We start from the raw sequence: 51566 nt of genomic DNA, 5'->3' as shown, positions 1-51566 counted from the left end.
GTCGTGAAACGTCCCAAGGCGCTTCAAAGGAGCGATTTTCAAACAAAATTTGACACCGAGCCATGTAAGGAGATATCAGGACACGTGACCAAAAGCTTGGTCAAACAGGCAGGTTTGAAGGAGGATGTGAAAGGTGCTATATGAATGCAAGTTCTTTGTTTCTCACAGGGGGCCGTGTCTTGTTCCTCATCTCATTGAGATCTCAGTTAATTGGTCTGTTCTCTCCACAGATGGGGCCCGACTCGCTGAGTGTTTCTAGAATGTTGTGAGTGACTCGGGTTTTAGAGTAAATGATAAAAGGACTGTCGTCAAACACAACGCCATGAGCTGCTGCCCAGCTGCTGAGTGACCTGTCGGGACATTGTTGCTTGCTTCCCTTCAGCTTGTGGTTCTGGATTTTTGGTGCACTGTCCCTTTAAGAGCTGTGGTCTGCCTGCAGCGGTCAGACAAGTAGCAAAGGCTCCCAGAACTATGCTTGGCTCTGTCTTTCACTGAGGTGCAGAGATCAGCCAGACTTTAACGTAAATTCCACCAGCTGGCAGAAAAGAGTAACAACTCATTTGAACCCAGAGTGTGAGCTGTGGCCAATAATAAAGATGTGAAAAATTATCTTATAAGAACAGAAGTGGGTCATTCAGTCCCTCAATCCTGTGCCGCCATTCAGTCAGATCATGGCTGATCTGTACCTCAACTCCAATTACCCGCCTTTGATCCATATCCCTTGATATCTTCATTAAACAAAAATCTATCAATCTCAGTCTCAAAAATTATTTTGAGTGTACTAACGTTAGCCAGAAAGAGAGGAAATCAGGAAGAAAATGGAGTTCCAGAGAAAGAGGGAATAAAAGAGGTAGATTAACAGAGAGAGAAATTTGGGAGTCAAGTAAAAGGAGTGTGTGTGAGGGAGAGAGGCCTGGACATTGAGAGAGACAGAAAGAGGGGGAATGAGTGAAACAAGGTGACAAGGACTGTGCTAAATTACATAGTAGGGTGACAGGGAATAGCAGGACCGGCCTGGGAATGGGAGTACAGAAGATTCAAGTAAAAATGTCACATTGGTGAACTGGGTTTCGATTTTTCTTACACTGTGTGCTGTTGGTTTCAATCTTCATGTAATTTATTAAATGTAGAAATTGTGACTCTGTCATTGTTGAATTCATTGTTCCAAAAGGTTACTCAGCTGGTCGATGTGTAATGTTCTGTCACCTTAATGATTGTGATAGTCAAAGGTCAGGTGGGACCAAAACTTGTTTGTTCAGGAGTCTGTAAATAATATGTGATGTCAGTCGGGATGCGATCTAATTGTCCCATTCGGGGTTTATTTACATTATAAGTATCTCGCTGTTTTAACTTCGTTACCTGACTATCGCAGTTCACATACCTCTTTATAGCACCGAAAGACATTGTCTCCACAGAGAAATGCGTTTGTCGCGATTTACGGAGATAGAATTCATTTATTATCCTGTTCTGGCAGCAATTGGAGTACCTGGTAAGTCATTATCAGCACGTACGGTGTAAATAACAGAATGTTTAACTATGTTGCTGTTTGTGCTCTGAGCCTGGTAAATGTGGAATGTTATTCTTCACCGTTTTGTGATACAGTTAAAACTTCCATCCTTGTCCCATTGGTCAATGCACCGAGTAACTCACCCTCGCTCTGTGCTGAACTGTCGAGTCTGGGGTCCAAATGTGTCCTTGGTGCTCCCCGGCCAGGCAGGGGTCAAACAGGCAGGGCGCACAGTCCTGAGTGTAATCCACTGCCTCCTGGTGGAAAGTGCGCCTGTTGTGGAGATCGGGTGAGGAAGGACCGGGTGAGATTGTCGTGTTTCCCGAGGAACGATCGCCTGGGGTTCCGGAGAGCAGATTGCGGCTGTGTATCCCGGCATGAGTCAGTGTCTTCAGGATAGAAGGACAGGGAACAAACGGAATACGCATCAGATAAATAAAACATGTGACAGAAACCGTCCTCCTCACTCGAAGGTACAATCTTGTGTTCCCGTCAAATGTTCCTCTCAGATCATAATTATATTTCAGCAAAATGGCTTCACAGGACTTTTGATGTATTTGATGTTTAAAGTATTGTTTGGACTAGTTGAATGACGATGACTGTATACTTCAGTCCATGTGTGTTATTGTGGAGAGTGGGGAAACCAGTCTTGACACTGGTTCGGGAGGGGGATGAGCTGGAGACCATGAGTGAGAGTTGGCGGTGATTTGTTCTTATTCCGCGCGGCTCCTGGGATCGATCTCTTATTCCGAGGATCCGACTGTCCTTTGTTTTTCTCACGCCTTGTGCTGAGATATAAAGACTGGACCTGGTTATAACTGGAGCACGTTACAGAATTAAATTCCTTGACATATTGTGTCATGATCCATTCACAATACTGCACTGGAAACCTCATCTAATTAATTACTGAAAGATGACGGGCAGCAACTCAATACCAGGCTCGTGTTTTCAATGTATTTTCTAAAATCAAAGTCTCTGGTATTGTGTGGGTCAAGGCATTAGGTTTCTCCCCCGCATTACGATTTAAACCAAATCTAGAGTCACCTTGTCTGTATTTCCTGATTTAACTCGTCTTGTCGCCTTTCACTTTCATAGTTGGTGACGTCCTGCCCCGCGGACCTCCCAGTGTCGGAATCGACAAAATAAACTTAATCTCAAGGATCACAAGTGAGGACTCAGCTGTCGGGTGAGGGATCCCGGGGCCACCGTCACCCGAAAGGAACCTCCCAGAATGAGCTGCTCCTTCGGAACAGGAGGCAGAAGCCAAGGGGAAAAACCAATAAATAAACACAATCACAGCCCATGTACATCGGTTAAACTGAGAGCTCATTGATCAGCCCGGTTAGTGATTTCACTGTTTCTGTCTCTCTCTTTCTCTCAGTGAACTTGCTGGCGATTGTGATCCTGTCCCGTGGAAAGTGCGGTCTCTCCAAATGTATCACTCGCTACCTGGTGGCCATGGCGACGGCGGATCTCCTGGTGATTGCCTGTAATGTGATCTTATATCGGATTGCTCATCTTTATTGGGGGGACACTTTCCTGCTCTACACTCCTGTTTGCAGATTCATTCTCTTCCTGGCTCCTGCTGCCACAGACAGTTCTGTTTGGTTAACGGTCGCTTTTACCTTTGATCGTTTTGTAGCCATTAGTTGTCAGAAGCTGAAAACAAAATATTGCACCGAGAAAACTTCACTTGTGATTATCGTGACTTTGAGCGCGCTGTTCGGTTTAAAGAACATTCCCCGGCCCTTCGTGTATATTCATTACCGTACTGTTAACAATATACCACGGGGTTGTCTTGTATCATCACAGTTTTATATTCTACCCACATGGATCGCATTTTCTTGGATTGAACAGCTGTTAACCCCGTTGCTTCCATTCTGTTTGATTTTATTGTTTAATGCTCTCACCGTCAGACGCATTTTAGTGGCCAGTCGGGCCCGAAGGAGCCTCCGGGACCTCAGCAATGGTGAGAATGACAAGGACCCTGAGATGAAGAACCGCAGAAGGTCCATCGTTTTACTTTTTGCCATATCCGGCAGTTTTATCCTGCTCTGGATGACAACGGTCGTATATTTTTTATATTATCGAATTTCAGGCGGCTTTAACCGCCGATCTTTCTATAACCCTTTCCCAACCTTCGAACAAGTGGGAATTCTGCTTCAGCTTCTGAGTTCCTGTACGAACACGGCCATTTACACAGTGACCCAGAGTAAGTTCAGAGAGGAGCTGCTCAATGTGATTAAATATCCGTTTACTCTAATTGGTAAATTGGTCAAATGAGGAAAACGGCTGAAGTGAAGCGGTAACTGACTTCCCAACATCACAACTTAATTCCAGATCAAAATTATCACCTCAATTTACCAAAGGGACTCAGCAACAGGGCCAAAGGCATCTCCTTTAAACACATTTGTTGTCAAAAGTTATACCAAAATTAAATTTAACAGCAGCCGACAAAAAATGAGCAAAAGCAACAGACAGTAACATTATCAAAACATGTTCCTGTATTCAGATCATTTTTTAAACACATCCTCAGGGAGTCTGACCCGAAATGTAATTGTCCGGAGGAAGGGCTGTGAATTAGCGACTGGATATTAGTTTGCACCGGACCGGACCAATAATCGAGCCCCGCCTACAGCATCTGTGGGGTTAATTCTCATTTTTAACTATTTCTGGGCCCCCTTAAAACATTCCTGTAACTCCGTGTCTGATATTTTAACAGCTGTTGGTCCTCAATAGTCTGGGAATCACTGATGGTTTTTTTTTCTGCCTTCTCCCGGATTCAGGAGGCAGGCAAGGGCTGTCGTTTTGCTCTGCTCAGACCTCCACTCAGCTCAGTTCTGAAGTGTTTACTGGAAGTGCAGTCAGAGTGACGCTTGACTTTTTTTTCTTTTTTTTGTGTTTTTAGGCCCCCCTTTCACAAGAAGCGGGGTTTCGGGTGTGTTCCTGTGCAGAAAAACCAAAAAACCCAAAATAAGCGTCAAATTTAAATTTTATTATATCGGTCCAGGATGCACTCCAGCCCCTGCGGTGCCCCCCGGTCGCGGAAAGCCCCAAGCGAACCGGCAGACACCGCGTGCTCCATCTCCAGGGCCACCCAGGCACGGAGAAATCCGGGGAAGAGAGGCCGACAGTTGGAGCGACCGCCCCCACGGGCCCCGTCTAACCTGGACCTGTGGATGGCCACCTTGGACAGGCCCACGAGGAGATCCTCTGACTGACCCGCCCTCCTCCTCACCCGGTGGCCAAAGATGAGGAGCGTGGGACTGAAGCGCAGCCAGAAGTTGTGGAGCAGCCCCTTTAAATAGTGGAACAGGGGCTGCAACCTCTCACACTCCTTGTAGACATGAAACACAGAATCATTCAGGTCGCAGAAGGTCTGTTGATGTTTCAAAACAGGCGTTAAGTCTTTTTTTAAAAATCAGGCCAATGACTCAGTTAGAATAGTCGATGGAGGAATTTCACAGGAGTAGATGAAGTTTCCGTCACTCAGAAGGGATTAACAGAGAGTAAAGCCGGGTTAGCTCGAGGCACTGCCACAGAAGGGGAACCGAGGAATGAGTGAATGCATAGAAGGCCAGTGTTGGAGGATCAAAGAGTGTGGGACATGGAGATGGAGGCGTTTGCAGAGGTCGGACAGGCAAACCTTGGAGGGACTTATAGGGAACGTGTTGAGGGTCAGGAAACCAATGGAAGTCAATGAGATCTGACACGTGGAGCAATGGGAGGGCGGGGTATGGGGATCGACAGGGAGGTGATCGAAGGGGAGGAGTCCAGAGATAATGCTCAAAGGAAGAGATGTTGACAAAGCAGGAAGGGGTGAGGCCAATGTGTGTTTGGAAGAAATCCACGGCAACACCACAGAGGTTAGGGGGAGAAGGTGAATTGTACAGACAGGCAGTGAGGATTCAGAAAGTACCTTGTACGACAGTGTTACCACTCATCAGACAAGTTTCAGTCAGAAAGAGAAAGAGACAGTGAAAGGGGAAAACGCCAAATACGGGGTCAGGGACGCACGGGGAGACGGGGTCAGGGACGCACGGGGAGACGGGGTCAGGGACGCACGGGGAGACGGGGTCAGGGACGCACGGGGAGACGGGGTCAGGGACGCACGGGGAGACGGGGTCAGGGACACACGGGGAGACAGGGTCAGGGACGCACGGGGAGACGGGGTCAGGGACGCACACGGGGAGAAGGGGTCAGGGACGCACGGGGAGACGGGGTCAGGGACGCACGGGGAGACGGGGTCAGGGACGCACGGGGAGACGGGGTCAGGGACATAGATTTTTTTAAAAAATAAACATGGCTCAAGTTAGCTCAGTTCCTGTAGACAGCAAGTTGTACAAAGGGCGTTATCACTGATATATGAATAACCCTCTTTGTAACTAAGTGACAAATTTCAGGAGTTTGTTGGATCCCTTTTGTACAATGTGTGACTTTGCCAGTAAGGGGTTGGACTGTGTAAGAAATCTCCATGTGCTGTGTTAATAAAACTCTGGTTCTGGTGTCACTGGGGACCTGCTCTCTCTTTACTGTAAGAAATCTCCATTAAATGAATAATCTGTGAATCTAAATAGCTGAGATCATCTTAAAGAATGGCTGACCTGCAGCATGAACACAGCTGTCCGTGGGCCTGTCTCTCTGTCTCCCACCTTCCCGTTCGTATCTCTCACTCTCTCTCTCTCTTTGACACGGTCTGTATCTGTCTTCATCCCTCTCTATCTCCCATTGCCTATCTCACTATTCCTGCTGCCCTGCTTATTTGCCTCCAACTCCTTGCACACTAGTGTATCTCTCTTCCTCCCTGTCCCTATCACTCGATCCGCACCCCTCCCGACCTTGCTCCCCATCTCCCATTCTCTCCCAACCGAGTTCTCACCTCTGAGTCCACCTCACTGTTTCCCTACCCCTCACTCTCTCACTTCCTTTTCATCCCTCTCTATCATCCCCATCAATCGCTCTTTACCCTCTCTCTTCCCTCCCACTCTGTCCCTATCCACTTTCTCTCTGTGCCTGGCTCTGTTCTCTGCAATTTTGCAGAACCGTTTTCTACACAATCCCCTCATTTTGCCCCGTTCCTGGATCTCTCTGTCTGCCGTCCACCCCTCTCTGTTTAAGTTGCTCCCTTTCTTTATCCACCCTCCCTCTCTCTGTATATTCCATTGCTCTGTCTCTCCACATCCCTCCCTCTCACTACCCATCTCTCTCTATATATTCCATTTCTCTGCCTTCAACTGCAGCTGCCACCTATTTGTTCACTCCACTCCATGGTTGATGTTCAGAGATTATGAGGGTGATTTTAAAACGGAGCCGGGAAAGGGGCGGGGGTCAATTTGAGGTCAGGAAACCCATTAGTACGGGTTTCCGTGACATCCTTAAGATTTTGACGGAAGGACATCTTTTATTTTTTTTGTTTCCCGTCTGACTGACCGGTTGATTGACAGGCTGGTCTCAGTGGGACGGGAAACCAGCCAGGGAGAGGACGTCTTCAGGTAAGTCTTTGTTTGCATGGATGGGGGGCACGGGTGAGCACGGGGCATAGATGGGCATAGGTGGGCACGGGGGTCGCTAGTCATGTGGGATGGGATCGGGGGTCATTGCAGGGGTCAGCAATCATTGAGGGGAATGTCGGGGGTCGGAGGGGGAGGATCGGGGTCGGGGGTCCGGGATCGGGGGAGGGGTGTCGGTGCAGGTAGACTTGTTGGGCCTGGGGGAAGCACTCCTGCTCCTCAGGGCCCACAAGCTGTGCCTTTCCAGGCACCTGCCTGTTACTCTCGGGCCTTCTCACCTCCTTTCACGAGGAGTAAAACAGAAGGCCCAGGAATCCTGGCCACCCAGGGTGGAAATCGGGAATTAGTAAAAAATGGATGCCTGAAGCCTCCTTGAAAGGTTATGAGGCCCGACCCGCCCCCTGGGAGCGGGTTGGTCGCCCGCCCCTGTGAAAACGGGAAATGGGCGGGTTGGAGGCAGGTCTGAAATGGTGGCAATTTTCAATGCACCCCCGCCCCCAACCCACCCGTTCTTTACTTTTAAAATCGAGCCCTATATTTTCAGGCTGGTGATACATCAACACAAGTTGCTCAGTTTCCATTAAACTTTGTGGACAGTCAGTTGCAATTTTACTCACAGGGCCTAGGTTCATTATTCATGAACTAAGCAAAGATATGCTCTGCATATTAGAAGATTAAATTAGTGAAGTTTTGTTACTATTATTATTAATTCTATCAAACCCTCTCATAACCTTAAAGATCTCCATCAGGTCACCTCTCAGTCTTCTCTTTTCTGGAGAAAAGAGCCCCAGCCTGTTCAATCTTTCCTGTTAAGCATAACCTCTCGGTTTTGGTATCATCCTCGTAAATCTTTTTTTCACCTACTCTATAGAGTGCCTCTATATTCTTTTTATAATATGGAGACCAGAACTGTTCACAGTACTCCAAGTGTGGTCCAACCAAGGTTCCATACAAGTTTAACATAACTTCTCTGCTTTTCAATTCTATCCCTCTGGAAATGAACCCCAGTGTTGGTTTGCTTTTTTAATGGCCTTATTAACCTGTGTCGTTACTTTTAGTGATTTGTGTATCTGTACCCCGAGACGCCTCTGCTCCTTTACCCCATTATTGAAGCAGTGGCCCACTTATTCTTCCCATCATAATTTAAAACCTCACACTTATCTATATTGAGATTCATTTGCCAGTTACACACCCATTGTGCAAATTTATTTATATCTTCCTGTATTGTGTCGCACTCCTCCTCAGTATTAACTATACCCCCCAGTTTGGAGTTGTCCGCAAATTTTGAAATTATACTTCCAATTCCCAAGTCCAAATCGTTTATATAAATGGTGAAGACAGTGGTCCCAGCACCAATCCCTGTGATTCACCACTCAGACCTTTTGCCAGTCTGAGTAACTACCTTTAACACTTACTCTCTGTTTTCTGTTTTGTACCCAGCTTGCTATTAATTCTGCTCTTTGTCCCCTGACTCCACCTGCTCTGATCTTATCTGAGTGAGATCATTAATTAAACACAATATTTGCAGTGGGCCCATTCCCAGTAAATAATGGATTGATGCTGCCCAGACTGTTTAATGTGGGATCCTTACAAGTAGCAGGTAGAACAGATTTGCCTCCTGTCAGTGTGGGCTGTATTCAAACACAGGCATTAGAGGCTGAAATTACCAACATCCAGCCCACGGGAACCCACAGACACCTCCATAAGAACAGAAACTCGCACAGTAATAGTATAAAATACAACAAGAGAAATGGATTGTGTGTCACAACAAACTATTGGGGCACAGAAGTACGTGATGTGGATACAACATTAACAATCCTTCGTGTTCGATTGGAAGGATTCCCCCATTGTGCAGCGATGAGGCTTTCTGCCAAAGTCATTTGGCAGAACACCTCATCGCCAGAGCTTTCAAACAAGCACCAAGACGTAGTTTGGCTGGTGGTGAGAAGGGCTCTTCCCGCCAGATCCTTCATGCACTCCCGACCTCTCAGTGCCAACGTGCGCTGTCCCCGAGGAAGCTGCGGTGGAGACAAGACCGTCACCCATCTCCTCCTGGAATGTCCCTTTGCAAAGACGATATGGAGAGAGATGCAGTGGTATCTGTCCAGGTTCATGCATACAAATTAAGAGCAGGAGTAGGCCATTCAGCCCCTCGAGCCTGCTCTGCCATTTGATAAGGTCATGGTTGATCTGATTGTGATCTCAACCGTAGTTTCCCATTTACCTATGATAACCTTTGACTCCCTTGTTAATCAGGAATCTATCCAACTTAGCCTTAAAAATATTCAATGACACTGCCTCCACTGCTCTCCGGGGAAGGGAGTTCCACAGACTCACGACCCTCAGAGAAAAAATTCTCCTCATCTCCATCTTAAATGGGAGACCCCTTACTTTTAAACTGTGGCCCCTGGTTCTAGTTTCTCCCTCAAGGGAGCAGTTCTGTAACACATGATTCTGTGCTTTATGGGCTATTCCCAGGGAAGCATTCCGAGACAGATATCAACTGCTGCCGGAAGACCATCAACTCGGTGAAAGATGCCATTTGGTCTGCCCGAAACTTGCTGGTCTTCCAGTGCAAGGAGCTGTCCTCGACCGAGTGTTTTTCAACTGCCACATTCCAAGGTCCAGGACTACGTGCTCAGGGATGCACTGAAGCTGGGTGCGGCCGCCGCAAAGGCTCTGTGGGGAAAGGCTATCGTTTAGAGCTCTCCCGCAATTGTAAACCGAGGGGCTGCAATCAGGGAAAACCCACCTCGGGCAGAATGTAAAATACAAATTTATGTAATGAATCGTAATGTACTGCAATGAATCTGTAATCAATAAGCTTATTGATTGTAATGCAATAAGGCACCCTAGAGTGTCATGAACTGTAATTATGAACAATGTGTAACTGTATTGTTGGAATCATAATTGAACTGTACTTTATGTATCTTGCAAATTGTATAATCTGTATTGTGTATGTTTGAAATGTGATGACAACTGTATTGCAAGTAGTGTTACAAATTTTATGAATAAAGTATATTTTTTGAAAAAAAAATCTGTTCTTATCAGTTTAATATCTGATACGTCCCTTATCTGGGGACCGTATATTAATTTGATTTTTGGAACAGGGAGATGGAATAGGGGCTTGCTCCGTCCACTCCACGCATCGACCCAGTATTGCAGTGTCTCTGGGAACGGTGCACCTCCCTGTGGGGAGATATTCAAAATGAAAAACAGGTTTTTCCAGTGTCTCTGTATGTATTATTACTGAGAATAAAGTTGATATTTTGTACTTAAAAAAAATGTGGAATAAATCCTCAATTAAAGCTGTGAAGATTAACTAGATAAATATTGAGGTGGAAATGATATTGAAGATTTCCAAACTGGACCTGAAACCTAAACTGACCAGAATTACAAAGTGACCCAGAACCCCAATCTTCTGTAGACACTTGCACGACAAGGCAAACACACAATGTTACAATCCAAAACTGACACTGAAACATAACTTGACCTAAATCCCCAAACTAACCCTTAATCAGACACTGAACCATTTCCCCAAACTGAAGCAGAACCAGAGCGAGTCACAAACCTAAACTTAACCAGAACCCAACAATGACTCTGAACAAAACAAGCAACAACTCTCAATCTGATCCTCAAACCGAAACAACACGGTGCCCAACACTGGAAGACCCTAAACTCACATACAAACCTCAAATAAACCAGGAACTGTAAAATGACCCAGAGACACAAACCCTACCTGAACCCAAACTAAACTGAATTGAACATGAATGCCCAAACTTCTGAACAACCTCAACTTGATCTGGAACATAAAAGTGCCCTGGAATCCTGAACATACACAGAACTCCCTGTGAACAAGAGCCCTCTGCCCTTCTTGAGACCCTCTGATCCAAAGTACTTTAGAGACCAAAAACACTAAGCTGCACAAAACCCTAAATCAGCTCACGAACCCCGAGTGACCCAGAAACTTAAACTGACCTGGAACCCGAAACTGATCCAGAATCCCAAAAGTGACAGGTACCCTAAACTGACCATCAACGAAATACTGAGTCAGAACCTGAAAATGATCCAGAATCTTACATTCAACATAACTACAAAGTAACCCACAATTCTAAACTCACATTAAGCCCCAAATTAATATGTAAATTGAAATGACTGGATACCCTAAACATCCCAAAACCCAGTGATCCAGATCCCTAAATCGAAGATAAAACCCTAAACCTGTACCGAAACATAAACTGACCCAGACCCTCATACTGACACTTTCCGTCGCCTAAATTGTTGCAGTTCCAAAGGAACTCGAGTCAATCCAAGAGCTCCGGTCCTCTGGATTTCCCTCTCAGAGTGGAAGAACGTTAAACTGTTCCAGAATCCTAAACTGACCTGGAACCCGGAACCAAAGCAAAACTGCAACCAACTCAGAATCACAGGCTGATCTAAACCCTAAACTGATCCATTATCCTGAACGGACTCAGAATATTAAAATACAGCAAACCCAAAGCAGACCCGAAACACCAAGCAGACCTGGAAACCCGACCTGGCCCAGAACCCTAGCTGACTCCACTGGTTCACTTGTTAGTTCTGTCGTTTGTTTCAGGCTCTTCTGCTGTTTTTGAGATATGATGTAATGTTAGGGATCATCGAGATCAGTCTGTGAGTATCAGTCTTTGCCGGGGTCCTGTGGAATATTTTGCAGTGCTGGGTGTTTTTGGATGCGTGGAGAATGTTAGTCTTGAGGGTCCTGAGTTAATTGGAGCTCTTATGGTCAGTTTGTGTGCAGCATGTTACAACCAGATACTGAGCCAGAAACTCAAAACAACACAGAATCTCAAATTGACCAAACTAACCCAGATTATAAAACTGAACTGGGACCCTGAACCAATCCCAATTCTAAAGTGACCAACTCATGTAAAATGAATTATAAACATAAAGAAAAGCCAAGAACCCAAATTTGTGTTGAAACTGAAAACAAGCCCAGAATCCAAGATTGAACTAAAGTCTTACACTGATTCATCAGCCTAAAAATATTCAACGCACGAAACATATCTCGAACCCAGAATGAACCCACATGACAAGGCTGAGACCGAAGGCTGAGCGTCAGAGATTTCTACAATCCCTCAGTGTTGGCATCAGTCTGGGCGTGTTGAGTCATCAGAGATCGTTGTCTATGTTTGTTGTTCTGTGTCAGTTTGTGGGTGTTGTGGTTTGGGGTTTCTCTGCTCAGTATTGGGGTAATGTGCACTGTTTAAGGTCCGTTTACAGATGCTGTGGTTTGCTGTGACAGTGCAGTTATCATTTTACAGGATGCAGAAGCCCAATGTGTGATGCGATCGTTAGCTTTGGGTGTTTGATCAATGTGTGGATGGTGAGGTAAGTGTGTGGGGGCTGGGTCAGTTTCTGGGTATTGTGTTTTTTTGCGGATGATGTGATCGGTTTGGGGCATATTGTGGACAGCTTTAGGATGCTGACTCATTTGGGGAGATGGGATAGTCAGTCATTGAACACTGCCTCAGTTATGGTCCCTGAACCCAGTTTGCAGTACCAGAGTCAGTTTCAGGGTGCTGTGGTCAGTTTCAGAGATACATGGTATTAGCTTGAGGTGCTGTATTAGCTTGAGGTGCTGGGCCAGTTAGAGGTACTGTACTACTTGAAGAGCAAGGTTAGGTTAAGGTGCTGGACTAACTTGAGGTGCTAGGTTAGCTTGAGGTATTGGATTAGTTTGGAGGCTGTATTATTTTGAAGTATTAGGTTATTTTGAGGTTCTGGGCTGGTCTGAGGTGCTGTTTTTGCTTGAGGTATTAGATTATGTTGAGGTGCTGGATTACTTAGGGCAGCATCTTAAGTTTGAGGTAATCTATTTACTGCAAGTGCAGTTTTAGCTTAAGTTACTGGGTTAGTTGGAGGTGCTGTATTGGATTGAGCTGCTGGGATAGTTTCAGCTTTTGTAAATGTCTGAGGTTCTTGATCAGTATGTTTCCAGCCTAACGAGGAAGGAAGCAGTGCTGGATCTAGTTCTGGGGAATGAAGTGGAGCAAGTTTCAATGGGAGAGTGTTTTGGAAACAGTGATCACAATATGATTAGGTTTAGAGTAATTATGGAAAAGTACAAGGACAATGAAAGTTGAAGATACTTAACCGGAAGAGGGTTAAATTCAGTGAGTTGAAAAGGGATCTGGCCCTTATGGAATGGGAACAAAGATTATCAGGTAAAACAGTTAAAGAGCAAAGGGAGGCCTTCAAGGAGGAGATAGTTCAGGTACTTCATCTAAACCTATCAGCATATCCTTCTATTCTTTTCTATGTTTGACTCATTTATCAATTATCTCCCCTTTTCTATCATAAATGTCTTTCCAACATTTTTGATTTCTGCTTCTAATGTCTTATCCATCTTGTTAGTGTCAATATTGAGGCAAAGTAATGATTCCACATTTCTGCCGTTACCTGTGAGTTTACCTTGTGCATCCCTTAGTGGCCCTACCCCTATCATGATTTTCCTTTTGTTATTTATGTGTCTGTAGAATACTTTACTTTTTAAAAAGTATTTTTTGATAATTTAATTTTGTAATTCCTCTTTGCCTTCCGAATAGGTTTTTTAAACTTATTTCCTAACCTCTTCGTATTCCCTTTTGTCATCCTCTTCTTTATTGTCCAGGTGCTGAGTGTATGCCTTTTTCTTTAGTTTCAATTCTGATCTTATCTCTTTATTCATCCATGGTATTTCATTATTAGTGACAGCGTCCGTGGAACAGTATCCCAGTGAGAGACCGTGTCCGTGGAACAGTATCCCAGTGAGTGTCAGTGTCCGTGGAACTGTATCCCAGTGAGAGTCAGTGTCCATGGAACTGTATCCCAGTGAGAGTCAGTGTCCATGGAACTGTATCCCAGTGAGAGTCAGTGTCCATGGAACTGTATCCCAGTGAGAGTCAGTGTCCGTGAAACTGTATCCCAGTGTCAGTGTTCATGGAACTGTTCGCAGAGTGTGTCAGGATCCACAGAATAGTATTCGAGTGACAGACAATGTCCATGGAACTGAGAGAGTAGGTCCTCATGGAACTGTTCCCCAGTGAGAGTCAGGGTGCATGGAACTGTTCCCCAGTGAGAGTCAGGGTGCATAGAACTGTTCCCCAGTGAGAGTCAGGGTGCATAGAACTGTACCCCAGTGAGAGCCAGAGTGCACAGAACTGTACCCCAGTGAGAGTCAGAGTGTACAGAACTGTACCTCAGTGAGAGTAGGTGCCCATGGAAATGTACCCAGTGAGAATCATCGCCCATGGAACTGTACCCCAGTGAGAATCATCGCCCATGGGACTGTACCCCAGTGACTGTCAGGGTCCATGGAACTGTACCCCAGTGACTGTCAGGGTCCATGGAACTGTACCCCAGTGACTGTCAGGGTCCATGGAACTGTCCCCCAGTGACTGTAGGCGCCCATAGAACTGAATCAAGTGAGAGGAAGGGCCCATTGAACTGCACGCTCACCCTCAGGAGTAGATCATTCATTCCCGCAATTCTGTTCTGCCATTCATTTAGATCATGGCTAATCTGTATCTTAACTCTTTTTACCCATCTTGTATATAATGGGCAGCATTTTAGCACCCGCTATCGGGTGCGTTCCTGGCGGGGGGGCCCCGAAAATCGGGAAATCCCGGAGTGGGACCACGCACTTCCGGGTTCCCCACTAACGCGCCGGCGTGCGCGCGCAGCCCCCGCTGGTGGGAATCCCACAGGCAATTATAGCCAGCGGGATGCCACTTGAATGTATTTATTTTGCTTGTTCAGGTCATTAACTGACCTGATTCAGGGATTATGTGAGGAGGGGTGGGATTTTAAAGGAAACTGGGACTGTTTCCCGCACTGGGGGAAACACTCCCAGTTCAAATGGACCTGTTGCAGCTGTCAGCCTGTGGCAGCAGCAAAGGTCCATTTGACAGGTTGGGGGTGGGGGAGACCCTCACCCATTGCAGGAGGCCACTCAGTCACTTGGGACAAAGTTTGGCCTCCACCACCCTCCTCCTGACAACCAAAGTCACCAACTTGCACACTTACCCCGGGGTCCAGAGATATGTACCTACCTTGCGGACCCCCTCAGATGTACATCTTCCGGATGGGGGCCGCCTTAGCTGCAGTCATGACCTCCTCGGAGGGCGAACAGCATCACCAGCCTCACCGTCCACCTCTGACACGTGGAGCTCCACAACAGTGCGCTGTGACACGTCCACCTGTACAGCAGGAGGGAGGGCTACCGCAGATAGAGATGAGTCGCAGAGGGCACTACCCTCGCCACAGGGTCCACAGACCGAGGCTCAGCTTCCTGGACCTCTCTGAGCAGCAGTGCACACGGAGGCTCAGAGTCACTCGACATGTAGTCGTGGACATCTGCAGCCTCCTTCATGCCAAGCTGCTCCTGGCTGGCCCGAGCACCATCTTCTTACCTGTCGCTGTCAAAGTCACCACTGCCCTCAACAACTTCTCCTCCGCATCCTTCCAGGGTGCAACCGGGGACATCGCTGACGTCTCTCAGCTGTCTGCACAAAAGAGCCCTGCAAATACACCTACACCCACTCTGCAGTGACACAATGGGTGGCATCAGTTGTGGGTCTTCATAGTGATCCTCAGGAAAGGGCATTATTGCACAAACCAGACAAGATTCGCGAAGACATGGCAGCAGTGGTGCCAATATAATCTGTGATGTGAGTTGCTCAGAAATTAAATACAGGTAAACACCATGACAAACCCTCAAACACCCTTGTGCATCCCCTTCATGCTCACGACACGTTTGCCTTACGCTTCCTGCTGCACATATGTGATGCATGCCCTGTGGCTGCAGCACAGGTAGTGGCAGGTTGAGTGAGGCTGACTGTGAAAGAGATGCATGAGAGGGTGAGTATGAGATAGAGCCATGACATTGTATGAGGATTGGGTTGAGTGGTAGTGGCGGGATGAGTACTGGCGAGGTGAGTAGGTGCAGGTAAGATGAGGATGAGGTTTGAGTGGGTATGAGGGGTGATGTGACAGAGTCGTGTTGGCAGTGCAGAAGGAGATGTGGGGTGGGGTCAGTGATGTGGCAGATGGAGTGTAGGGGAATGAGTAAGTGTACTCACTTTGGCTGACCTACTGAGGTCATTGGAGCGCCTCCTGCACTGTATGCAGGTGGGCGATATGTTGGTGGTGCTGGTGACCTCCTCTGCCACCTCGAGCCAGGCCTTCCTGGTGGCAGAGGCATGCCGCTTCCTCCCGCCCGCCGGGGGGGCGGGGGGGGGGGTCGATCTCGGTCCTCCCCCTTCACCTCACCCCATGTATTGATACCTGGAGTGAGGCATCATTAAACTGGGAGCAGCCTTCCCCCTGGGCTGCTCCATGCTGTAATTTTTTCTATTTGTTGCAGCATGTGTCAGTGGAGGACTGCCCCTTTAAATAGAGCTCCTCCAGCTGACGGATCTGACTGTGCACGCGCAGTCCGCCCGACGCGCAGATCAGCAGTGGGGAACCCGGAAGACCAGGTAAGTGGATCCAATTATGCTACGATCGCGCGGGGAGCTGACTGATTTCACCGGGCGCGTTACCCACGTGCCCGATAGCCCCCCCGCCGAGAATCCGCAGCCCTGGTAACCCCGGGCCCAATGTATTCGGATTAGATGTCATTTATCTTCAATCTGTTTTTTTCTGGTTATCAACCCTCCTGTCAGTGGAAACAATTTCTCCTTATTTACTCAAAGGTCAGTTTATTTTTTAAACTTACCTCAGTGTGTCTTGCAGGCTTCTCGACAGGTTCCCCCTGCGGGGTGGCCTCCCTGCTCAGAAGTGGGTTAAATTTCAGGGGTTATGATGTGACCGAGGAGTCCGGCGGGAGACTCGTTAAAAGCCAAGATGAGTGGCGTTAAAACGGCCGATTGACGGGAATGGAGCGGGAAATGGAGCTGCTCCATTTTAACTGCTCCTGCGATCAGGGAGAGTTAAAATCACCCTGTTTCACATTGCATGATAGTCCACATGTGCCACTGGAGGGAAAGCTATAACTGCAAGTTATTCTTGCAGGTGTTATGAATGAGTTCGGGTCTATTCGTAACTATTCACCACATTACTAGTCAATGAAACAATGCATTACTTTGCTTTTAAGTCATACTCCATCTAAAACAAGGGTACGTTTTAATATCTGCGTCTGTCTCTCCCATGTCTGTCTGTCTCTCTCTCCCCGTCTGTCTCTCCCGTGTCTCCGTCTGTGTCTCCTGTCACTCACACATATATTGTGGGGAAAGGCCTGTCGCAATTAAGCCTCAGGCCCTCTCCATCCAAAATAGTGCCATGGTATTTGCCACCTTTTCTGAGGGTGCCTCTGTGTATAAATGTGCCAAGGATCACATGCCAGGCACTGGACTTATGTGGCACATCACCTGTTCTCATTATAATGGACACATTTCAGCTGGCAGAAAGGTACAGGGAGAAATATGTGTTGCTTAATCACCCCTCTGCACCAACAATGTTTCAGTGAGTGATGGGGAGATGGGCTGAGATTTATAAATAGACTTGCAGTACATTCTCTCTCTCTCTCTGGTGTGTAACAGAAATGAGTCACAGTGACAGGAGCAGAAAACTGCTTGGATAGAGGATCTGACACAACACATTCAAGCTGGCGATGACTGGTGTGGCAGGATTGTAAATTTAAAGGGACTTTACCATTTGGCTGGAGAGTTTTTAAGGGAAACGCGACTCCTCGAAGAGTTCACTTCTACCCGCCTGATAAGTTGGCTGTGGTGGACAATTTTCTCCGTGTGGACAATATATTTGCTGAATTGTAAACTACTCCACAGTGATGAACACTGAGCCTCGGTCATTTCTATATCTGAGGCCATTTCTCCCCTTCTCTGGGTCTTCGACCTCCACCATTTCTGGTCTGAATCCAGCCACGAGAAGAGGGTGTCAGAGCAACCTAGGCAATTCTCCCTTGATCTCCCCACCACCTGTGGAGAGTTCCTGCCTCCCTGGCCCAGCCTTTGCTTGGTATCTTCCCCAGTGGTAAGGTCGGGTTTAGAAACATGGCAGGTGGGTGAAAACCCGTATCTTACTGCTGGACCGGTCTTTTAAATTCAATTATAATTTTTATCCCTCAACCAACATCACTAAAACAGATGATCTGGTCATTATCATATTGCTGTTTGTGGGACCTTACTGTGTTCAATGTACTGCCGTGTTTCCGACAGTAAAGCAGCAACTAGACTTTAAAAGTACTTAATTGGTAGAGGAACCATCCAGGGAACAGGCTATTTTAGATCTCGTATTGTGTAATGAGACAGGGTTAATTAATAAACTTATAGTAATGGATCCTCTGGGGGAGAGTGAACATAATACGATAGAATTTCATATTCAGTTTGAGAGTGATGTGGTTAAGTCCGAAACTAGGGTCTGAAACAAACAAAGCCAATTATGTAGGTTTGAGGGGCGAGTTGGCTGAGGTAGATTGGGAAATTAGATTAAAAGATATAACGGCAGACAAACAATGGCAAATATTTAAAGAAATGATTCATAATTCTCAACTAATATACATTCCCTTGAGGAATAAAACTCCACGGGAAAAGTGGTACAATTGTGGCTAATTAGAGAATTTAAGGATAATATTAGATGAAAAGCAGAGGCTTACAATGTAGTCAAAAAGCGTAGTTAGCCTGAGGATTGGGAGAGTTTTAGAAATCAGCAAAGGATGACCAAAAATTCATAAAGAGGGAGAAAATTGAATCTGACAGTAAACCAACAAGAAATATAAAAACAGATTGTAAGAGCTTCCACAAGTATGTGAAAAGGAAGAGATGAGTGAAAGTAATCGTGGGTCCCTTAGAGGCAGAGACAGAAGAAATTATAATGGGGAGTAAGGAAATGGCAGAGATGTGAAACAAATATTTTGTATCTGTCTTCACAGCAGATGACACAAAAAACATACCGGAAACAGTGGGGAACCAAGGGCCTAATGAGAGTGAGGAACTTAAAGTAATTAATATTAGTAAAGAAAAAGTACTGGAGAAATTAATGGGACTAAAAGCCGAGAAACCCCCTGGACCTGATGGCCGACATCCTCGGGTTTTAAAAGAGGTGACTGCAGAGATAGTGGATGCATTGGTTGTGATCTTACAGAATTCCCCAGATTCTAGAATGGTCCCTGTGGATTGCAAGGCAGCAAATGTAACCCCGCCATTTAAGAAAGGAGTGAGAGAGAAAAGAGGGAACTATAGGCTAGTTAGCTTGACATCAATAGTTAGGGAAAATGCTGGAATCTATCATTAAGGACGTAGTAACAGGGCACCTAGAAAATCAAAATATGATTAGGCAGAGTCATACGGTTTACTCTTCGAGTCATAGAAAGATTACAGCATGGAAGGAGGCCATTCAGCCCATCCAGTCCATGTCAGCTCTGTGCAAGAGCAATCCAGCTAGTCCCATTCCCCCGCCCTATCCCCGTAGCCCTGAAAATTTTTTACTTTCAACTACTTATCCAGTTCCCTTTTAAAGGCCATGATTGAATCTGCCTCCACCACCCCCTCAGGCAGCGCATTCCAGATCATAACCACTCGCTGTGTAAAAACGTTTTACATCATATCACCTTCGGTTCTTTTGCCAATCACCTTAAATCTATGCCCTCTGGTTCTTGACCCTTCAGCCAATGGGAACAGTTTCTCTCTGGACCCTTTATGATTTTGAATACCTCTATCAACTCTCCTCTCAACCTTCTCTGTTCCAAAGAGAACAACCCCAGCTTCTCCAGTCTCTCCACATAATTAAAGTCTTTCATCCCTGGAATCATTCTAGTAAATCTCTTCTGCACCCTCTCTGAGGCCTTCACATCTTTAATAAAGTGCAGTGCCCAGAACTGGACACAATATTCCAGTTGTGGTCGAACCAGTATTTTATAAAGGTTCATCATGACTTCCTTAATTGACCGAAAAAAATTATTGGGAGCCACACAGACTGCATCACTTCAAGAAGGCAGCAGCTCACCACCACCTTCTCAAGGACAATTAGGGATGGCTAATAAATTCTGCCATTGCCAGCGACGCCCACATCCCATGAACAAATTAGAAAAAGGATATTAAGGTCCTATTTCCCTTAGCAGAGGGGCCAATAACCAGGGGGCATATATTTCAAGTAATTGGTAGAAGGATTGGAGGGGATCTCTGGATAAATTTTTTCACCCAGAGGGTGGTGTGGGTATGGACCTCACTGGCTAAAAAGGGTGGTAGAGGCAGAAACCCACATCGCTTTTTAAAAAGTACTTCGATGTGCACTTGAAGTGCCGTCACCGACAAGGCTGCGGACCAAGACCAAGAGTGCGATCAGGCTGGATAGCTCTTTTTCAGCTGGCACAGACACAATGGCCGAATAGCCTCCTTCTGTGCTGTAAATTTCTATGATTCTATAACTTCTAGTGTCAAATGTGACATGGCAAAAGATACATGTTTATGGTTCCAAAAAAATCTTTACAGAGAGGGAAGAAACAATGTAGAGTTCTGCCTGAAAGTGTTGTTCAGACAGACTCCATGAATTATTTTAAATGAGAGTAGTATAAGGACCTTGGAACAGAGGAACATTAAATTGGATGAGGGGAGAGAGGAAAGTCACCTGTTTCTGTCCTGTAAGATCCAAAGCTTCATTGAAAATGAATTCTTGAAGCATTTCTACATGGTATTTTTTTGCAACATTATAAAAATATCCCAAAGTAGTTCTCCTGGTGACCTGGCCAGTGTATGCACTTTGTAAAGTCTCCCTGAAATGTTTATATGTAAATCAGACAACAGTCAGAAGAGGGTAGGATGGACCTACACTACACTTGAATGTATTGTCATCTATTGGGTTTAAAGTTTCCGAACACTATTTATCAATGGTGTGAGGAAGCTCAGTGAAAGTGAGGAGGGGCCGTCTGACTGCAGTTTCCACTGGAAGAAAAATCACCTTCAGTGTGTACAGTGAGCAGAAATGAATTGCTATTGTTAAAAGTTCCCACTAACTTATTGTTATTCTACTTTAACAGAACGAGCCTGGATCTCCTGCTATGTTTAAACACTAAACTTCAGTGATGATAGCTCAAGTAAAATATTACCATGATTTGATTTAAATGGAGGAATGGTTTCCACCTGCCAAAGAATGTTGTCTGAAGCGAGGGTGTTTACTGCTAACAGCTCCCATCCTGTTTAATAGACCCCCTGAATGTCTGATTTACCAAAAAGAAAAACCCAGCTCAGTAAAGTTAAACAGTCTCTTATTAATCTGAATATTTTTATGAACAAATTTCAGTATTTCACAAGGCAAGGGTGTCCCAGACATGGATTGGACCCAATTCACTGTAAAGTTATAAAAACACAGCCAGTTTAGCGACCAGGGAACATAAACTAAAAATTAGAAACAGGACTTTCAGGAGTGAAGTTAAGAGACACTTCTCCACGCAAAGAGTGGGAGAAGTTAGGAACACTCTTCCACAAATGGCAGTTGATGCTAGCTCAATTGTTAAATCTATTACCTCAGCTTAAAATTTTGTTGTTATGCAAAGAAGGTAAGGGATATGACTAAGGCAGGTATATGGAGTTATGTCACAGATCAGCCATGGTCTCATTGAATGGTGGACCAGGCTCGAGGGGCTCAATGACCTACTCCTGTTCCTATGACCACCCCTCAAATACAGTGAATGAAACAATAATGTAATCTGAAAATAGGACTAACGACTTACAGTACAATCCCGAGGGCCTGTCGTGAGGAGAAGCTGAACATAAAGAAACTTCAGTCTTCTCAAAAGACAGGTGAAATTCAAATCCAACGGAGTTACATCACAACCGCTGGGCTCGCTGTCCCTCGAACTCTCTGTGCCTGTACCCACTGGGCACATCATTGGCCCGTGTACATTAACTTTTACACTGGGCGTTTGAAATCTACCTGGAGTCCCAGCCCCACGAAAGAAGAATCTTTGCACCAGCGGCAGAGATCTTCAATCTTGGAAGAGAGTTCCAAGTCCACTGACTTTCAATCCTATTGGTGTTTGGACAATTAGCTCCAAACAGGAAAGTTTAACTGGAGTTTGGAGCCTGTGTGGGGATTCAACTGATCAATAGCCACAGAGCACCAAGGGAATGATTGGGCCATCAACCAGCTGGCACCAGTACCTCAGGCCAGTCCCACTGTCCCTTCAAAGTTCATTGACTTGTACAATGAGGGCCTGGCAAGCCTTCACCCATTGCTGCAGCCATCCCTGGACTGGATACACTATTAACAGCCATTTTGCCACTACTTACATGGACCCATTAAAACCCATTTCACTAACAGGAGGAACTGTGGAGGAGTGCGGAGTGTTACTAACAGTATTAAGCACCCATTGCATGCTGATTGAAGCCAGATAATGAAAAATGAGCAACCAGCCATTAGAAGATACAAGTAGTCACTGCTTTATTAGTCATTTGATAACTAGTTGAACTGGGTTTGCTTGTGTTTCCTGTGCAGGAACAAGGCAATCAAAGAAGCAGAGATCAGAGAGACAGCGGTCACAGTCAGGGCCAAAATCAGGACAACCTCAGACGCCACACCTTAAAAAAAAGGAACAAAAAAAAACCAATGGTCAGTGAGTGAAGGAAATACGGAGGGAAAATGGAAACTAGCAGTCGGCCAACTCACCACCCGGAGACCTCTCCTGCATCCTTTGCTCAACCTCATTAAGGGGCTCAGTTGCCAGCTCTGTCACATCAGGATCCAGAATGACCAGGGGTCCAAGTGAGGCCTCACCCTCCCACTTCAATTCAGCATCACTCCCTGCAATATCAAACATTCCAGTTAGAGAGGGTAAAGGGTGACCTCCAACAATCAAGAGCATCAATGTCCTACCAGGTCCAGATACAAGATCCCTCCTTCCTCTGGAATCAACGAGGAAATCCCTTGTGGCACTGCAGTTGCCCAGTTGACAACAGGCACAAACGTCATTGGTCGATTCTTCCAATGGGGTCCAGCTGAACCAGAGAATCCATTTATCAACCAGGTTGTCCATCATCCTTTAATACAACACATCCCTGAGCAAGAGAGGGAACTTACATATTCTGGAAAGTACAAGCTTTGTTCATGGAATCTCTCCGATCCACTGCAGCAACTTTCAGGTGACAGGTGATGAAAATCTGAGGGACACATTCAATACAAGTTGTTATTTAGTGACCTCCTCCCAACATGGGGAACCCAATGTTTGGCTTCTTCTTACCAAGGAACGGTCATCTCCAAAGAAGCGGAACGCATCCAGGTCAAACTGGAGTTTGTCCAGCTCACGTTCACCTCTTGGCAACACAAAGGTCGAAAAGGAGTCCTCAGCTTTGCTGTCCAGGAGGCAACTGAAGAAAGATTAAAAAAAGGAAAAAAAGTGAATTAAGTGAACCGATTGAGACAAAACCAGCTGGAGAAAGCAGAGAGCTCCTTACCCATGGTAGTCAATGATGTTGTATCTTGGGGTGGAATCCTTGTCTGGGCTCAATGTAGCTGCACAGCTGTCAATGTAGAGCTTCAAGGGCATGTGGTTGGTCATTGAAACAGAGGCCTCAATGTGAATGAGGTCACCCAGGTAGTAGACAGTCGAGGTGCGCTCTGAAAGCCAGTCATCTGAAGTACAAGAGGACAAGGGTTGGAGACAGTGGGTGCAACTCCCAGTGGGAGACAACAGAAAAGCACTCCCCATCCACCCATCACATACCGTTCATAAGACGCAGTGAGAATGACAGAAGCCCTTCTCCAGACTTGGTCGAGCTGAATGGGATCCAGGTGGGCTTGATAGGATCACTGCTCACATTGCCCTTCCTGGAAGGACAGGAGTGTAATTTCAGGACAACGTCAAAGAACTGCACCTGCTGTAGACCTTATTTGCCACAGAGTAAAGATTCTTACCTAAAATAGTGGCACTCAATGGGAATGACTGCTCCATTAGTTCTCACAATGACAGATCCACGAGCATTTGGGGTGTGGTTCAGGTGGGTGGTGTAGACCAGGAAATCTCCAGCCATCTGAAAGACATCAGGTTAAGGAATGAAGAGCTGGTTTCATTGGACAAAATCTTTTTCTGGTCATTTTCCTGCCCTGTTAAGCAGCAGTTTGAGGGGTTTCAGCTGCTCCTCAATGACACATGATTGAAGCAGCTCCACCATTGGTGGAAGTTGCCCAGAGCAGCCGCTGTTACTCTGCTCAGTCCACCTTCTATTTTCGGGGACTTCAGGCCTGCAGTCAGAAACCCTGAAATGATTGGCACTGCCAGATTTGATGAGCATTCTTTCCCATATAGAATAGAGCTTTCACCTTAAGGGGCTTCAAGTTACCCCTGATATGGAGCACAAAACACAACATCACTTTTAAACCTCATCTGTGTCCATGGAATCAAGGGGATTGGCAGGTAAACTAACCAAAAGTGGAGTTCCCCTTTAATACATTGTATCCCAATTATTATTCCACTTGTTTCATCTTTCAAGAGAAGTCTCAACAGGAACTTCCACACTGAACATTCATTGACCACAAGTTGAGGCAGCAGGCCTGAATATCCACAGGAAGGAACGGAAAAGATAAATCAATTGAGGCACAAAAGAACAGAGTGGTTTGGAGAAATGTCAGTGAAGGCTCAAGGTCAATAGAATTGAATCTGAGTTAGAGAGTAGTAATGACCCATTTAAGAAAGATGCAGTCCCTCAGTGACAAGTTGAAGTTCTTTAAAAGTAAAGCTAAGATAGACATGGCAACATAAAGTAGTAGTTTCACACAGGGTGATATTTAACAGTGGGCAAGAATTTATACACAGATTTCATTCAGGGATCTCGTCAGTGGCTGGAGTTTCCCCCAATGTTAATGAGTTCAGAGTGGGCAGTAATCTACACAGTGAAATTGGAGCAAGAGTTGAGGAATCACATTACCTGCAATCTGCTGCCACATTCATGGAGCCCATAGTCAAAGAGGACAGTGTGGTTCTGCGAGTCGATCCCAGTTGGCCGACAACCTGCTGTCCCCAGGGTCAGGTCAGCAGCTTTAATCAGGTGCCTGGTTCGAAATAAATCCATGTCTATCCTCACCAGCAGGTTCTGCTCTCCACACTGCACCATCACAGTCTGCAGTGGAGAGAGACTTCTCCCCTCAGACACACTGAAATGGGAACCAAAGGGAGGGACTCTCTGGGGCACAGGGGTGGGTTTTACTCTTCTCCATTGAAATCTGTGGCCTCGAAACTGTTGCCAAATATCAGAGCAACAAACCACTCCAACTAACACCAGCACTGGGAACAAACCTCTCATTACAAAATCCCCCATGATACCAAACAACTCAACTATCACTTTACCCACCAACCAGCACCTTTTATACAAAACCTGCAGTCACCTGACTCCAATTGTCCCAGGATAAACGAGAAAACTAGACGAAACTGGAGTGCATCCTGGATATCCACAGGTCCAGGATGCTCGCGGTCCGCGGGGGTGGGCGCTCGGCCTGTCTGCCTCTCTTTCGCGGGTTGCTCCGCGCCCGGGTGGCCCTGGAGATGGAGCACGCGGTGTCTGCCGGTACGCTTGAGGCTTTCCGCGACCGGTGGGCACCGCAGGGGCTGGAGTGCATCCTGAACGAGGATAATAAAATTTTGATTTGAACTCTTGGTTTTGGTTTGTTTGGTTTTTAGTTGTTAAGCACACCCCACACCCCCCTTCTTATAAAAGGGGGGCCTAATTAGAGAAAAAAAAAGAAAAAAAAAAGAAAAAAAAGAAAAAAAAAAAGAGTGCATCCTGGATATCCACAGGTCCAGGATGCTTGCGGTCCACAGGGGCGGTCGCTCGGACTGTCTGCCTCTCTTTCGCGGGTTGCTCCGCGCCCGGGTGGCCCTGGAGATGGAGCACGCGGTGTCTGCCGGTACGCTTGAGGCTTTCCGCGACCGGTGGGCACCGCAGGGGCTGGAGTGCATCCTGAACGAGGATAATAAAATTTTGATTTGAACTCTTGGTTTTGGTTTGTTTGGTTTTTAGTTGTTAAGCACACCCCACACCCCCCTTCTTATAAAAGGGGGGCCTAATTAGAGAAAAAAAAAAGAAAAAAAAAAGAAAAAAAAGAAAAAAAAAAAGAGTGCATCCTGGATATCCACAGGTCCAGAATGCTTGCGGTCCACGGGGGCGGTCGCTCGGACTGTCTGCCTCTCTTCCGCGGAATGCTCCGTGCCTGGGTGGCCCTGGAGATGGAGCACGCGGTGTCTGCCGGTGCGCTCGAGGCTTTCCGCGACCGGTGGGCACCGCAGGGGCTGGAGTGCATCCTGGACGAGGAAAATAAAATTTTAATTTGAAAAATTGGTTTTCGTTTCTTTGGGTTTTTAGTTTGTAAGCACACCCCACACCCCCCCTTCTTATAAAAGGGGGGCCTAATTTGGAAGAAAACAAAAAAAAAAGGATTGACCCCGCGGTCTGGACTCTCAACAAAAAAAGAAAAAAAAAGAGAAAAAAAAAACCTTTTTCTCATCTTTTCCGTGCCTTCTCGTGGATATTCAACTGTTGACTTAACTTGCGGTAAAAAAAAGGAAAAAAAAAAGAAAAAAAACAAGAAAAAAAAGAAAAAAAAAACAGAGCGGATTGAGTGTTAGAGAGAGACCAGCAGAGGGAGGTAGAGAACGGTGTAACTGAGTACAGAGATACAGAGAGACACCAGCAGAGGGAGGTAGAGAGCGGTGTAACTGAGTACAGAGATACAGAGAGACACCAGCAGAGGGAGGTAGAGAGCGGTGTAACTGAGCACAGAGATACAGAGAGGCACCAGCAGAGGGAGGTAGAGGGCGGTGTAACTGAGTACAGAGATACAGAGAGACACCAGCAGAGGGAGGTAGAGAGCGGTGTAACTGAGTACAGAGATACAGAGAGACACCAGCAGAGGGAGATAGAGAGCGGTGTAACTGAGCACAGAGATGCAGAGAGACACCAGCAGAGGAAGGGAGAGAGCGGTGTAACTGAGTACAGAGATACAGAGAGACACCAGCAGAGGGAGGTAGAGAGCGGTGTAACTGAGTAAAGAGATGCAGAGAGACACCAGCAGAGTGTCCAGGAAACAAACCTTTTATCTGAAGTCTGAGGCGAGATCTAAACTGCACAGATGTAAGGAATCTTACAACACCAGGTTATAGTCCAACAGTTTTATTTGAAAATCACAAGCTTTCGGAGCTTACCTCCTTCGTCAGGTGAGTGAAGGTTTCTTAGTGTTTTTAGAACCCTTCACTCACCTGACGAAGGAGGTAAGCTCCGAAAGCTTGTGATTTTCAAATAAAACTGTTGGACTATAACCTGGTGTTGTAAGATTCCTTACATTTGTCCACCCCTGTCCATCACCGGCATCTCCACATCATGGCTACGATAAACTGCACAGAGTACAGGAAGCATTACTGTTTTACCTGCCCTGTGAGTGTTTCATTTGACAGTGTAGAGGGAGCTTCATTCTGCAGATAACCCGTGCTGTCCCTTCCCTGGAAGTGTTTGATGTCAATGTAGAGGAAGTTTTGCTCTCTATCTAACCCGTGTTGTAACTGCCCTTCTGCAACTGGAAAGTTTCTCCCTTGCTCCATCAAAACACTTCATGATTTTAAACACCTCCATCAAATCTCCCCTTTACGTTCTCTGCTCCAAGGAGAACAGCCCCAGTTTCTCCAGTTTCTCCACATAACTGAAGTCCCTCATTTCTGATACAATTTTAGTAATTCTCTTCTGCACCCTCTCTAAGGCCTTGACATCCTTTCTAAAGTTTGGTGCCCAGAATTGAACACAATACTCCAGCTGAGGCCTAACCAGTGTTTTATTAAGGTTTAGTATCAATTCTTTGCTTTTGTATTCAATGCCTCCATTAATAAAGGAAGGGCCCCATTTGCTTTCTTAACAGCCTTCTCAACTTGTCCTGCCACCTTCAAAGATTTGTGTAACTACACCCCCAGGTCTCTCTATTCCTCCACTCCATTTAAAATTGTTCCATTTAGTTTATATTGCCTCTCCTCATTCTTCCTACCAAAATGTATCACTTCACAATTCTCTGTATTAAATTTCATCTGCCATGTTTCTGCCCATTTCACCAGTCTGTCCATGTCCTCCTGAAGTCTGTTACTATCCTCAACATTGTTTATTACATTTCTGAGTTTCCTGTCATCTCCAAATTTTGAAATTATACCCTGTGCACCCAAGTCGCAGTCATTAATATATATCAAAAAGAGCAGTGGTCCTAATACCGAGCCCTGGGGGACACCACTGTATACTTGCCTCCAGTATGAAAAACAACCGTTCACCACTACTCTCTGTGTTCTGCCCCTTTGCCAATTTTCTATCCACGCTGCCATTGTCCGTTTAATCCCATGGGCTTCAATTTTGCCAACAAGTCTATTGTGTGATACTTTATCCTCCCTTAATCTCTCCCCGCATAGAAACTCCCCGACCCATATTCATGGCCACCCCCCTCGACCTTGCCATCTCACGTGGCCTCTCTACTCCCGATCGTGTCAATCATGGATAAGGCCATCTCTGATCACTTCCTTGTATCCCTCTCCACCCACATGGAATCATAGAATCACAGAAAGGTTACAGCACGGAAGGAGGCCATTCGGCCCATCGAGTCCATACCAGCTCTATGCAAGAGCAATCCATGACGTCCCCAATGCACATCACAGAATGAACTCAGGAATCCCACGCCACTTTCTATGAGATGTAACAGGCTGCGGTTATGGTGCAGACCGGGACCCAGGGCTGAGGCTGTGGTCATCAGTTACTCTGGGAATGGCACAGTCTGTTTCATGACTAGCCGGGGGTGAGAGTAACAGCAGGGAGTCAGGCAGGTGTTTAGAAGGGTGTGGGTTCCAGCTCCCGTTCCAGGACTGGGACACATGATCCAGACTGACTGTGTCGTTCTGAGAGGCAGCTGCATCGTGACAGGTGCTGTCCTTTGAATGAGGTGTTTAATGGGGGTCCCTTCTTTCTGCTCCGAGGTGTAAAAGATCCCGTGACAATTTGTGAAGAGCCGTGTCTCGTTCCTTGTCTCACTGAGACTCTCGGTTAATTGGTCTGTTCTCTCCACAGATTCGGCCTGACTCGCTGAGTTTTTCCAGAATATTCTGTGAGTGTTTCACTGAGCCTCGGGTTTTACAGTGAATGATAAAAGGATTGTAGTCAAACACTTGGCCATGAGCTGCTGAGTGACCTGTCTGGACATTGTTGCTTTTAGTGCACTGTCCCTTTAAGAGCTGTGGTCTGCCTCATTTCTCAGTGTGATTGTGGGTCTGACACAGAAGCGAGGGAGGAAGCAGCAGCCACAGCCCGGACTGCAGGCAAATTGCGAGGCTGGGACTAAAAATCTATTGTGCCCACACCGGGAGTCGAACCCGGGCCACCTAGGTAAAAGCCAGGAATCCTCACCGCTAGACCACATGAGAACTGAAGGGATGATCAGCAGGAAGGGCACTGAGACTACACCCAGAAGGTTTAATGGAGGTTCACGATTATGACAGGTTTTGATACAGCAAATAAGGAGAAACTGTTTCCAGTGATGGAAGGGTTAATAACCAGAGGACACAGATTTCAGATCAATGGGCAAAAAAGCCACGGGCGGGGGAATGAGGAGAGATTTTTTTACGCAGCGAGTTTTTATGATCGGGAACGCACTGCCTGAAAGGGCGGTGGAAGTGGGTTTAATCGTAACTTTCAAAAGGGAATTAAGTGAATTGTTGACATGAAAAAATTTGGAGAGATATGGGGAAAGAGCAGGGGAGTGGGACTAACCCACTTCCTTCTGTGTTCATCCCTGGAAAAAACCCTCCCCCAGTTCGAAGTGGATTATATCTCACTTCCCGACATTGAACTCCATCTGCCACAGTTTTGCCCTCTCAATTAATCATCAATGTCCCTTCACTACTTCCTGCTCCCATCTACACTATTTACTGCGCCACCTAACTTGCTGGTTTAAGGGTGAAAACTGCCCTCCGCTTCACTGTAAGTGCAAGAGACAACTTTGTAGATGCCGTGTAGTGTTACAGACCGGCTCGTTGGACCTGCTCGTTTCATCTCATCTCATTTTCAGCAAACCGGAATATTCCTGAATTAGAGGATGGTGAATCACAGCTCGAGAAACCGATCCCCTCGACCAATGGGGACTGCGCCTTCCAACAAATAGGCATTGATGGGGCAAAGTGAGTCTGCTGCTCAGAAGTAATACAGCACAGATCATCACTCGTGCAAGCTTCATACCCTTTAGTTTGGAAAAGTAAACTGATGGGAGACAGCTGCTGTCGTGAATGGGTTTCCAAAACTCAAATCAAATGGATTTGTCCTGTGTTGTGAATTACTATTTGTCTGATTCAGGTTATCAGAGCAGTGGGGACTGCATTTTGTACATTCCGAATACCAATGCCCTGTCACGTGAGCCTGTCGTTCTATTCCCGTTCCAAGTCCTCTTTTAAATTTCGATGACTTCCCCGAAATTTGCTTGGAGGACTGTTCGAATCGCAGTCCGGCCCTTCCCACTGTCGCATCCTCTAAATCTCCACCCAGGATTTTCACTGGTGCAACTTTCATCAACTTGGGCTACTTTTTAATTTCAAAAGTAAAGTGCTGCGGATTCTGGAAATCTGAACTATAAACAGAAAATGCTGGATACACTCAGCCGGTCAGGCAGCATCTGTGGAGCGAGTTCTGATGAAAGGTCATCGACCTGAAACATTCCCTCTGTTTCTCTCTCCACAGACGCTGTCTGACCTGCTGAGAGTTCGCAACATTTTCTGTTTCTACTTTTTCATTTGTTCTTTGTATCAACTGTGCCGATCCGTGACTCGACCCACTGCGCGGCATCTGGTGGTTTGGATTCAGGGCTCTCACCGCCGCGGTGTGGGTTCGATTCCTGGTCAGGAAAATATTTTTCACAAAACAATTATGAACTTTAATAAATGAACACATGAAACTCTATGAAAGTTGAATAATTGTTGTAATCACCATTAATGAAGCGATAACTTTCTGCAGACTGACTGACGGAAATACTAACATGGTTACCCAGTGACACGTGGGGAAGTTATTGTGTTTTCCATTTGATGAACTTTCATCCGTTCTCATTTTAAAGACTGTATTTTAAGAGTCTGGTTAAAATGTTCAGTGTTTTTGACACCAGGAATGTGGTACAGCCGTTGTTCAATTCAACAGGAAAAGCCAATTATCTCCCACTTTCACAAGAGCAAATTCCCAAATAATATTCCCACCTGGGAACCTTTCGCGTGTGAGGAAAACGCGATAACCGCCACACTCTGGAAACCGCTGCTCATGTTAATTCAATTGTGTGACTCCTCCATTAAACAACATCACTTCTGTCCCACACTAAAAGCTCTCAATCCTTCCCATTCACAAACATTTCACTGATCAAAACTTCACAAGTCACACAGGAAAACGTCTTCATTTCTAAATCATTAAACTCCCGAAGGAGCTGCGGGGACAGACTGAGCAAACCTGCGTTCAGTCGTCAAAGGCGGTGTGTGAAGGGTGTGGGTGTGTTGTCATCCTGAGAGACAGCGACAGGCCCGTGACACAGAGCGAAGGCAGGAACTGAGAAATGTGGCCATTCAGGACCATAAATAGGCAGACACTCAGTCCCAGTCATTCATTCCGACACACGGTCCGGCAGTTAGTCAGTCAGTCGGGTCGGGAGGCCTGCAGACAGCAAACAAAGAGCCAGAGAATAAAGCAGAGACTCAATCAGACGGATAAACCGGGAGACAGACAGACAGACAGTGAAGCGGGCAGGGACTCAGCCTTGTAGATAAGCAGACTGTATCCTTTGCCTTTGACCCTGATTTGTCAGTAATAATTTAAAACCGCTTCTGGTTCCGTCCCTTCCTTTAATCCTGTACAGCAGCAGTGACAAAAACTTTGTGGATTTGAGGGTTGAGCCGAATCCGAGTCAGTTCCCCGGTCCCCGGGAGAAATTCCCTAATTCCTGGGCACTTTGTATCAAGCAGCAGTTCGCAGCAAAAAGTGTTATTAATGGGAGTAGTGGGACTGAGAAATATTTAAACAGCCGACACCCTGTAAAACAGAGCTCCAAGTATCGGTTTAAATAAAGTCCTGAACTGACAGAGCGGCCTTTTGGCTAAGATCAAGTGGTCAAGTGGGGGAAGGCAACCATTTGGAGCCTTCATGCCATTGTATGCCGGGGGGATGCAGTCAGGGAGAAATCCCCTCGGGCAGAGTGTAGAGCTTTGGCTTGATGTAATGTCACTGCAAGGAATCTGGAATGAATCTGTAAGGCAATAAGGCACCCCAGAGTGTCAGAAAAAAAAAAGACAGAGCGGAGGGCAAATGAGGATTGAATTAAATCCCAATTCACTGAATCTAAACAAGGTTTAAAGAAGTGAATCTGTCCGGAGTGGGATTCCTGGGCCTGTGTGTGAGCTGCACCTGGATCGGTCCCGTTCAGTAAAGAGAGACCGGCAACAGAGAGCATCAGACTCCTCATCAGAAAGCTGCGAATGCGAATCAGGTCGGGGTCACAGCGGCTCAGGGTCCTGGGACTGGTTTTATGTCCGAACAGTGTTTTAGGGACGGGCTGTTGAGGGTTTGTAAAATAATAATTACATTTGATACATTAAAGTGCTCTTTATCTGTTACTTTCGATTTACATCCTCACCAGTTTTATACAGAAACAAGTAACAATATTTACGGGATGTGGTTTGTTCAATGTTTGTGCAATAACTCTGTCACCCAGAGTGAGAAATAAAACACAGACCGCCCAACGCAGAGCTCGAACCCATGGCTATGTAATGTATTTGTGGCTGGTTAGCTCAGTTGGTTGGCGTATGGTGCTAATAATACCAAGGTCGCGGATTCTATCCCCGTACGGGCCATTAACTTCTTACTTTATTATTTTTCGGGTTTTAGTGTCCTTTAAAATCCAGACTTTACAAACAAACAAATCCGCACAAAATGTCACGGGAATATTTTTTTCAATAGCAGCTATTACAATATTTGATATACCTTTGCCCCTGGGGCGGAGAAAAACATCTTTCTTTTTATTTTGTAATAAAACCAGAAAATGCTGGAATTACTCAGCAAGAACATGAGAAATAGGAGCAGGAGTGGGCCATCCGGCCCCCCGAACCTGCTCCGCCATTCAACAAGATCATGGCTGATCTTCTACCTCAACACCATTTTCCTGCACTATCCCCATATCCCTTGATGTCGTTAATATCTAGAAATCTATCGATCTCTGTTTTGAATGTACTCAATGGCTGAGCCTCCACAGCCCTCTGGGGTAGAGAATTCCAAAGATTCACCACCCTCTGAGTGAAGAAATTTCTCCTCATCTCAGTCTCAATGGCCGACCCCTTATTCTGAGACTGTGACCCCTGGTTCTAGACTCCCCAGCCAGGGGAAACATCCTCCCTGCATCTACCCTGTCGAGCCCTGTAAGAATTTTGTATGTTTCAATGAGATCTCCTCTCATTCTTCTAAACTTTAGAGAATACAGGTCCAGTCTACTCAATCTCTCCTCATAGGACAATCCCGCCATCCCAGGAATCAGTCTGGTGAACCTTCGTTACACTCCCTCTATGGCAAGTACATCCTTCAGCAAATCAGGCAGCATCTGTGGAGAAAGAAACAGAGTAAAGGGCCGAAATTTTAACCCCACGAATGGGTGGGTTGGGAAGGTAAAAATAGGAAAAATAACTAAAACCCGACCCCAACCCGCCCACTCCTGGTTTTAACGGAGGCGGGTCGGTCAGTGAAAGCTTTGAAGGAGGCTGCGGGCCTCCATTTTCACAGCTTTTTATTTTTAACTCCTGGGGGCCAGGATTGCTGGGCCTTCTCCTTCACACCACATGAGAGGAGGCGAGAAGGCCCGAAACAGCAGGTAAATGCCTTTATCGCACAGCTTGTGGGCCCGGAGGAGCAGGAGTGCTTCCCTCAGGCCCAACAAGCCAACCTGCCGTGATCCCACACAGGCGATCGGCGGACCCCCTCCAAATCCCCGACACCCCTGCACGAACGACGAACCCCATGATCTCCGACCCCCGCGATGACCCCCGACCCCCGATGACTGAGTCCTCGCTCCGATAACTGACCCGTCAATGCCCCCGAAGACTGACCCACCCATGACCCCTGATGACCTCCCATGACCCCCCCCCCCGCCCCCGATAAAATCATGCCCAATGAGTTTGATTCCCGTTGTGTTCTCTCTGTCGGTTTGTTGATAAACGTTTAACTCGCGGCCTGTTCCCGTCAATGGTCACAAGTAGTAACAGACAGAGCGGGTCTGACCGCCCCGAGATGTGGAAAAGACATCAGTTTAGGACAAATGCCTCAAATCAAATGGTCTCCCGGCTCCGAGAGAGAAAAATTCCAGAGAAAAAGGCAGAAGAGAAAAGAGAAATAAAAGCTCAATAAAGACACTACCAATATTTCCCATTCTTGATGCCTGTCTATTTCTTCCCCAACCTTTCTGTGCCGGTTAAAATTTCAGTGTAAATAAATGCGAGAATCGACTCAAAGAACGAGAACAGAGCAACAAAAATGACCGAACACAGAATCAAACCCAGAGACCTTTAGATCTTCAATCTCACGCTCTCCAAACTCAACTATTTCGGCTCAACTGTAAATTGGACTTTGTGACATCTCCTTGGACAAAAATATAAACCGGGTGGAATTTCCCCTCCCGCTCATTCCTCACTCTGGGGGAATGGGACCCGGTCAGATCTCGGAGCTCAGGTTATGTTAATGTTCTGCTGATGACATCTTAATATTATCTTGTGTTTGGCCTCATTTAATCAGGTTCATGGGCACTTTCTTCCATCATCCCTTCTCCCTGGAAGGAATGTGGTGCAGCCGTTGCCAAATTTAACAGGAAAAGGAATTATCGCCCCCTTTTCACAGGAGAAGAAACTCACACTGGAGATTCACCTGGAGTAAATTCCCAAATAATGTTCCCGCCCGGGATCGAACCGGGGACCTTTTGCGTGTGTGGTAAATGTGGAAACCGCTGCTCAATATCATGCATCGTGTGGCTTCTCCATTAAACAACATCACTTCTGTCCCACACTAAAAGCTCTCAATCCTTCTCTTTCACAAACATTTCACTGATCAAAACTTCACAAGTCACACAGGAAAAAGACTTCATTCCAAAATCATTAAACTCCCGAAGGAGCTGCGGGGACAGACTGAGCGGTGCAACTGAGTACAGAGATACAAAGAGACACCAGCAGAGGGAGGTAGAGAGCGGTGTAACTGAGTACAGAGATACAAAGAGACACCAGCAGAGGGAGGTAGAGAGCGGTGCAACTGAGTACAGAGATACAAAGAGACACCAGCAGAGGGAGGTAGAGAGCGGTGTAACTGAGTCCAGAGATACAGAGAGACACCAGCAGAGGGAGGTAGAGAGCGGTGTAACTGAGTACAGAGATACAGAGAGACACCAGCAGAGGGAGGTAGAGAGCGGTGTAACTGAGTACAGAGATACAGAGAGACACGAGCAGAGGGAGGTAGAGAGCGGTGTAACTGAGTACAGAGAATTGCAGAGCATCTGACACCAGGTTTTAGTCCAACAATTTTATTTGAAAATCACAAGCTTTCGGAGACTTTCTCCTTCGTCAGGTGAGACACCAGCAGAGGGAGGTAGAGAGCGGTGTAACTGAGTACAGAGAAAGAGAGAGACACCAGCAGACTGTGCAGCAAAGCAACCTTTTATCTGAAATCTGAGGCAAGATCTAAACTGCACAGAGTGGAGGAAGCATTACTGTGTATCTAACCCGTGTTGTACCTGCCCTGGGAATGTTTGATTTGACAGTGTAGAGGGTGCTTCATTCTGCATATAACCCGTGCTGTACATGTCCTGCGAGTGTTTGATGGGGCAGTTCAGAGTGAACTTTAATCAGTCTCTCCACATAACTGAAGTCCCTCATCCCTGGCACCATTCTAGTAAATCTCCTCTGCACCCTCTCTAAGGCCATGACATCCTTCCCAATGTTTGATGTCCAGAATTGAACACAATGCTCCAGCTGAGGCCCAACCAGTGTTTTATAAAGGTTTAGTATCAATTCCTTGCTTTTGTATTCTGTGCCTCAATTAATAAAGCCAAGGGCCCCATTTGCTTTTTTTAACAGCCTTCTCAACTTCTCCTGCCACCTTCAAAGATTTGTGTAATTACACCCCCAGGTCTCTCTATTCCTGCACTCCCTTTTAAATTGCACCATTTAGTTTACATTGTCTCTCCTCATTCTTCCTACCATAATGTATCACTTCACAATTCTCTGTATTAAATTTCATCTGCCATGTTTCTGCCCATTTCACCAGTCTGTCTATGTCCTCCTGAAGTCTGTTACTATCCTCCACATTGTTTATTACATTTCTGAGTTTCGTGTCATCTGCAAACTTTGAAATTAACCCTGTACTCCCAAGTCCCAGTCATTAATATATATCAAAACGAGCAGTGGTCCTAATACCGAGCCCTGGGGGACACCACTGTATACTTGCCTCCAGTCTGAAAAACAACCGTTCACCACTACTCTCTGTTTTCTGCCCCTTAGCCAAATTTGTATCCACGCTGCCATTGTCCATTTAATCACATGGGCTTCAATTTTGCCAACAAGTCTATTATGTGATACTTTATCCTCCCTTAATCTCTCCCTGCATAGAAACTCCCCGACCCATATTCATGGCCACCCCCTCGACCTTGCCATCTCACGTGGCCTCTCTACTCCCGATTGTGTCAATCATGGATAAGGCCATCTCTGATCACTTCCTTGTATCCCTCTCCATCCACATTGAAACAGAGAATCATAGAAAGGTTACAGCACGGAAGGAGGCCATTTGACCCATCGAGTCCTTACCGGCTCTATGCAAGATCAATCCATGTAGTCCCACTCCCCCAATGCACATCACAGAATGAACTCAGGGATCCCACGCCACTTTCTATGAGCGGTAACAGGCTGCGGTTATGGTGCAGACCGGGATCCAGGGCTGAGGCTGTGGTCATCAGTTACTCTGGGAGTGGCACAGTCTGTTTCATGACTAGCCGGGGGTGAGAGTAACCCCAGGGAGTCAGGCTGGTGTTAAGAAGGGTGTGGGTTCCAGCTCCCGTTCCAGGACTGGGACACATGATCCAGACTGACTGTGTCGTTCTGAGAGGGAGCTGCATCGTGAGAGGTGCTGTCCTTTGAATGAAGTGTTTAATGGGTGTCCCTTCTTTCTGCTCCGAGGTTTTAAATGTCCCGTGGTAATTTGTGAGGAGCAGGGAGTTATCCCGGTGCCCTGGCCAACATTCTTTCCACAACCATCAGCACCCAACAAACAGGAGGTCTGCTCAATATATCATCACTGTTTGTGGGATCTTGCTGTACACAACTTGGCTGCTATGTCCTCTTATGAAACGATAGTGAGTATACTTCTCGTGAAGTGCGTTGGGATGTCCTGGGGATGTGCAAGGTGCCATACAAATGCAAGTTCCTTGTTTCTCACAGTGGGCCGTGTCTCTTTCCTCGTCTCGTTGAGACTCTCAGTTAATTGGTCCGTTCTCTCCGCAGATGGGGCCCGACCCGCTGAGTGTTTCCAGATTGTTCTGTGCGTGTTTCACTCAGACTCGGGTTTTACAGTAAATGTTAAAACGATTGTAGTCAAACACTTGGCCATGAGCTGCTGCCCAACCTGTCGGGACATTGTTGCTTGCTTCCCTTCAGCTTGTGGGACTGGGTTTTTGGTGCACTGTCCCTTCAAGTGCTGTGGTTTGCCTCATTTCTCAGTGTGATTGTGGTGCGAATTCAGAAGCAGCCACAGTCCGGACTGCAGGCAAATTGGGAGGCTGGGACGAAAAGTTCACAATTCCCACACCGGGAGTCGAACCCGGGCCGCCTGGGTGAAAACCAGGAATCCTCACCGCTAGACCATATGGGAACTGAAAAACAGATTAGCAGGAAGGGCACTGAGACTACAACCGGAAAGTTAACAGACGATTCAAATGAGGTATTCACAATTATGAAAGGTATTGACAGAGTATGTAAGGAGAAATTGTTTCCAGTGATGGAAGGGTTAAGAACCAGAAGAGAAAGATTTAAGATAAATTGAAAGACAATCATGGGGGATGTGACTAAGATTGAGACCATTCATTCAGCTGCCTCTGCCGCTCCCCTCCATTCCCCTTGCCCACCAAATTTCTCTCCTATCTCCCCTCATGCCCTCTCTGAGCTCTCTTGACCATGAGACCCACCTCCTGCTCCCTCAACCCTATTCCCACCAAACTGCTGACCGCACAACCTCCCTTCCTGGCCCCATGTCAGCTGACATTGTTGATGGTCTCCTCTCCTCAGGTACGGTCCCCCTCCCGATCAAATCTTCCATCATCATCCTCCTTCATAAAAGACCCACCCTTGACCCCTGTATCCTTGCAAACTACCACCCCATCTCCCACCTCCCTTTCCTCTTCAAAGTGTTGTCGCCTCCCAAATCCATGTCCATCTTTCCCACAACACCATGTTTGAATCCCTCCAATCAGGTTTCCACTCCTGCCACAGTACTGAAACGGCCCTTGTCAAAGTCACAAATGACATCCTCTGTGACTGTGTAGAGGGAGATTTAATCTTGATCTAACCCTTGATGTACCTGTCCCCGGAGTGTTTGATGGGACAGTGTCGAGGGAGCTTTACTCTGCCATGTACTGTACAGTATCAGTCTGTGATGGAGCAGAGCCCTGCTCTTTAATAGAAATCATTCTTTTGATGAGCCACTGAGCCCCTAAAGTAGCCTCCGAGACCCAAAGTCTGATTTCCATCCCACAGTTCCAGCAGTTAGCGAGGGCTGGGCCACGTTAACAGCAGCTCTCTGTTCCTGGTCTGGAGCTGAGGTGTTGTGTATTGTCCCTGACACAGGGACCAGACGGTGAGCTGCTGGCTCCTATTGTTCTGGGATCATTCCCTGCTGCTCTGTTCTCACCTCTTCACTGGGTCTCAGATTATTACCAGCCATCTTCCTGATCAATAAACAATCGGCAATCTGACCGGGGAGATTTGAAATGTGTGAAACATTTCATGTGTCTCATCCCTCTCCCTGGACACAAATAAATCGGCCATCATGAAATGTTCACAGTCCATTTCTTGAGCCTTCTCCTTCTCGGAAGAATCTTTTAAACTCCTTGCTAAAGTGACCATTGATCATAATGTCTTGTTTTGCGGTATGTTCTAGATTGTTCCAGGTCAGCATTGTAATAATTCGGTGGTCGTTGAAAAGTGGGATCATTATATTAAATCGAGATATTTATCACAGCCCCGCCCCCCAAACATTCAAACCACCGTTCAGGAGGAGAACCCCTCTGCTCGCTGACCTACATTGGCTCCCAGTCCACCAACATCTCAAATTTTAAATTCTCATCCTCGTGTTCAAATCCCTCCATGACCTCGCCCCTCCCTATCTCTGTAACCTCCTCCACCCCTACAACCCTCCGAGATCTCTGAGCTCCTCCAATTCAGGCCTCTTGCGCATCCACGATTTTCATCGCTCCACCATTGGCGGCCGTGCCTTCAACCGACTGGGCCCAAAGCTCTGGATTTCCCTCCCTAAACCTCCCCGCCTCTCTACCTCTCTCTCCTCCCTTAAGACACTTAAAACCTACCTCACCTGTCCCAATATCTCCTTATGTGGCTCCGTGTCACATTTTGTTTGATAATCGCTCCTGTGAAGCGCCTTGGGACGTTTTACTCCGTTAAAGGCGCGATATAAATGCAAGTTATTGTTGTTGGGGTGGAGAAAGGGTTTTCTTTCTTTTTATGACTCTTTTCTATCTCTCTATTTCTTTCCTTTCTCGGACTCTGTTTTCCGGGTCTGTTTACTGACACACATTACAATCTGTGTCACTCGGTGTCTAACAATGTGAGGCAATGTGTTTTATTCCCGCTGTGTTATCTCTCTGGCGGTTTGCTGATAAATGTTTAACTCGCGGCCTGTTCCCGTTAATGGTCACAAGCAGCAAAAGACAGACAGAGCGTGTCTGACCGCCCTGAGATGTGGAAAAGGCATCAGTTTAGGACAAATGCATCAAATCAAATGTTCATCGGGCACCGAGAGAGACAAAAACCAGAGAGAAAGGCAGAAGGAAATAGAGAAATAAAAACTAAATACAGACATCCTTGATGTCTCTCTATTCCATCCCCAACCGTTCAGTGTCGGGTAAAAATGTCAGTGCAAATAAATGTTTGAGAATCGGCCCAAAGAAGAAGAAACAAAGTAACCCAAAACTGCCGAAACCCGGGACCTTCAGATCTTCAGTCTAACGCTCTCCCAACTGAACTATTTCGGCCCCACTGTAAGCAGTACTTTTGCGTCATCTTCTTGGAATAAAATATAACCCCGGGTGGAATTGCCCCTCCCGCTCATTCCTCACTTCGGGAGAATGAGACCGACCATCAAGGAGAGATTTTCTGATCCTGTCGTTGAATCTCATTTATATTAAACATTCCTTGAACTCTCTGCCGGGGGGATTCAGAGCTGGGGTTCGCCATGAACCAGCTTCCCCTCAATTCCCAGCTCTATCAGTGAATCGACCAACAAACGCTCGACAGAGCTCAGGTTATATTAATAATAAAAACAGAAAATGCGGGAAACACTCAGCAGGTCAGGCAGCATCTGTGGAGAGAGAAACATCCTTTCAGGTCGATGACCTTTCATCAGAACTCTCTCCACAGATGCTGCCTGACCTGCTGAGTATTTCCAGCATTTTCTGTTTTTACTTCAGATTTCCAGCATCTGCAGTATTTTGCTTTTGTTTCACAGCTTGTATTAATGTTCTGCTGATGATATCTTAATATTATCTTGTTTTTGGGCCACTTTAATCAGGTTCATGGACAAATTCTTCCATCATCCCTTCTCCCACATCGCTTCTCTCTCTCATTCATTCTTTTCTCTTTTCAATCCAGAAGAGGGCGGGAATCAGAGCTCACCCCCCGAACCCTCCGCACACAGACCCCCGTCTACCACTCCGTGTGATCCAAGAGACAATTCAATACATTACACTCTGTATAAACACAGAAAGCTGACACACCAGGGGAGATCGCACGGTGTTGGACACGGAGTGCAATAAACTGAAGTGTTTATAAAAAGTTACAGATCACAACTCGTGTCTCTGTCTCTCTCCGCCATCCCGGCCTGTGCTCTGTTATCTGATCTCACTCAATGTGTTGCTGATCATTTTCATCAACATCTTTGACTGTGGCAGCACAAGTTGGTGAAACCGTTAAAACAGCATCCGGTTCCTTGGCTTAATAATAGAGAAATAGAGCACAAAAGCAAGGAAGTTATGTTAAACGTTTATAAATCACGGTTCAGGCCTCATCTGAAGTATTGTGTGCAATTCTGGGCACTATAATTTATTAAGGAGGTCAAGGTCTTGGAGAGGATGGAGAGGAGATTCACCAGAATTATACCAGGGATGGGGTTTAGTTGTGTGGAGAGACTCGAGAACCTGGGATTGTTCTGCTTCGAGCAATGAAGGTTAAGGGTAGAAGTAATCCACGTGTTCAAAATTAAGAGGGGTTTTGATCGAGTGAATAAGGAGAAACTTCACCCACTGGCGGGAGGGTCGGCAACCAACGGACGCAGATTTAAGATAATTGGCGAAAGAACCAGAAGGGAAATAAGGAGATTTTTTTTGACACAGCGAATTGTTATGATCTGGAACGCACTGCCTTAAAGGATGGTGGAGCTCGATTCAATCGTAACTTTAAAAGGAGAATTGGATAAATACTTGAGTATCTCTCCACAGATACTACCTGACCTGCTGAGTGTTGCCAGCAGTTTCTGGGTTTATTTTTGAGCTTTCACTATCGCAGTTTTCGTGACAACCTGCAACTTTCCTCAAGGGCGCAGCTTCAAGCACAACTTTCTTGTGCTCTTCTCACACACAAGATCGCACTTTACTTTCCGACACACTCACTTTAAAATCTGCCGTTTCCGCACACAGCGTCCTGCGCCACGAGAATTTGAAAGACCTTTCGCTCATGGCCTGTAATCGCTCCTTTTTCCCCACAGGCGCTCTTTATATTTATCCTCTACTCGATTCAATCGCACGTTTCAACAGAACTATTAAGATCAAGGCGGAACACTTCCGATCTTACTGCACCGCCCCAACTTGCCAAATGTGCACCTTTCAACCGCCATTCACAGCTCTGTTGCGCTGCCCGTCGCTCATGCAACTCAACTGCTGAGAGAAAAGAGCCAACAAGCATCAAAACAAAAACCAGTTCTTCAGTTACCATCCCCTGGATCACAAGATTCCCCGAGTAAATTTCGTGAACAATCGGGCGGCTGTCTTTCCAGAGACCAACCCTGCTTTCGTCGTGTTTGTCTGTCGAGCGGTCACGCAGATCGAAATTTATCCACTGGTTTCAAGGCACAAATGAACATTGGTGCGAATGGGACATGTGCCCAATAGAAACAGCGGTCGGAGCAAACAAACTTAAAGGCGTGAGATCGTGAAAGTGAATGTTAGAGTCGGCAATGCCGCAGGAAAGTGTCCATGAAATAGAAGGAGGAAAGTAAAGGCGGCCTATTGACTGTGGAAGATAGAAAAAGCGGGGAGAAGAGGCGGGTTTGAACTGTGGAACATCAAGTACAGGCATGTGAGAGTGCTGGGATTTGATGGAATAAATAGGTTTTCGACACCACCAAAAAATGTTTTTTTCATTTATTAAATATTGATATATTGTTGTATTATATTCGCAAGCGCGGGAGAATAAAAGAAGCAGCGCACACTATGCCGTGACTCGGATTCGAACCGAGGTTGCTGCGGCCACAACGCAGAGTACTAACCACTATATGATCACGGCGCCACACGTCAGTGGCAAGAGATCTGCCCGAACTATTTAAATAGCGCCTTCAAGGTAGCAAAACGTCCCAAGGCGCTTCGCAGGAGCTTTTTTAAACAATATTTGACCCAGAGCCACAGAAGGAGATATTGGAAGCAAAATACTGCGGATGCTGGAAATTTGAAATAAAAACAGAAAATGCTGTAAATAATCAGCAAGTCAGGCAGCGTCTGTGGAGAGAGAAACAGAGTTAACGTTTCAGGTCGATGACCCTTCGTCAGAACTGGAAAAGGTTGAAGATTCAACAGCTTTTAAGCAAGTAGAGAGCGTTTAAGGAGCATCTTAAGGGAGGAGAGAGAGGTAGAGAGACGGGGAGGTTGAGGGAGGGAAATCCAGTGCTTTGGGCCCAGTCGGTTGAAGGCACGGCCGCCAATGGTGGAGCGATGAAAATCGTGGATGCGCAAGAGGCCTGAATTGGAGGAGCTCAGAGATCTCGGAGGGTTGTAGGGGTGGAGGAGGTTACAGAGATCGGGCGGGGCGAGGTCATGGAGGGATTTGAACACGAGGATGAGAATTTAAAATTTGAGATGTTTGTGGACTGGGAGCCAATGTAGGTCAGCGAGCAGAGGGGTTCTCCTCCTGAACGGTGGTTTGAATATTTGGAGGGGGAGGTGATAAGTATCTCGGTTTGATATAATGATCCCACTTTTCAACTAGGTCGGAGATGGAGGCGGCAGTTTGCAAGGACCGAGAGGTCAAGGGTGAGTTTTTTGAGGAGGCTGTGATGACGCCAGATTTGAAGGGGAGGGGGCCACTACCTGAGGAGAGGAAACTGTTAACAATATTGGGCTAACATGGTGGCCAAGAAGGGAAGTTGGGTGGTCAGTAGTTTGGTGTGAATAGGGTCGAAGGAGTAGGGGGTGGGTCTCATGGTCAAGATGAGCTCAGAGAGGGCAAGAGGGGAGATAGGAGAGAAACTGGAGAAAGATGTGAGTTCAGGGCTGGGGCAGGGAGAACCTGAGTGGAAGTTTAGCTTGTGGGTGGAGGAAGGGGGAGAAACGGCAGAGGCAGCTGAACGGATGGTCTCAGTATTAGTGACAAAGAAATCCATGAGCTCCTCGCACTTGTTGGAGGTGAGGGTGGAGGGAGGAGGGGAGAGGGGTTCAAGGAGCCGTTTTGTAGTGAAGAGAAGCCGGGGTTATCTTTACATTCCAGGATGATCCTGGAATAATGAGCAGTTTTGGCAGAGAGCAGGGCCTGATGGTGCTTTAAGTGTTCCCGCCAGATCTGGCGATGAATGGCTGAACCAGTTGTCCGCCATAAACGTTCAAGTCTGTGTCCTTGGACTTGAAGGATGGGAGATGAGGCTGCACATCACATCCCTCAAACATTGTTACCCGTTTCTGTCTGAAACTGGTGAGTGTGTAAATAGAAAGGAACAGAAAAAAAGCATTTTAATCCATCAAACTTGATTCTGATCATTATTATAGCAAAAAACCTGAACAGCCCATCCCTCAAACACTGATATAAAACCAGTCCCAGGACCCTGAGCCGCTGTGAAAATGCTGTGATCCCGACCTGATTCGAACTCGCAGTTTTCTGATCGGGAATCAGACGCTGTCAGTTGCGACAGGAGGTGGATCAGGATCCAGAGGAGGGAGATCGGTACCGACCGCCGCCGGGACTCTCGGAGGGCGAGAGGCGGAAGCAGCAGCAGCCAGACCGCCTCAAACAACAGCTCAGGATCCTCGCTCTCTGATCCAGCCGCTGCCGGCCGAGAGCTGCCGGTCCCGGCCTGAGCCGTGTCTGGGAGCCGCCTGCCGGTCTCTCTTTGCTGAACGGGACCGATCCAGGTGCAGCTCACACACAGGCCCAGGAATCCCACTCCGGACAGATTCACTTCTTTAAACCTTGTTTAGATTCAGTGAATTGGGATTTAATTCAATCCTCATCTGCCCTCCGCTCTGTCAGTTCAGGACTTTATTTAAACCGATACTTGGAGCTCTGTTTTACAGGGTGTCGGCTGTTTCAGTATTTCTCAGTCCCTCTACTCCCATTAATAACACTTTTTGCTGCTAACTGCTGCTTGATACAAAGTGCCCAGGAATTAGGGAATTTCTCCCGGGGATCAGGGAACTGACTCGGATTCGGCTCAACCCTCAAATCCACAAAGTTTTTGTCACTGCTGCTGTACAGGATTAAAGGAAGGGACCGAACCAGAAGCGGTTTTAAATTATTACTGACAAATCAGGGTCAAAGGCAAAGGATACAGTCTGCTTATCTGCAGGGCTGAGTCCCTGCCCGCTTCACTGTCTGTCTGTCTGTCTCCCGGTTTATCCGTCTGATTGAGTCTCTGCTTTATTCTCTGGCTCTTTGTTTGCTGTCTGCAGGCCTCCCGACCCGACTGACTGACTAACTACCGGACCGTGTGTCGGAATGAATGACTGGGACTGAGTGTCTGCCTATTTATGGTCCTGAATGGCCACATTTCTCAGTTCCTGCCTTCGCTCTGTGTCACGGGCCTGTCGCTGTCTCTCAGGATGACAACACACCCACACCCTTCACACACCGCCTTTGACGACTGAACGCAGGTTTGCTCAGTCTGTCCCCGCAGCTCCTTCGGGAGTTTAATGATTTTGAAATGAAAACTTTTTCCTGTGTGACTTGTGAAGTTTTGATCAGTGAAATGTTTGTGAAAGGGAAGGATTGAGAGCTTTCAATGAGGGATAGAATGATGTTGTTCAACAGAGAAATCACACGATGTGGTGTCGTGGTTATCACATTTACCTCACACGCGAAAGGTCCCCGGTTCGATGCCGGGCAGGAACATTATTTGGGAATTTGCTCCAGGTGAATCTCCAACGTGAGTTTCTTCTCCTGTGAAAAGTGGGAGATAATTGGCTTTTCCTTTTAAATTTAACAACGGCTGCACCACATTCCTGGTGTCAAAAACACTGAATATTTTAACCAGACTCTTAAAATACAGTCTTTAAAATGAGAACGGATGAAAGTTCATCACATGCAAAACACAATAACTTCCCCACGTGTCACTGTCACTCGGTAACCATGTTAGTATTTCCGTCAGTCAGTCTGCAGAAAGTTATCGCTTCATTAATGGCGATTACAACAATTATTCATCGTTTACAGAGTTTCATCAGTTTCATGTGTTCATTTAATAAAGTTCATAATTGTTTTTTGAAAATTATTTCCCTGATCGGGAATCGAACCCACACCGCGGTGGTGAGAGCCCCGAATCCGAACCACCAGATGCCGCGCAGTGGGTCGAGTGATCGATCGGCACAGTTGATACAAAGAACAAATTAAAAATTAAAAACAGAAAATGTTGCGAACTCTCAGCAGGTCAGACAGCGTCTGTGGAGAGAGAAACAGAGGGAATGTTTCAGGTCGGTGACCTTTCATCAGAACTCGCTCCACAGATGCTGCCTGACCGGCTGAGTGTATCCAGCATTTTCTGTTTATATTTCAGATTTCCAGCATCCGCAGCACTTTACTTTTGAAATTAAAAAGTAGCTCAAGTTGATGAAAGTTGCACCAGTGAAAATCCTGGGTGGAGATTTAGAGGATGCGACAGTGGGAAGGGCTGGACTGCGATTCGAACAGTCCTCCAAGCAAATTTCGGGGAAGTCATCGAAATTTAAAAGAGGACTTGGAACGGGAATAGAACGACAGGCTCACGTGACAGGGCATTGGTATTCGGAATGTCCAAAATGCAGTCCCCACTGCTCTGATGACCTGAATCAGACAAATAGTAATTCACAACACAGGACAAATCCATTTGATTTGAGTTTTGGAAACCCATTCACGACAGCAGCTGTCTCCCATCAGTTTACTTTTCCAAACTAAAGGGTGTGAAGCTTGCACGAGTGATGATCTGTGCTGTATTATTTCTGAGCAGCAGACTCACCTTGCCCCATCAATGCCTATTTGTTGGAAGGCGCAGTCCCCATTGGTCGAGGGGATCGGTTTCTCGAGCTGTGATTCACCATCCTCTATTTCAGGAATATTCCGGTTTGCTGAAAATGAGATGAGATGAAACGAGCAGGTCCAACGAGCCGGTCTGTCACACAACACGGCATCGACAAAGTTGTCTCTTGCACTTACAGTGAAGCGGAGGGCAGTTTTCACCCTTAAACCAACAAGTTAGGTGGCGCAGTAAATAGTTTAGATGGGAGCGGGAAGTAGCGAAGGGACATTGATGATTAAATGAGAGGGTAAAACTGTGACAGATGGAGTTCAATGTGGGGAATTGTGATATAATCCACTTAGAACATTAAAAAGATAAATCAGAGTATTTTCTAAATGACGAGAAACTAGGAACTATGGAGGAGCAGAGAGGTTCAGGGGTCCATCTCCAGAAATCACTAAAAACTAGTGGATCGGTACAAAAAATAATTAATGGAATGTGAGCCTTCATCTGAAGGGGCTGGAATACAAAGGGTGGAAGTTATGATACAGATGCATAAAGCTCTGGTTAGACCACATCTGGAGAACTGTGTTCAGTTCTGGGCACCGTACCCCAGGAGGGACATATTGGCCTTGACAGGGTGTAGAACAGATTAACCAGAATGATACCGGGGCTAAAAGGGTTAAATTATGAGGACAGGTCTTGTGGACGAGACTTTTATTCCCTTGAGTATAGGAGGTTAAGGGGTGATCTAATTGAGATGTTTGAGAAGATAGGGGGGAGGGGAGTGTAAGAAGATGGTTTGTAGTGGAGAAGAGAAGCCGGGGGTTATCTTTACATTCCAGGATGATCCTGGAATAGTGAGCAGTTTTGTCAGAGGAGAGCAGGACCCGATAGTGCTTTATGTGGTCCAGCCAGATCTGGTGATGAATGGTTAACCAGTTGTCCACCATAAATGTTCAAGTCTGCGTCCCTTCGGCTCACAGGAGTGGAAATGAGGGCAGTACCAGGAGGATCGACCAGGGTGAGAGAAGAGTAATGGTTTTAATGGGGAGAAGGGCATCAAAGATGGAGGTGAGGGTCTGATCGAGCAGATGGGTAGCTGCAGAAATGTCGTGGTGAATGGAGGGCCAAAGTCCAGACAGTTAGGAATTTGAAAGTGCTGTTGTAAGTGACCTGGGGGAGAGTTTTTTCCAGGGATGAACACAGAAGGAAGTGGGTTAGTCCCACTCCCCTGCTCTTTCCCCATATCTCTCCAAATTTTTTCATGTCAACTATTCACTCAATTCCCTTTTGAAAGTTATGATTGAACCCACTTCCACCGCCCTTTCAGGCAGTGCGTTCCCGATCATAAAAACTCGCTGCGTAAAAAAATCTCTCCTCATTCCCCCGCCCGTGGCTTTTTTGCCCATTGATCTTAAATCTGTGTCCTCTGGTTATTAACCCTTCCATCACTGGAAACAGTTTCTCCTTATTTATTGTATCAAAACCTGTCATAATCGTCAACCTCCATTAAACCTTCTGGGTGTAGTCTCAGTACCCTTCCTGCTGACCATCCCTTCAGTTCTCATGTGGTCTAGCGGTTAGGATTCCTGGTTTTTACACAGGCGGCCCGGGTTCGACTCCCGGTGTGGGCATAACAGCTTTTTGGTCCCAGCCTCGCAATTTGCCTGCAGTTCGGGCTGTGGCTGCTGCTTCCTCCCTCGCTTCTGTGTCAGACCCACAATCACACTGAGAAATGAGGCAGACCACAGCTCTTAAAGGGACAGTGCACTAAAAGCAACAATGTCCCGACAGGTCACTCAGCAGCTCATGGCCAAGTGTTTGACTACAATCCTTTTATCATTCACTGTAAAACCCGAGGCTCAGTGAAACACTCACAGAATATTCTGGAAACACTCAGCGAGTCAGGCCGAATCTGTGGAGAGAACAAACCAATTAACTGAGAGTCTCAGTGAGACAAGGAACGAGACACGGCTCTTCACAAATTGTCACGGGATCTTTTACACCTCGGAGCAGAAAGAAGGGACCCCCATTAAACACCTCATTCAAAGGACAGCACCTCTCACGATGCAGCTCCCTCTGAGCACGAAACAGTCAGTCTGGATCATGTGTCCCAGTCCTGGAACGGGAGCTGGAACCCACACCCTTCGAAACACCAGCCTGACTCCCTGGTGTTACTCTCACCCCCGGCTAGTCATGAACCAGACTGTTCCACTCCCAGAGTAACTGATGAGCACAGCCTCAGCCCTGGGTCCCGGTCTGCACCATAACCGCAGCCTGTTACCGCTCATAGAAAGTGGGATTCCTGTGTTCATTCTGTGATGTGCATTGGGGGAGTGGGACTAGCTGGATTGATCTTGCATAGAGCTGGTATGGACTCAATGAGCCGAATGGCCTCCTTCCGTGCTGTAACCTTTCTATGATTCTATGATTCCATGTGGGTGGAGAGGAATACAAGGAAGTGATCAGAGATGGCCTTATCCATGATTGACACGATCGGGAGCAGAGAGGCCACGTGATTGCAAGGTCCAGGGGGTGGCCATGAATATGGGTCGGGGAGTTTCTATGCAGGGAGAGATTAAGGGAGGTTAAAGTATCACATAATAGACTTGTTGGCAAAATTGAAGCCCATGGGATTAAACGGACAATGGCAGCGTGGATACAAAACTGGCTAAGGGGCAGAAAACAGAAAGTAGTGGTGAACGGTTGTTTTTCAGACTGGAGGCAAGTATACAGTGGTGTCCCCCAGGGCTCAGTATTAGGACCACTGCTCGTTTTGATATATACTAATGACCGGGACTTGGGTGTACAGGGTATAATTTCAAAGTTTGCAGATGACACGAAACTCAGAAATGTAATAAACAATGTTGAGGATAGTAACAGACTTCAGGAGGACAGAGACAGACTGGTGAAATGGGCAGAAACATGGCAGATGAAATTTAATACAGAGAATTGTGAAGTGATACATTTTGGTAGCAAGAATGAGGAGAGGTAATATAAACTAAATGGAACAATTTTAAATGGAGTGGAGGAATCGAGAGACCTGGGGGTGTAATTACACAAATCTTTGAAGGTGGCAGGACAAGTTGAGAAGGCTGTTAAGAAAGCAAATGGGGCCCTTGGCTTCATTAATTGAGGCATTGAATACAAAAGCAAGGAGTTGATACTGAACCTTGATAAAACACTGGTTAGACCTCAGCTAGAGTATTGTGTTCAATTCTGGACACTTTAGGAAGGATGTCAAGGCCTTTGAGAGGATGCAGAAGAGATTTACTAGAATGGTGCCAGGAATGAGGGACTGGAGAAACTGGGGCTGTTCTCCTGAGAGCACAGAACGTAAAGGGGAGATTTGATAGAGGTGTTCAAAATTGTGAAGGGTTTTCATAGAGGAAAGAAGGAGAAACATTGCAGTTGTAGAAGGGCAGTTACAACACGGGTTAGATAGAGAGCAAAGCTCCCTCGACACTGTCAAATCAAACACTCCCAGGAAAGGCACAACACGGGTTAGATACACAGTAATGCTTCCTCCACTGTGCAGTTTAGATCCCGCCTCAGATTTCAGATAAAAGGTTGGTTTCCTGGACACTCTGCTGGTGTCTCTCTGCATCTCTGCACCTCGTTACACCGCTCTCTACCTCCCTCTGCTGGTGTCTCTCTGTATCTCTGTACTCAGTTACACCGCTCTCTACCTCCCTCTGCTGGTGTCTCTCTGTATCTCTGAACTCAGTTACACCGCTCACTATCTCCATCATTTTTTCTTTCCTTTTCTTCATTTTTTTCGAATGAAACTTATGAAATAGGACAGTGGAAATGATTGAATGAAAGGAGGATTCTAAAGACATTGAGTTTTTTTCTGAAACACATCCAATCGTATCACAACAGCGAATCATTGAATTGGAGTCAGGTGACTGCAGGTTTTGTATAAAAGGTGCTGGTTGGTGGGTAAAGTGATAGTTGAGTTGTTTGGTATCATGGGGGATTTTTTGTAGTGAGAGGTTAATCTCTGTGACACTAACAACTTGCTGAGAGCAGAGCAGAGCAGAGCAGAGCAGAGCAGAGCACAGCACAGTCAGCCAGAGGAGAAGGAGACGAGAGGAACCATCAACAGGGAAGGAGGGAGAAGGAGAACACCATCACCATCAACATCAGCCGTGAGGGGTGTGCTGCTGCGGGTTCGGCCGTCAACACAGAGGGAGGAAGAGGAGGTCGGCGCCGTGAGGTGTGGACGGCTGGAGGTAGGGGGAAGAAGAAGACCATACAAGGACAGGGGGTTTCCCCCCAAGTGTCTGGCCCGGGACAGCTGGAGCTGCCTGGGTGAAGTTACTTTTCTTTTGTTTCCATCCTTGGAGGACTGAGCCGAGGCAGCTTCGGCTGTCTAGGGGAAGACATCTCCTCCCCACTGCCCACCAGAAGGAAGAAGGTGCAGCCCCGCCCCTCTTCGACCCACTTCAGCGGCAGCCCACCCCTGCGGACTCCCTCCTTTCTTTGGGCGCCATCCCTCCCTCACTTGCTCTCCTGCTCTTGCGAGCTATACCTCTTAAGGCATAAACATCGGACAAAGGAGCCCCTCTCCCAAATTAATATTGGCAGACGTGGGAGAGGCGGTTATCCCGACGTCCATTAAGGCCGTCTCCATCCATCGGCCTGAGATTATGGCGTCACCATCTTCGCCGGTGCCGGGACCCAGCAGGACGTATGCGGGAGTTGCCGCGGCAGCCGCTCCTGCTGTTTCTGCCGCTCCTGCTGGGCCGGCGCCGTTTCGCCTCTTGACGAGGAAGAATGGGGTCAAGGCCTACGCCCACCCCAACATGACCATTGAGGCCTGCGTGA

The 51566-nt window shown here is 46.6% G+C and overlaps 1 protein-coding gene, 1 long non-coding RNA gene, 2 other non-coding genes and 1 pseudogene across 4 annotated transcripts; 1 reads left to right on the top strand and 4 right to left on the bottom strand.

Moving 5' to 3' along the window:
- The first annotated feature begins 10035 nt into the window (after nt 1-10035).
- Nucleotides 10036-10207, top strand: LOC137302591 (U2 spliceosomal RNA; annotated as a pseudogene).
- Nucleotides 10208-22409: 12202 nt separating this feature from the next.
- LOC137302088 (uncharacterized) lies at nt 22410-22982 on the bottom strand. The gene is made up of 3 exons (XR_010958417.1): nt 22867-22982; nt 22660-22794; nt 22410-22571 (listed from the first exon to the last, which is right to left on the bottom strand). It is a non-coding gene; the product is annotated as an uncharacterized lncRNA (long non-coding RNA).
- An 84-nt stretch (nt 22983-23066) lies between these two features.
- Nucleotides 23067-25304, bottom strand: LOC137302254 (zona pellucida sperm-binding protein 3-like). Its single transcript, XM_067971904.1, has 6 exons — nt 24915-25304; nt 23905-24020; nt 23714-23817; nt 23445-23622; nt 23231-23357; nt 23067-23150 (listed from the first exon to the last, which is right to left on the bottom strand). Exons 1-6 carry the CDS (start codon nt 25302-25304, stop codon nt 23067-23069), a joined length of 999 nt encoding a protein of 332 aa, XP_067828005.1.
- Nucleotides 25305-29350: 4046 nt separating this feature from the next.
- Nucleotides 29351-29422, bottom strand: trnak-uuu (transfer RNA lysine (anticodon UUU)). The gene has a single exon. It is a non-coding gene; the product is annotated as a tRNA-Lys (tRNA).
- An 8416-nt stretch (nt 29423-37838) lies between these two features.
- Nucleotides 37839-37910, bottom strand: trnae-uuc (transfer RNA glutamic acid (anticodon UUC)). Its single transcript has one exon. It is a non-coding gene; the product is annotated as a tRNA-Glu (tRNA).
- Between the last annotated feature and the right edge of the window lie 13656 nt (nt 37911-51566).

Source organism: Heptranchias perlo, chromosome 35 (assembly GCF_035084215.1).
Source record: "Heptranchias perlo isolate sHepPer1 chromosome 35, sHepPer1.hap1, whole genome shotgun sequence".
In the NCBI taxonomy this organism is placed as follows: Eukaryota; Metazoa; Chordata; class Chondrichthyes; order Hexanchiformes; family Hexanchidae; genus Heptranchias; species Heptranchias perlo.
This window is presented reverse-complemented; position numbering and strand designations above follow the sequence as displayed.

Excerpts from the sequence above, each read along its gene's own strand:
- LOC137302254 (XM_067971904.1), bottom strand. The coding sequence starts at position 25,304 with ATGGGGGATTTTGTAATGAGAGGTTTGTTCCCAGTGCTGGTGTTAGTT. Across the intron at positions 23,358-23,444 it reads AACATCATTGACTACCATGG|TTGCCTCCTGGACAGCAAAG; the intron begins GTAAGGAGCTCT and ends ATCTTTCTTCAG. Across the intron at positions 23,151-23,230 it reads TTGGAGATGACCGTTCCTTG|ATTTTCATCACCTGTCACCT; the intron begins GTAAGAAGAAGC and ends TGTGTCCCTCAG.